This window comes from Pelobates fuscus, chromosome 5 (assembly GCF_036172605.1).
Source record: "Pelobates fuscus isolate aPelFus1 chromosome 5, aPelFus1.pri, whole genome shotgun sequence".
NCBI lineage: Eukaryota > Metazoa > Chordata > Amphibia > Anura > Pelobatidae > Pelobates > Pelobates fuscus.
In genome coordinates this window covers 364,138,653-364,210,741 of record NC_086321.1, presented here as the reverse complement: position 1 = coordinate 364,210,741, position 72,089 = coordinate 364,138,653, and the positions used below count along the sequence as shown (strand labels likewise).

Here is a 72,089-nt window from a genome sequence, read left to right as displayed (position 1 = left end):
CCTGACACTCTTAGCCATTAAATGGCGAAGGCTGAGAAGATTTATTTTTCTGGTTCAACATCTTTTGGTAAAAATGTAAATTCATCAACATTTTCACTTCAGTAAATTACTCTGCAAGTTCCCATCACAATACAGAAACAAATGTTTTTAAGAAATTAATTGAGTATACAGAAATTGATTAAAGAGATGACTACGATGTCGTGGAATATTGGTGAACAAAAGTCCGTATCTATATAATCCCCCTTATAGTGTATAAGGTCATATAGATGTCACCCCAGTGGCACGAAACTTCCACATTTATTTCAGAAAGATAGACACCTCCCTGGACTGACAAGGAAGGGGGGACATGACTGCGGCTAGGATAAGGAGTCTTAAAGGAAGAGCAGATGGGAGGGGGATATATGGATACATAGTTGCTAAGATGGAAGACAGTTATAAGGACAGTGAGGGGAGGGGACTTACCAGTCAGCTCTTGGAAGTGCAGGGATCCTGACTTTCAGATTTTCAGATTTGCATCTGTCTTTCTTTGCTGACCCCTTTAAAAAAAAAAAAAAAAAAATATTATAGACATTATTCTTAAAAAGTTTTATACTTACCTGTTCCTGAATTTTGAGAGTGATGGACGTTTCCCAGGAATCGTTGGTGGCCCTATTGCAGGCTTACCGGGCTGCACATGGTGCAGGCTCGTTAGCAGAGGTGTTGGCCGGCATGGATGGCGTCCCCGGTGAAGAGGCTTGACCTGTGGAAGGTGGGCGGCGGGCCAGGCGTTCAAGGCCGCCGTCGCGACTGTCTCCCAGCCCGGTGAGAGGAGGTCGTGAAGGCCGAAGAAGCCGGCGAGCTGGAGTGGCTGGTAATGTGGAGCCGAGCCTGGTGTCGTCCCCCCGAGCGATCCGGTCCCAGGTGAGAGCTGCGGCTGCGTCCGGCAGCCATTTCCAAGATGGCGATTCGGCGGGAAGATCCAGGAGCCCTCCACCTTCTCTTCCGGCGCGGCCGGAAGTGACGTCACGACGCCGGTCGCGCACGGCCGGCGCGCCGGATATGACGACAGCAGCCGGCGACGGGCAAAACCCGGAAGTGGGTGCCCGCGCCGGAAATAGGACGCCGGGCGCCCGGAGACCTCAAGCGCCGGCGGAAGAAGGCAGCAATAGGGGTGCTGTGAGCCGGACAGCAGCCCCAAGGAGATGGGAGTCCCCAGGACCGGCCGGTTCATGGGGTGCCGCGGATCAGGCGGCAGCCCCAAGGTTGCAGTACTGCCAGGATGCCGGCGGTCGGGAGGCCGTGTCGGCTGCAGCCCCTCTGGGAGCTGGGAGGCTCCAGGGGGAGTCCGGTGAGGAGGAGGAGTCTGAGGAGGAGCGAGAAGGTGATGGAGGACGGCCCCTGCGCCTCCCCTCATTTGGTGAGTCAGCATGCGCAGGCGCCTGGGGTGCTGCAGGGGGTTCAGGTCAGGATAGCGAGGTGTTGCGCCTGCTGAGGATGTTAGTGGAGGGGCAAGCCAGGGGTACTGGTCTAGGGGCTCAGGGTCCCGGTAGTGCGGATAGTTTGAGGGGTCATGGGGTTGGGGTTGGTTCCTTTCTCCCAGGGTGTGAACTGGCTCCCCTAGGTTTACATGTGCCAGCGGAGGTGCAAGAGAAGATTATTCGTGGTGAGTATGTGGATCTCCTTTCTCTCGTTCCGCCAGACAAGGAGTCCGTGGACAGACCGCGACGTGGCGAACAATTAGAGGGAGAAAAGGGTAAGGCTATCCCGCGTACGTTCGGTAATTGGCTGCAAGGATTTAATATCTTTGCCAGCGTACTAGTGCGCCGTTTCCCTGAGAGGGCCCCCTCTTTATTTGGTTATTTGGACTTAATTTGGGGCGCCTACAAGGTTTATGGAGGGCAATGCTGGTTCAAATACGACCAGCAATTCCGCCAGAAGATGGCGGCGTGTCCGGGTATGGGTTTTGGGGTGCAGGACGGCAGCCTGTGGCTGCTACTTATGACCCCGTGTAGACCCTCTCCCTTTTCGGGGGCGGCCGGCGTCCCCACGGGTACGTCGGCAGGTCAGAGGAAGGGAGTCTGTTGGCTCTTCAACGAGAGCCACTGTAAGTGGTTTAGCTCCTGCAGATTCCGGCACGAGTGTGCCCACTGTGGGGGAGCCCACCCGGCTCTCCGTTGTTTTAAGAAGGGCAGACCATCTGCCTCCAAGGGCTCTGGTAGGGACGACGTTCCTCGCAGAGAGGACTCCAGTGAGCGTGGAAAAGATGCGTCCATGGCTCGTCCAGTATCCTAAGAGGGACGTTGCTAGCCTCTTGTTCGACGGTTTCACAACGGGTTTCTGGATTCCCTTTGTGCTGTCGGACGAGGGCCAGTTCGCGGACAATCTTCGGTCCACGCGGGGAAAAGAGGCTTTGTTACAGGAAAAGTTGGAGGCGGAGATTCAACGGGGCCGCATGGCCGGCCCCTTTGATTCCCCCCCATTCCACAACCTGAGGGTGTCTCCGCTGGGTCTGGTACCCAAAAAGGATCCGGGAGTTTTTCGATTGATTCACCATCTCTCGTACCCTTCGGGGTCGTCGGTCAATGATGACATTGACAGGGATGCGTGCAGGGTACGTTATGCGTCCTTCGACTCGGCATTGCTCCTTCTGCGGCGGGCCGGTCGTGGGGCGTTATTAGCAAAATCGGACATTGAATCGGCCTTTCGTTTGTTGCCGGTTCATCCGGATTGCTTTCACTTGTTGGGGTGTTTCGCTAACGGTTGCTTCTATTATGATATGTGTATGCCCATGGGCTGCGCTATCTCTTGTTATCATTTCGAACTGTTTTCTTCTTTTTTGGAGTGGGTCACGTCCAGAGTTGCGGGTTTGTGTTCGTTGACACATTACCTGGATGATTTTTTGTTTGTTGGTCCGTCGGGTTCCCAGGATTGTACAGCGTTGCTTCAGGCATTCCGGCGGGTGGCGTCTGAGTTCGGGGTTCCTGTGTCCGAACAAAAAACGGTTGGCCCGGTGTTGGTCCTTTCATTCTTGGGTATCGAAATCGATACCGAGAGCATGGTTTTCCGGCTTCCGGAAGAGAAGTTGGAGGGGTTGCTGCGGTTGGTGGACTTAGTCAAAGGTTCCACGAAGGTTCAGTTGCGTCAGATGCTGGGCCTGTTGGGGCACTTGGTTTTTGCATGTCGGGTGTTACCGATGGGTCGGGCATTTTGTCGTAGATTGTCCTTGTCCACGGTGGGGGTGAAGGAACCTTTCCATTACATTCGGATCACGAGGCGCCTTCGGGCGGATCTGGCAGTGTGGAGCTCCTTCCTCAGACGTTACAACGGGCACTCTTGCTGGTTGAGGGAGGCCACCACCAATGCTGCCTTGGATCTGTTTACCGATGCCTCGGGGTCCGTTGGTTTTGGAGCGTATTTTCGGGGTCAGTGGTGCGCGGGGGAGTGGCCGGAGGAATGGCAGGCTTCCCCATTTCGAAGGAATTTGACTTTTTTGGAACTGTTTCCGATAGTGGTCGCGCTGGAACTGTGGGGTGAGGAGCTGAGAAATCACACGGTGGTCTTTCACACGGACAACATGAGTGTGGTCCATGTGATTGCCCGATCGTCCTCCTCGTCCCCACCAGTTTTGGCTCTTCTCCGTCACCTCGTGCTCCTTAGTCTTCAGTTTAATGTTTGGGTGCGGGCGCAACATGTCCCGGGTGTGCAAAATGTGGTGGCTGATGCATTGTCTCGCTTGCAGTGGGAACGGGTTTCGCGAGGCAGCGCCGGAGGCGCGGCGGACCGGTCTGCAGTGTCCGGAATCCTTATGGAAGCTCGATTTCGAGGCCTGATGGGCTTGGTATCGGACTCCTTGGCGGAGGCTTCCTGGAAGGCATACCGGGCAGTGTGTAAACAGTGGCTGTCGGCAGCACGGGACGGGGATGTATCCACGGAAATGGGACGTACGGAGGCGACTCTTGTGTTGCTGGATGACTTGGTCAGGAGAGGTAGGTCTTGCGCAGTAGCGGAGAAGGCGCTGGCTGCCCTGTCTTTCTTGTTTCGATTTATGGGCTGGCGGGATGTTACTAAGGAATTTGGGATCCAGAGGGTGGTGAAGGGGTGGCGACTGCGGCGTCGCCCGGATCGTCGTCGTCCGATTTCGGTGGAAATGTTGCGGCGGATTCTTTTAGTCTTGCCGCGGGTCTGTGGCTCGGATTATGTTTCGAAGTTGTTTCGCGTAGCCTTCTCGGTCTGCTTTTTTGGAGCCTTTCGCATCGGCGAGTTGGTAGCCCCGAGCAAGGGGAAGGCCTCGCCTTTGGCATTGTCGGATGTGCGGTGGTCTACTTCCTCCGTAGACATTTTTGTGCGGCGCTCTAAGACGGACCAGGCGGCCCGGGGTGCCTGGGTTCGGTTAGGGGCCACGAGGGATGTCGTCTGTCCTGTCGGGGCTTTTCACGATTTTCTGGAGGTGCGCCCGGAGCGGGGAGGCCCTTTGTTGGCTCACGCGGATGGGTCTCCCCTAACACGCTATCAGTTCTCGGCAATGCTGAAGAGAGCATTGGCCGCGGGTGGTATGGAAAGTCAAGGGTTTTCAGCCCATTCCTTTCGGATTGGGGCGGCTACCCAGGCAAGTGTTTTGGGTTACTCGGCTGCGGGCATTAAACGCATTGGAAGATGGGAGTCGGGGCGTTTTAAGTCTTATGTCCGACCTCATATGCTGTAACCCTCTTCTCGTTGTAGGTGGGCGGCCCCGGTACGTGTGGATACTAGGGCATTCCTACGTGTACTGGGCAGCTAGGCGAGCTGAAGACCGGGCCTATGGACGAAATTTGGGGTTCTCAGTGGACTTTGCCCGAGTCAGGTGGAAGGGCATTAGGGGCCTCCGATGGCAGCAAGTATATCCTGAGTTCGTGGAGCTCCGTAAGTTTGTGTCAGGGCCGGTGGTGGTGGTGGTCCATGCGGGCGGGAACGACTTGGGGGTATCCAGGACTGTGGACCTTCTCCACGCGATTCGGCACGACTTGGCGAGGTGCATGGCGCTGTTTCCGGACATGACCTTGGTTTGGTCGGAGGTGGTTTCCAGGTCGTGCTGGCGCGCGCTGCCGCACTCGCGCGGTTTGGAGAAGAGCCGGCGCAAGCTGAACATTGCAGTGGGGAAATTTGTCCGGCGGCTAGGTGGGGTGGTCGTTCGTCACGTGGAGCTGGAAGGAGAGAACCAGAACTTAATGAGGAGGGATGGGGTCCACTTAAATGAGATAGGGTTGGACATCCTGAACACGGGTTTGCAGAGTGGGATTGAGGCTGCGCTGTCGGCGGGGGGCGCGATGACGGCAGGAGGCGTGAGGGGAAGTCGTCAGCGCGGTGGCGGGAGTCCTGGCCAGCGCAGGCAGAAGTGATGGAGTTGCCGAGGAGGCTTGGGGAGTCGCAGCCTGTTGGGAGCTGATGGCGGAGGCAGGCTGCTCATGGACTCATGGTTTGTGGGGATAGACCTGTCTGTTGGGCAATCACCCCAACAGCTGACAGTATTTATGTTGCTGGCATGGAAAATTAAATAAAGCTGTGGCCGATGCCCTTACCCAACTTTATACGGTCTCTGTGTGTCATTGGGAAAGGGGGGCACCGGGTGGGTGGTACAGTCATCTAGACAGCAGTCAAGACACCTCCCTGGACTGACAAGGAAGGGGGGACATGACTGCGGCTAGGATAAGGAGTCTTAAAGGAAGAGGAGATGGGAGGGGGATATATGGATACATAGTTGCTAAGATGGAAGACAGTTATAAGGACAGTGAGGGGAGGGGACTTACCAGTCAGCTCTTGGAAGTGCAGGGATCCTGACTTTCCCGCCCTCCCGCCCTTAGGTCATTTGGTTATTGAAGGAATGTGGGTTTTGTTTCTGGTGCTTGTTGTTGGTTGTCTTTTCTTGTTTTGTCACAGCATGCGGGAGTCCTGGCCAGCGCAGGCAGAAGTGATGGAGTTGCCGAGGAGGCTTGGGGAGTCGCAGCCTGTTGGGAGCTGATGGCGGAGGCAGGCTGCTCATGGACTCATGGTTTGTGGGGATAGACCTGTCTGTTGGGCAATCACCCCAACAGCTGACAGTATTTATGTTGCTGGCATGGAAAAATTAAATAAAGCTGTGGCCGATGCCCTTACCCAACTTTATACGGTCTCTGTGTGTCATTGGGAAAGGGGGGCACCGGGTGGGTGGTACAGTCATCTAGACAGCAGTCATGTATGGCACATGGAACTGGACGCATGATTTTTCACCGTCTGCCGCACAAATCGTAGAACAGGAAATGGCTGAATTTATTCCAACAAATATGTGTTTCACATGCTCATTAACAGAACTGCCTCGTTAAGAGGAAATATGTATTTAATCAGCTTGTAATAGATGGCATAGTGACAATTATGGCTAATATTCCCAAGGCAGAGACACATCAACCAAGTTTTATTTTGTCACTACACAATTTATTAGCCTCTGATCACATTTATTTTTCTATATTAACAGATTACAATGCTAATTGTCAAGGAATTCAATTTTAAATTCAATTTGCACAGGAGCAGCGTGAAGGGCTTGGTGAGGGAAAGAGTCTGTAAGCAAAATGTTTAATATTGTATAAGATCAGTGCTCTATTATGAGTGGACCATTCCGTTTTTTTTTTTTTAAGACAATTTAAAGGGACACTCCAGGCACCAACTCCCACTACCCTTAACCATGCAAGTGTAATTATTGCAGTTTTCATGAACCCAATAACCCTCAAACCGCAAGCCACATGGATACAGATCTCTATAGAAAGCATGCCAAGATAGTAAACAGGTTTATATTGTCGTCAAATATAATATTATGTAGGGCAGGGCTCAAAATGTCCGCTCTCCCACTAGCCATTGGTGAGTGGAAATTCAGCCCTAGAGAGTAGAACTTCAGTGGCCTTTTAACAGCACAACCATCCGACTGCTCGATGTAATGCTGTGGTGCTGGGAGGAAGTAAGTAAAAGTCACTTCCTCCCAGCTTAGAAAAGATTCTCGATGGAGAGGGCAAGAGGGGAAGACAATACAGAGGAGGAAGGTCCAGGACCATCTCAGCCAGATGTCAGTGGACCCCAAGGAAGCTCCCATCCTGCACCAAAAAGGTATGGAAGCAGAAGCATGGTTAAAATATTTGTATGTAAATTGTGATCTTTGTGTGTGTGTGTGTGTGTTATATGTGTGTATATTCATGTGTGTGTGTGTATATCTATTATCTATGTGTGTATGTGTTTGTGTATTTCAGTGTGTGCATATCTGTGTTTCAGTGTGTATGTGCATAAGTACATACATCCCAGCACTCAAATGCCAACTCTACATAAGAATACATTGAAACACAAACACTATACACTGGTACACCACTGCTTTCAAATAACAGTACATAACATTGAAATGCCAACACTACACACAAATACATACATAAATTCAAACACACACAACATGATTACATTCAAACACTGCTCACAAATACAAGCCTGCAAGGATGGGCATGTAGTAGTAGATAATCAACTGGCAAAGCATTGTAGGAGTTGTACGACAGATGGGGATCTACCTTTTGGTCATGCACTAGAAGGGGCCTCTCTATATTAATTCCACCACTGGGCTATGGTTTTTATGGAGTGCTTCAGTAATTGTATACTTTGTAACCCCTTGTGGTTGTATGTGGAATTACAACTGGCAAACTGCTATCAATGGCTTATGATTTCCAGATAAGTTAACCTGTTCCATTGTGCTCCATAATCATTCTGCTGTGATACTAAACCGGTCTTTACTGAAATGACCGAATTCCAAGGTGGAAATAAAAGGACAATTGTCAATGTCGGAGGAGAAGAAAGTATTTCATACAAATTAAACACAGCAGCCTTACATAGTTTCCATCCCCAGACTGTAAACAGGCGCATCCGAGGCTGTCAAACACGATGTTCCATTGTAAGAGAGAATTTCAGCCACGCTCTACACATAAATATTCATCTGCCTCCGGAGTTAAATCACACAGATGCTTCCTTACCTTCTCCACGGGATTTTAAAATGTATTATTCTTAACACATATTTTCTATGAATACACGCATTATTAGGATTTTGCACAGGCTCCGTTTTTTTCCCTTGGTATTTTATAAGTGGTCTGCTAAGCTGGGTATTGTGGTTCTGGTTTTATCTGCAGTAAATAAATCCATACTGAACACATTATTACAAGGGAAGCTTTGTGAAGTTTCTTAATAATCTCGTCTTCCTGGAATTACTAAAGATGTAGGGCCTGGCACACGAGCAAAAAGTCTAAATGCAATTAGCAACGTACGTTTCCTTCACTGGATCTCAGAACTGGAACACGTTTTGCAACAGGCCAGGGCGGGATTGGAAAATCCAGGTGTATTATTGTCATGGTAAATATACTAGTCTGGCTCTTTCTTGCATCTTTCGTGCATCCAAAAGCGTCTATCTCCATTTTTCGAATAGCTCCCCGGGATTGGATTAGAAAACGGACTACTCAATGTATGATGGCTGCTTTCATGTAAATTAATTCAGTAATCAGAAGCTAAATTACATTCTTCACCCTCCAAACATTTATATGTCAGATCTAGCCCTCGGGTTAAAAAGGCAGGTGGTATATCCACTGGAACAGTTGTATTTTGACCAGCACGGAGGGAGTGAAATTAGGCCAAGTCAAGGTCAGGAACCGAGAGTCATTCACGGGCCAAAAACAAGCGAAACAAACACAAACAAAAAAACGGTGATAAACCGAGATAGGCCAAACGTCAGTGGAGGGTGCAAAGCAGGAACACGCCAAAGTCACAAATCAGAGTAGTGAAGAGGCAAACTAGACTCAGCAATATTATTAGCAGGCTAGTAGCAAAACCACATTGCAATATGGGTGTAGTGACTTACAGATGCAGCAGTGGCTCATCAGCTATTTGCCAATGATCGCCCACTTCGGACACACAAGCAGGTTTAGCATTAGGGTAGTCATTGTGCCCAAACTGAGCAACATTTAGGTAGGGAAACAGACCCGAGGGCTTCAGGGTCTTGTATCCGAAACCTGTCCGTAAGCCATCGAACGCTAAGGCATTCGGGCTCTTTAACCCTGATGCTGGCCGAAGACCCTTGCAGTGTCTGCGAGTCTTTGCTGTGCCAGGCCTGTAGAATACGATAGCTTGAACAAAGAAATTTGAGTGAAAATTGGCTGACCCACTGAAGAAGCTACCCTCAAGCTAAAAACCCTGGCACCTTCCCCTTGCCCATCAGTAATCTACAATTCTGCAAGCTGTCACCTTAGCTGGTTACTACTGAACAAAAGAAAGCTGGGCCATCCGATTCCGCGGCGCCCTAATTAATGGAATGTGGACGGATGGCAGTACTGATTAACATTGAAGTGACTAATGGGGTCTCGCTACATTCTCTGCTAAGTGTGGGTGTTAAACACACAGATTGTATTAGTTTTGGCTGAACGCCTGGTCGCACTGTACACAGCAAAACGCAGAGAGATCCCACAACATGTACGCAGGCAAGAACAATCCGAAAAATGCATGGAACATCTATTGATCTTTGTAAATTATAAAGAGACCCAACCTTTCTTTTAATATACAGCGTTTCCAGAAAAATATATTATTTAAAGTAAATAAAAAAAATTTAAATAAAAAAGGGTCTTTCATACAGGTTTAAATATTTCAGCCCCCAAAAAGAGACCACTGGTTCCAACCAAATATCTTTATCCTATTGTGTTAAATGAGTTGAATGGTTGAAAAGTGTTGAACACAGAGCAAATGGGACATTGCACAGAGTGCAATGTCTGACGTCACTCAGTGTCATGAGAGGTCCAATCAAAAAGAACAGACATCATTTTTGCACAAAACTAGCATCCGGCAAACAAACCCAAATATCTCAGTATGCGCAGCGTTCCAAGTTGAAACACTGAACATACAGACTCCTACTACCATGACCACTTGTAAAAACAGAAGTGGTCATGGTGGTTGGATTAACCCTTTAAAAAACCACAAGTGGCACCCAGACCACTTCATCTCAATGAAGTGGTCTGAGTGCAGTTGTCCTTTAGTTTTTTAACACTACAATGTAAAGCATTGAATGGGTAAACAAACCTCTAGTTGTTGTCAACCCCGAAAGCCACTTAAGGCGCCTCTGCTGTTAGAACAGAGTTGACAGACCACTCCACACCCCAAAATCACTTCAGCTTGCTGAGGAGTACCCTGGTGTAACCCCAGTTTATAAAAATGCTGATTTCTATCAGAACTTTTCTAAACTAACTAAGGAACACCCCCCTGGCTGTCTACCAAACAGACAAGGAGGTTTATGATCGCATGCATTTGGGCACTAAGTCAGAGACTTCTCTATGTGGCTATTTCGCTGTGAAGAGAATGAAAGTTAAGGCTAAGGCTATGGTTCAAAAGATCTGCAGCCTTTGCAACCACGTTTTACATATACTCCCAATGAATACATGCCTTAAAAATGCGTGCATGTATTCATTGGGAGTATATCTACTAAATCGTGATTCTCTTTTTTTTTTGCCTACTCGGGCAGTGGAGTGTTCCTTTAAACTTGGCTCTAACTCTACGCCATGTGGACGATTGGATTGGATGAAAGAGAAGAGCCGTTGTGACGTCACAGGAAGCGGATCAGTCAGCTGCCGGGACTCAATCACCACCCTGTAAAAAAAGGTGAGTAATACCCTTTACTCCAGTTTTTTTTTAATTTATATTTGGGGTGCGCTCAACCACGAAGAAAACACTATAGTATTAGTAATACATGTTTGTATTTCTTTAAGAATTTAGAAGTAGTTTTAAAGGTATACAAACAGTTTTACTATGTGTGTAGTGGGTGGAAGTTTAATGAACGTGACCTGTTAAATAAATAGATTTATAGCAAATTGGCAGGTTTGTCACCGCACATTGTTTGTTCTCTTTTGTTTTTTGTTCTGTGGTGTTTTTTTTTTTTTATCTGCACCCCAAGCATTTTATTATGATGGGATTTTTATGGATGTGACAACACTGGGTCTGGGTTTCTTTATTTTGGTTTAGTTCTCAGCACACACACCTGCTACATCTATTCTCACCCCTGTATCTCGCCTGTACGAATTGCACGGCAGCTTCAGCACATCAAATACTCTGAAAACAAAAGCTTTGAAAACAAATAGCAAGTGAAATACAGTTTGAGCTACTTTAAAAAGTAAAAGCTGATTAACTTTTGACTCCTGATAAAAAAATAACTGTCAGGTTAATTAACTCAGCTGACTTATTTTTTATTTTTTTACCTCCTTTGTACCCAAATGCAGTGCAGTTTATTAGAGTATATTTCATTGTTTTCCTAATTCTTTTTTAGCAATCTCACAGAAGAATTTCAGGCTGTTCAATTTAATTTGCTAAAAATATTTTACAGAAAGGCATATAGTGCCATCTGGTGGTTGTTTAAATTATTACACGCCGATGGGTAATACTAATCATACTCTGTATCAGATGTAACCAGGGAACCTTCAGCACTCCGGATGTGGACTACATCTCCCGTGATGCTTTGCCAGCATTATGGCTTCAATAGCATTATGGGAGATGAAGTCCACAACATCTGGAGTGCAGAAGGCTGCCTCCCTCTGCCTTAGAGCAACAGACCTGAAATGAGATCACATCAACCTAGTGGTGGAAAAGAGAAAGACAGCCATTAATGCAGTCTGGTCAGGGACTCTTTCATGGCTGATATTAATGGTGGTCTGGTTATGGGAAATGTTTCTAAATCTCCAACCAGACTGCATAGTGTTGTAGACTTTCAAATTACTTCACCTTTCTTGTAGGTCTATTACCAAGGTACTGCCTATACCCAGTGGTGTATTTAGGATTTGTGCTGCCCTAGGCAGGAAGGTGCTCGAGCACGCCCCCCCCCTTAATTAAAATGTTCCCCACCCCTTTCAGTCAAGGCTGCACTTTGACTAACAGACTCACACATTCACTGATAGATGCATACACTCATTGACAGACACACACTCTCATATACACTGACAAACAATGACAAACATGCACACACACTCACTGATTTGACACACTGATAGACAGACACACTATTACTAGGACACACACTGACAGACGCACACTCTCACTGACAGACGCACAAACTCACTGACCAACACATACACACTCACTGGCCGACACATACACATTCACTGACCGACACACACACACACACACATTCACTTAGACACACACACTTACAGACACACACACATTCACTTAGACACACACACTTACAGACACACACATATACACACACACTTATAGACACACACATTCACTCACAGACACACACACACACACACACACATATTCACTCACAGACACACACACACAGACATTTCCCCCAAATCTCACATATTTTAAAATGTTAAATCCACCTAGCCTCCATGAGAGAGCTGGAGTGGATTACTTACCTGCCCAGTAGGGCTGCTGGCTGGGCAGGCAGGCAGGGGGCGGACAGACAGAGTAGGCGGCGAGGGAGCTCTAATCTCCCTGCTCAGCTCCCTCGCGCGCCGCTTAGTGATGCCGGGATTCAGTCTGATGTCATATTCCGGCTCCCGACTTCATTAAGCGGCTGGGAGGGAGCTGAGCAGGAAGAGCTCAGGTGAGTATGCTCCCTCGCTGCTGGCCGCCCGCCTCGGGGGGGCTCAAAAGTGGCTAGCTAGCCAGCTCTTGAGCCCCCCAGGACACGAGGCAAGCAAGGGATCTGCCTAGGCGTGTGGGGGGCGGTTTTTTTTGCCACCCCCTGCAAAGTGCCGCCCAAGGCAGATGCCTTGTTTGCCTCGTGTAAGATACGTCCCTGCCTATACCCCAGGATGGCAGACTTGTAAAACAGAATCCAAGCTTCAACATTACTTACTGGAGGCAAGTGAAAACAGCCCAAACAGTGACATTTCCCCTTTAAAACAAACAAGTGATCTAAGGCAGTGTTTCCCAAACCAGCCCTTATCACCCACCAACAGTCCAGGTTTTGTCAGTATCTCTATTGGAATAAACAAGGGAAATACATAAATCCTGGTTTGTTGGTGGGCCATTAGGACTAGTTTGGAAATCACTGATCTAAAGGTTTTGAAGAGAGATGGGGGAGGTGTGGACATTTCCCCGTCACACCTATTCTAACAGGTACTTAGCTAACAGGAGACTGCCAAGGCACAGCTGTTGTATAGCTGGAGCCGTGAAGATTTTACGTTTGCAAGCACAATAGATGTGATATGGACTAAACACTTCTTACTAGTTAAAGGACCACTATAGGCACCCAGACCACTTCAGCTTAATGAGGTGGTCTGGGTGCCAGGTCGATCTAGGGTTAACCCTGTCTGCTGTAAACATAGGAGTTTCAGAGAAACTACTATGTTTACTTTAGGGTAAATCCAGCCTCTAGTGGCTGTCGCATTGACAGCCGCTAGAGGCGCTTCCGCGCTTCTCACTATGATTTTCACAGTGAGAAGACGCCAGCGTCCATAGGAAAGCATTGAGAAATGCTTTCCTATGGACTGATTGAATGCGTGCACGGCTCTTGCCACGCATGCGCATTCAGCCGATGACGTCGGAAGAAGGAGGAGAGCCCCAGCGCCAAGGGAGCCCGGCGCTGGAGAAAGGTAAGAGTTTAACCCCTTCCTCCCCCTTCAGCCTGGCAGGAGGGGACCCTGAGGGTGAGGGGGACCTATTAACACTTTGTTTTCCTGGCACTATAGTGGTCCTTTAAATGTTTCCTTTTTTTGCCATTTTTAATATCGTAATATGGACTACAGTCTCAAATGATGTAGGACACCTTTACACTGTAGAGTGGCCTTTATTATTCTCCACCCATGGACCTCCCAGACATTTTAAGTTCTTGGAAAACCTGTGAAGATGGTTAATGCCCCCAGACTGTGTACGGTCAGCTGGTCACCACACGTCCCCCACCGCCCAAAATTTCTAACAGTAGGAAATGATCAGTTGCTACATCCCTATAATAAAAACACTTATGGTAGGGTGTGGAACTGCACTCTGTTCCTTTAATTAGTATGTAGCTGGGTGCAACTCGGACAGTCTCAGTACCAGAGACCAAATGCTGAGTAACAAAAATAGAAGAAAGGTCCAGGCACTCCAAGGTACAAACCAGGCAATTTTATTGAATCCACTCCATCACAAGTTCAATAAAATTGTGGGTACAATAAAATTGCCTAGTTTGTACCTTGGAGTGCCTGGACAAGTCCTTCGTTACTAGTTAGCCCTAAAATTTACTAGCAGGCACTAAAATGTACTCCCACTCACCAGGGGTGAATGTCTCCTATGGTTAGTGGTGGGTGGGAATATAAAGCCCTGGTTTAGCTCAGGGTTGTCTACATTCCATCCTTGATTGTCAGGGTACCTGAAGCCTCTACCTCTGAGAGAGGTAGAGACTTAGAAGTTTATCCGTCCGGACGGCATGTCTCCTCGGTTCCTCGCGGTTCACCCGGTCTTGCAAACGCCGGCCGCGAGGGAGCCACTTCCTTTTATAGCAGGAGGCCCAGAGGCCGACGTCATGACGCCAACCCGGAACGCCCTGTCACTCAAATCACGGAGGCGTGTCTTCTCTCCCTAACCAGGATACTTAACAGTGGCTCTCTCATTTACTCATTGCCCTGTCGTGGTTCTAGTCTGCCTAGTCACACAGTGCTCTGTTATTCTCTTGTCTTTTGGTTCTGACCCGGCTTTGGTATTTACTCTCCTGTCTTTCTGTTATCCTTGACCCGGCTTGTCTCTCGCTTACCTGTCTTCTCGTTCCCTCGACCTCGGCTTGTCTCTGACCATTCTATACGTAGTTTTACGTTAAGTCCGGCCATTCTAAGGTCCGGTATACGTATCTGCTACTCTTTGTACTCTGCGTGTTGGATCCCTGACCCGATCCTGACATTGATATATACTTCCTGAATTACCATGTGACTCTTGTGACTCTTGGGTTTAATGTTGAAACTACATCACACAGCTCAGTATCTTTATAGAGTGCTCATGAAAGGCCGTTAGAGGAGAGAAAATATCGACATAAAACTTACACTTACCTGTAACCCAGCATTGGACAGCCTCTCGACCCTCATCAGATTATTAGCTGCAATTATATTTGTCCAGCTCTAGTGCTTCTCAAAGAGATAGACTGGGAACCTAGGGTGCATGCGCCACAATTAATGCACAAATCTGATGCTTCTCACGGTGCAGCAGTGAAAAGGGAAAGTGTTTAGGCAACAAAATAACGACATTAAGATGTAGAGGTTTTGGTGCTTAGTGTCCCTTTAATGTATTATGGTCTTTCTCATGCGCGTTGCAAGACAGAAGGCTGCCACTCTCGTAGGTGGGCTAATGGCAGAACTGGATGCATTGAGAAGGAAGGAAGTATGTCAACAAAGAAGACCAAAAGAAGGTTGGAGAAAAAAATTGAATTTGAACTCTAGACAGGACACTAAACCTGATTAAATATCGTTAAAAAAATTTTTTTTTTAAATCCATAACTTCAGTCATCACTATGTATTAGAGACCTCGTCTGTGCAGCCCACCCACGCGCATAATTCAGAAATCTGTCCAGACTAGTGCCACAGTGCAGGTTCTAGAGTCCATCAATGCAGCCCCAAATGTTTGCTCCATGGGCAAGTCATCAGTCGGGCTCCATAACCTGAAGCCTTGTCAGGTCCCATCAAAAGAGCACCATAGGCTCCCTAACAACACAGGAATCCTGGGCCTCTTCCTATTACTTCAATCAGTGTGCAGGGTGTGAGGAGTTAATATAACGGAGATGGCAGATTCTCAGCTTCCCATCATTCCCTTTCCGTACCTCCTTGGCACACCTCACTCTAATGCCACCAGCAGCAATTAAACCACTTACATAACTGAGCTTGTGCCACTGGAAGCAATTAAACCAATTACTGTTCATGCAAAACCTAGCAACAATTAACCAGTGATATAACTTTAGAACCACTATCAGCAATTTAACAGTTCTAAAAATAGTTATACTAATAGAAATTATACAGTTACATAACTAGTCTTGTGTCACCATCAGAAATTAACCAGTTACATCACTGATATCATGTCACCGGAAGAGTTAACCATTTACATTACTGATGTCATGTCACCGGAAGAATTAACCAGTTACATCACTTATGTCATGTCACCGGAAGAATTAACCATTTATATCACTGATATCATGTCACCGGAAGAATTAACTAGTTACTTCACTGATGTCATGTCACCGAAAGGATTAACCAGTTATATCACTGATGTCATGTCACCAAAAGGATTAACCAGTTATATCACTGATATCATGTCACCGGAAGGATTAACCAGTTACATCACTGATGTCATGTCACCGAAAGGATTAACCAGTTATATCACTGATATCATGTCACCGGAAGGATTAACCAGTTACATCACTGATGTCATGTCACCGGAAGAATTAACCAGTTACATCACTGATGTCATGTCACCGAAAGGATTAACCAGTTATATCACTGATATCATGTCACCGGAAGGATTAACCAGTTACATCACTGATGTCATGTCACCGGAAGAATTAACCATTTACATCACTGATATCATGTCACAGGAAGGATTAACCAGTTATATCACTGATATCATGTCACCGGAAGGATTAACCAGTTATATCACTGATGTCATGTCACCGGAAGGAGTAAGCAGTTACATCACTGATATCATGTCACCGGAAGGATTAACCAGTTACATCACTGATGTCATGTCACTGGAAGGATTAACCAGTTACATCACTGATATCTGTAGCGGTACTTACCCTTTCCAGGGGCCGGCCGGGGTCCTCTGTTCAAGCCGCGCGCGGCCCTGCTGCTGCACGAGCCGCATGCGGCTCACCTGACGGCTGCAACAGGAAGGCGGGCAGTGACCGCGAGAAGCGGTCACGTGTCCCGCCTGACGCTAAGAGCGTGCCGCGGGTCTTGGGCGCGCTCTTAAAGGGACAGTGGGAGCCTAAATTGGCAAAGGCCTCCCATTGGTCCCTGTCATGCCACACTCCTCATACACTTACCTTTTGGGGTGTGGATGTGACAGGGACCAATCAAAATAGATGTTAAGATATATATACTCACCTTTTTCCCTTAGTTCCTTGCCCTATTGTGGTTTCTGTTTCAGTTCGCTTTAGCGCTTGTTGTATTCAATTGTGTTCCTTCGTACTTGACCGTGGCTTTGTTTTCTGACTACGTTATCTCTTTATCCTTATCTGTTCTGTTTACCGGCTTGCTGTTTACTGTGTACCAGACCCCGGCTAGTCCTAGTTTACGCTGTCTCTTTGTGCCTTTGACCTCGGATCGCTCCTGACTCTGTACTTCTCCTATATACGTCGAGTCCGGTCACTCTAAGGTCCGGTAGACGTATCTCCCCTCTGTGTTGTCTTCTGTTTAGTTGAATCCTGCGTGTTGGGGTATATTTTCATTACAATATCATGTCACCGGAAGGATTAACCAGTTACATCACTGAAGTCATGTCACTGGAAGGATTAACCAGTTACATCACTGATATCATGTCACCGGAAGGATTAACCAGTTACATCACTGATGTCATGTCACCGGAAGGATTAACCAGTTACATCACTGATGTCATGTCACCGGAAGAATTAACCAGTTATATCACTGATGTCATGTCACCGGAAGGATTAACCAGTTACATCACTGATGTCATGTCATCGGAAGCAATTAATATTACTGATTGCATTCCACTGGCATCAATCAGAGCAAGGTTAACCATAAGATGACCACAGGGGTAAGACAGGGGCCCCAGAACCAAAAATTTGCTTGACCAAATTGACCATCAATATTGGAAGAATGCGTGGGTCCCCAAACTGCTAAACTGCCTAGGGCCACATGGGATCTTCATCAATTAACCAGTTAATATCACTGATCGAATGCCTCTAGGAGCAATTAACCTGTTAATATCACTGATCGAATGCCTCTAGGAGCAATTAACCAGTTACCTCCCACGTGTCCTTATTTAGGGCCCAAATCCCTTTGTATTATTTTCTGTCCTAATGTTCCTCTTCTGTAGAAAATCAATATTCTTGGTGTGTCTAAATCTATCCCAGAGCTCCACAGCAATACTACTCACAGTAATATCTCTTTAACATGTGTTTAAAATCAGACTGTGTAAACAAGATACATTGTTCTTGGTTGAAATCACATTGTAGCTGTATAAATTGTTATAAGTTACCCCTAACTCCTGGATGGACCGCAAGACACACCACTAAAATAACATTTTAAAAAGTGTCCCTCTTTGTCCATTTGAAATGCTGTGGGTATGTGGATGCAACTGTCGGCAATTAACCAAATTACATTACTGATTCTAGACCTCCAGCGGCAATTAACCAGCTACATTACTGATCATACGCCCCTAGCAGCAATTAAAAAATTACAATACTTATCTAATAACCTAGTAACAATTAAACCGTTACACAGTGACGGAGGGATAAATACTTTTTGCTAATTATAAATAGGTAGATTCTGTAATGTCAGTAGTTTGATAACATGGCCTGTTTCTATTTTACCCATAGCAGGCTTGTGAATACAGTTTTTTTTAAATGTCCTGAATGAACTGAGGTCTACTGTCTCCACAGCAGTGAATCCAGGGGCCATCAGAGACAATGAAACCCCTATCAAGCACCGTAGCTTATTAAGGAATGCCTGTCGATGCAGACTGCAACAGTTATTTGTTTGTTATTTTAGTTATAAAGTATGTAAATCGAAGGGCAATCTACTGGGTGGATTTACATGTCAGATGCCTATAGGCACAAAATTCTATGGCGCCCCCTGCACCCCAACCCCAAAATATGGCACATAGAGTATAATGAATTTATTATTTGGAAGCAGTAAGTAGGATAGGGAGGTTCGTAAATACTGACCTCCCTATTGAAAGCTGCAACACCAGGCAGACACTCCAGTGGTGTCTTGGGGCTTAACCCCTAGCAGATAGAACAAAAACTTATTATAACTATACACTTTCTTGAGTACAAGCTCCGCCAGTGATTGTTAGCTAGAGAATAATCTCAAAGAATATATTAACAAAAGTTACAATGTTATTAGACTGTGTATCTTAACCCATAAATTAATCAAAGGAGTAAAAGGTCAGAGAAAGTTATCCAAAGCCAAATAGCTACACCTCTATTTACTCAAATTAGAATACTTCCTATTTGCCAGAGTGCAGACTTTAATAGATATGGTCTATAGCTGGGATAGGATCTTAGTATATAGGTGAGTAAGAGAGTCTAGTCAATGCTTATCAGAATAGAACTACTCTGTATAGATAGCTAATAGAGAGTTGAAAAGAGATTAGGAAAAAGGAATGATGCTTAGTCCAAAATATCTCTTGATACATAGTAGAGAGGGATGGCATCATTATGTGAATCTGTTGTATCAAAGCCACATGTATTGGCTGTTTGCAACACTGCTGATTACTCTGTGAAGCAAAGTTGCAAGGTTGTTGCTATTAGGAACAGAATGTTCATAAGGCAGCCCTGGGTAACAACCAATGGACTTGCCTAAATATAACTCTGCAGTCTATGGTTGTATAGGTTGAATAAGAGGTGCCTCAGCGTGTCTATGATGCTCAATCCTGAGCCAGTCCACTAACTACAGAAGGTGAGGGCTAGCTGGACAGTGTAAGAAACTCTACTGTCCTGATCCTAGTCTAGACTAATAAGAGGAGAAAAGGGTTGTGAAAAAAATAAGTGCTAAAGTGCAGAACCATGCTTAGAATGCTGGTTGCCTGCACTGTGAAGAATAGTGCCCTGTGAAAGAAGAAAAAAACAGACGCGCGTTTCGGTCCCCTCGTGTGTGCACCCCTGACGAAGGTGCACACATAAGGGCACTGAAACGCATGTCAGGTTTTGGATAACTTTCTCTGACCTTTTACTCCTTTGATTAATTTATGGGTTAAGATACACACTCTAAAAACATTGTTTCTTTTGTAAATATATTCTTTGAGATTATTCTCCAGCTAACAATTACTTGCAGAGATTGTACTCTAGAATAATTTTTTTGTTCTATAATGAATTTATTAACTGGACTTTGCAGGCCTAAAAATTATATTTGTATTTGACAAGTGCATATATATATGTATGCAGAGGAGTAACTAGAAACCACCAGGCCCCGGTGCAAAATTAGCTCTGTGCTCCCTCCCCCATGTCTCATCCTCACACAGCCCTTCTATGTGTCTCATTCTGCCTCCTCAGCCCCTCCATGTGTCTCATTCTCCCCCCAGCTCCTCCATGTATCTCACTCCCCATATCCCCCATGTGTTTCATTCTCCACGTGTCTCATTCCCTCCCCCCAGCCCCTTCATGTGCCTCATTCTGCCCCCACCTTCCTCTATGGGTCTCAATTTCCCCCAACCCCTCCATGTATTTCAATCCACCCCCCAGTCCTTCCATGTGTCTAAATTCTCACCCCAGCTCCTCCATGTGTCTCACTCCCCATATCCCCTATGTGTTTCATTCCCCCCCAGCCCCTCCATGTGTTTCATTCCCCATGTGTCTCATTCCCTCCCCCCAGCCCCTTCATGTGCCTCATTCTGCCTCCCACCTTCCTCTATGGGTCTCAATTTCCCCAACCCCTCCATGTGTTTCAGTCCCCCCCCCCCCAGTCCCTCCATGTGTCTCAATTCTCACCTCAGTCCCTTCCATATGTTAGTTTCCCACCCCAGTCCCTTCCACATGTCTCAATTTCCCCTTAGTCCCTTCCATGTGTCTCAATTTCCCCTTTGTCCCTTCCACGTGTCTTAATTCCCCCCAATCCCTTTATGTGTCTCTCCCCCCCTTCTGTATCTGCTCTCCGCAGGCCATGTTGTGTGGCAAAAATGACCACAGTACCTGATCTGACAAGAAGTGCTCTCAGTGAGCACTTTGTCAGACTGGGTAGAGGGAAAAAGAGGCCACTCTACCCGTGGTCTGTGGTCTGCCTGGCCACACTACATGCTGTGACCGGCAGGAGCGGGAGCGACGTGCTGTTAGAGAAGGGTTAATGTCAGAGTTAAATTAAATAGGATGTTTAGTGTTATGAATATAAAAAGCTCAAGAGGGGTTAATGGTGTAGTTTAAATGTTGTTAAAGATTATTGGTGTTAGGGTTCGAGTTGGGTTAAATTTAGTATCGGGGTACATGAGGTAGTTCGTTTTTAAGAGGAGTTAAACATAGGATTAAGGTAAAGGGTTTATTTTCAGGTTTAGGCTTTGATTGCTGCTGTTTGAAGGGTTATTTACAAATTACTCATCCTTTGTCTTCTGTAGACAAGCCATATTGATAATATGAGAGCTACAGGAGCAGTTATACAGTGTGCATCACTCAGAACTTCCCCTGCTTCTCCTGCAAGTCATGTCCAGCCTCACACACAGACACTGGAGAAGCTGGGACAGCACTGAGTGTTACACCCTCTATAACTGCTCCTGGAACCTCTATTAAGGCTGTCTGTACTACAGAGGACACTGATCAAGGCTTCTGGTGCTTATCTCTCCCAACAAGCTATTTAAGCTCAAAAAGGCACATTGTAAGTTCTGAAAACAGATGCCCCCTAGTGGTCAGGCGTCTGTAGGCAGCTACCTACTCTGCCAAATAAGAAATCTAGCTCTGGCAATCTCAGTACTATAACCACAACATGCTAATGCAGAGATGATCTGCCAGTAGATTGCAGGAGCCGTTCCCCAGTCCTGGGTCAAAATGTTTTCAAGCAGTTTGACTAAAAGTAGCGTCGCCCTGAGGCACATGCTACCTGGGCTCAGCTTGCCATATTGCATTTGCTAATGGATGAGTTACACTTACGCATTGCTAACGTCAACTGGATCTATGTTTCTGCTTTACCAATATCAGTTGCATAAAATGAAAGGAATAACCATACGCTAAAACACACAGGCACAGAAGGAAAGGTTGAAGGAACTTAACATGTATAGCTTGGAGGAAAGACAGGACGGGGGGATATGATAGAAACATTTAAATACATAAAGGGAATCAACACAGTAAAGGAGGAGACTATATTTAAAAAAAGAAAAACTACCATAACAAGAGGACATAGTCTTAAATTAGAGGGGCAAAGGTTTAAAAATAATATCAGGAAGTATTACTTTACTGAGAGGGTAGAGGACGCATGGAATAGCCTTCCAGCTGAAGTGGTAGAGGTTAACACAGTAAAGGAGTTTAAGCATGCGTGGGATGGGCATAAGGCTATCCTAACTATAAGATAATGCCAGGGACTAATGAAAGTATTTAGAAAACTGGGCAGACTAGATGGGCCGAATGGTTCTTATCTGCCGTCACATTCTATGTTTCTATGTAGAATACACCATAAACCAGAACAAAAACAAAAATGCAAAAAAATAACACTAGGTGGCGCCACAGCTCAGGATGCAATTTGTGCTCACACTGTGTCTGCCTTTACTAGCAATGTGTTTACATATCTCGGGTATTTAACAAATATGTGTTTGTGAGATCTGAGAAATCAGATGAAATGTAGAATTCCACACGGCTCTATCTATCCTATAACTAATCCCCTCCATCTTGACTTCCTGTCAATCATTGTTATAACATCTGTTCTTCACACCAGTCAGTCATCACAGAGAGAGGAAGACAGACAGGAAACAAATGTTTATTTTTCTATTCTTCCAATGCAACGTGTGGGCCCTGGCTGTGCCTTAACTGAACTTGATTGCTATTTCCACTGATAGATCTTTACTATAACTAAAAATTAATTGCCACATGAAAAAAAAAAAGGTTAAAGCAAGTTATAAAACAGTTTCAATGTTACATAGTTACATAGGCTGAAGACGTGCCCAACAAGTTCAGTCTTTCTCACATTTGATTTTTGCTGTTGATCCAAAAGAAGGCAAAAAAAAACCCAGTCTGCTTCCAATTGTGAAACAAACCAATCTAAAATACATCCAATCCTGTAACAAACTAGGGAAAATTCCTTCTTGTGACCCGAATGGCAGTTGGATATCTCCTTGGATCAAGAAGCTATTACCCCACTAATCAAAATTTATATACCTGTATATTATGGTTTCTCAAGTATTTATCCAATTGCTGTTTAAACATCTGTATAAACTCTGATAAAACCACCTCTTCAGGCAGAGAATTCCACATCCTTATTGTTGTTACTGTAAAAAAAAAACTTTCCTTTGCCTCACCACGGCAACGCTCCAAGTCTCGCGAGAGTGAACTCTAGCCCTGGAGCGTGGGCTAGAGTTCACTCCTACCACTGAAACCACCAATGAATCCCACTGGGACCACCAGGGAACAAAATATGTCCCTCCCAGTAAAGGTAAGAAGGGAGGGGGGACATCAATATATTTATTTTAATTAAATTAAAAAAAAACACACACGTGTTGTAAAAAAAAGCCCCCCCTATCCTTCTTATCATACACACACATTGCCCCTGCCCCCCATACACACACATTGCCTCTGCCCCCATACACACACATTGCCCCTGCCCCCCATATACATACTGCCCCCATATACACAGCCCCCATACACACACACATGGTTCCCCACACACACATACACTGCCCCCCACACACACTGGCCCCCATACACACACTTCCCCCCATAAACACATTGCCCCCACACACATACACTGCCCACATACACATACATTGCCCCACACATAGCCCCACACATACACTGCCCTCCATACACACATACACTGCAATACACACACACACTGTAACTGTCACACACACATACTGACCCACACACTGCACACTGCACCCCTGACATATACTGCCGCCCTCACTTACACACTGCAACCTTCACACACACACTGCTAACACACTGTCCCTCTCACACACACACACACTGCACCCCTCACACATTGCACCACTCACACATACCACTGCTCCTCTGCCCTACTACAGCCCCATTTCCCAGAGGACCTCAGGTAAGTTGTCAAACTGTTCTTCAACAGTTTGACTACTTACTCTGGGAGGGGGTCTCGGCACTATTGGCACAATAACCACTACACTGAGCTGTAGTGGTTATTGTGTCTGGATTATTTATTTAAATAATCTACAAGTGCCCCTCCCGAGATTATGCTCTGGATCCGCCACTGCTCTGTGCTTTTTTCTAGTGCCATGATATCATTCTTTAGAACTCTTGCTCAAAATTGCACAGCACACCTTTAAGGGGTGAATCAGCTGTCGCTCAGTTTAATGAGGTGGCAATCAGACCCCGTGCCTTGAACTAAACTCTAAATCTAACCTGTGATTCACTATATAGAACACATGGGCCTATGAGCACATTATTAAGCGGTAGTGACGGAGTGTAATAAAAAATTACAACATCTGTTTAATTATTCCACACAATGGAAGCCATAAGGAAGGATTTAAAGCTATGTTAAGGACAGTGAACACACCCAAACGCAAGCATTTTTACAGGAAAATAAACCCCACCACTCAATTATACAATCAAGCTTCTGTGAAATATTTTAACTGCAAAACAGCTGTCAGACTTAACTATCCTGTTGCCGATGATAAAGGAGCTCTTTATCTACAAAACCTACTATGGTCATTAACCCTGAGTGCTAGGTGTGCAAAGTGTATTGTCATTCAAATGGTTAAAGAACCACTTAAGTCACCCAAGCCACTTTATCTTAATAAAGTGGTTTGTGTGAGGTGGTCCTCTCAATCTAACCATACAAGGTAAAACATTGCTAAAACAGTAACGTTTACCTTGAAGAGTTAAACACACCACCAGCATCTGTTACACTGACAGCCACTATGGAAGCTCAAACTCTCTAATAGGAAGATTGGATGCACGTGGGGAGCTTGCCGCGCATGCACATCAGACCCACAATATTTCTCTATGAGAGAAATTTGGACAATGCCGGGGGAGGCCATGTCTTCTCCATGATGTGGCAGGAGGCGAAGAGGTAAGCAGCATCCTCGTCGCTGGAAGAAGGCAAGTTAAAAAAGATTTAATTTTCTTATTTTTATGGGACACCCTGGGGGGACCTATATTACCAGGTATGGAGCACTAAAGGGTTAGGAATACAGTTTTCCTTTAATGGTCAGCTGTCAAAAGTGTGTTGTAGACATCCTCAAAGCCATCAACAGATCCAGAAAAAGCTAATCTGCTAAAAAGAATCTGCCCAGAAGGAGGTTCTAGTCACATAGGAGCTGAAGCTAGCGATATTAGAGCATACACAGTGCACAAACACCCGAATATGTCGTCCATATACTTGCAGTCTGTGAAGGTAGAGCAGATACTGTAGCCCATGGAGCAGCGCAGCTAGGTGGAATGGGCCTTGACATGGCTAGGAGACAGGCATAGGACGTGTTTATGTGGGGGTTTGGCTATAGAAAGTGGGGGTGGGGTTTTAGATTATGGGAGTATATATAGCGGCCATTTTAGAGCAAGGGCCATCTTAATTCATCCTCACTTACCTGTTTTGTCCCACCCTCCCTCCCTTTAACTAGGTTTTGGATCTCGTTTGGTCACGGCGGCGGGGGATGGATAAACAAGTTGGGGTGTAGGTTGTTTGTCCAGATGTAACATAGTTTTGTTCTCTAAGAACTGTTAGGTTTGGTTAGATTTTGGTTGGTTCGAGCTCGTCGGTAGCCCCGAACCTGGTGTGTGTAGGGTGTATCTTGGTATACTCCTACATGGTGGAACAAGTCTTGTTTTCTGCTATCCCACTTCTAAGAAACACCAGATTTGTTTTGGAAGGTCTGGGTAGTCCATCTGCATACCTCCCATGTAAATAACCACCAAATTCTGGCATTATAACCTTTTTAAGAACCAAAATAAATAGATTGGAAATAATGAAAAGTTTTTCTACATTTTTCTCTATTCCAGCCTACCATTTAAACTCCTACAACCTCTCACACACATCCTGCATGCTAAATGTTTTGGACCTTTACTGTGAGTCATGTCTGCTTGTACAATCACTACAGTAATAGCACAGCCTTTATATTGACATTAGCGCAAACCTCTATGTGTTTTCCTATGAAAACGAATGTTAAAAAAAAACGAATTACAAAAAGACAAAAAAAAGGATATACTTTTTCCAGATGGAGACATTCTAGACATGAGGGATTAAATACAGAGATTAAAGACAGGTGATAGCAGAGAAGGAACGGTAAAAGAGGAGCTATTTAAAGATATTTTAGATATACTATATTTCATTGTCTATACGTCGCCTGAGAGGGGATATGATAACATTATACAAATATATTCGGGGCCAATACAAACCATTGTGTGGAAATCTATTCACAAACCGGACTTTACATAGGACACGAAGCCATGCGTTTAGACTGGAAGAAAGAAGATTTTGTCTAAGGCAAAGGAAAGGTTTTTTTTACTGTAAGAACAATAAGAATGTGGAATTCTCTGCCTGAACAAGTGGTTTTATCAGAGTCCATACAGATGTTCAAACAGCTACTAGATGCATACTTGCAAAAACAGTGGTGATTTTCTACCACTCCACCGATATTGTTGCCAAGCTTAAAAGGAATCCTGAATATTTACGCTCTCCAAATGCATGACGCTATGACATCACATGTGATAAATCCGTGTGGGTGAATGAACACTGCCTTCATTTTTACTTGTTCTGGTGCTGCTGTAGAGCAGAGGAATGGGGTAAAGACACACGAGAACAATAACAGCATGTCAGAGGTGTGGAGGGATTGATGGATAAGATGCCTCTGTTGAAATTAGCTGGTAATAGTGGTGTGGGTAAGAACCGAACAGGGGCAGAAGGGAGAGTGAACTGGACTACGTAGGCGCGTGGGAACTGATAAAGGCCATGAAATGACAGAAACGTCAACCAGGATGATGGCAAGCTTTCCTACAGAGGTGTGTTTTGAGTGACTTCTTAAAGGACCGGAGGCTAGGGGAGAGTCTGATGGCACGGAATGCGAATTCCCAAATAAAATGGGTCAGTCCTTAAAAAAGGGGTCCTCAGGTATACAAAATGGGTTCCTGAGGCACAGCAAGAAAAACATGCATTAAAGGAAATATTTTTGCTTAAATAGTTATTGTTACTTATTTTTAGATGAAGAGTTCCCTACTTGTAATACAAAAAATTTTTTTTTTTTTTTTAAACACCCGTTTATTAACCAGTAAACCAATGTCACTGAACTCAGAAAATCCGATACTTTTCACAGAGATTCATTGACTGCAATGCTTCTCTATGAGATGTGTTCACATCATTCAACACCAGACGTGATCGAAAGATTGCTACATTTCTGTAAGAGACAGTCAAGTTAAAAAAAAAATCCCCAATACAACTAAAGTCACAGCGAGTCTCTTATCCTAAATTGTGTAGTTTAGTTTTATTCACTTCAATTTAGATGTTAAAGAAACACTGTAGCGTTAGGAATACATCCCTGTATTCCTAACGCTACAGCCCTGATGCCCCTTGTTATTTAGTTTCCTCCCCATCTGTATAAAAATAAAAAATTAATAACTAATAAAAAAAAAATAAACAGCTGCGCAACCTCTTCTTAGGCTTACATCATCCTGGAGGCATGTTTCCTAGACTGACGGGCCAATTCAAAGAGGAGCATTGGGAAAAGTGGGCACATGTGCGTCGTTTGCCGCCATGAGCCTACAAGTCCTCCATAGAGAATAATTTTACTCAATGATTCTTTACGGCCGACCATGGCGGTGCCGTCGCGGTAAGAAAGTGGGGAAGTAAGGTTCCGGGCTCTCATACCCAGAGGGCTGTTTAGTTTAACATAGAAACATAGAATGTGACGGCAGATAAGAACCATTCGGCCCATCTAGTCTGACCAATTTTCTAAATACTTTCATTAGTCCCTGGCCTTATCTTATAGTTAGGATAGCCTTATGCCTATCCCACACATACTTAAACTCCCTCACTGTGTTAACCTCTACCACTTCAGCTGGAAGGCTATTCCATGCGTCCTCTACCCTCCTCAGTAAAGTAATACTTCCTGATATTATTTTTAAACCTTTGCCCCTCTAATTTAAAGGAACACTGTAGGGTTAGGAATACAAAGCGGTATTCCTAAGACTTAAGGAACCCTATGCACCTCCCTCCCCCACCAGGCGATGTAAAGGGTTAAAAAACAAAACCTTTATTCACTTTTCTAATTCCAGCCTGTATGTCTCATGGTGATAGGTCGAGAATTAAATGCACATGTGAGGCGAGTGCTGCGCATGCATTAGGCCTTCCCCATAGGAAATCATTGACTCAATGCTTTATTATGGCATTTATGAACACACTGGACATTGTCATGCAAAGAGTGTGGACGCCTAGCATCATAAAGTGCAGGAAACACCTCTAGTGGCTGTCTGGTAGACTGCCAATGTTATTATTTATATCAAAGGATAGAAGCTGCTACATGTAGGTTTGTGAACAGTTAAATGAATAACAACAAATAATAATAAAAAAAAATGTATATTGTAATACAAGCAGGTCACCCAGTTCCCCTTTCCCCTTTATCTTATTTTATCAGGATTATTCAAATTAGGACAAATTGCAATCCAGAGACTCCATCCATTTGATAAAGTTTCTGTCTTCTGGTTGTCACTGTGTGAGCGTTTTCTAAATTCATCTACCTTAACCTACAATTTGCATTTCCGTGGCCACATCTCCACTGGTCGAATTCAGCCTGAGATATGCGTCCTGCGCACTTTACGTAAACAGCAAAACATGGCGTATCCTTTCATCGCATTGAATCGCCCCTGAGCTGCGCCAGTCCAAGCAACTCAGGGGTCATGTTAACAAACATGCCAACTCCCAAATCTCAATAAACCATCCAAAGTCAAATTTCACATGGTGAAACCATTTCCTGAGGTGTTCTAGGAGGAGTGGGGGTGGGGGAATAAAATTATTATTGATCAACATAAAATTTCATTTTATCCAAAACTCCTCCCCAAACTTTCCAAATCCTCTTCGTACCCATCCGCCAAGCCATTGGTTGGCACAAAATAAGTCTAGATCCATCTCAAGACTTTAAAATATCTCAGAGAAAAACGCATATGAACCAACCTTCCAAAATGTATGGAGTACCATAAATCTGTCTGCGGATCTATATCTAACTTATGACTTCTAGAATAGAACAGGAGTGAATTCACTCAGAAGTAACAGCTGCTAAACAGATTTGCATAGATCATGGTATTTGCTCTAGACTACAGCATCTGCCTGCCCGGAGAGGGAGTCTGAGGACAGGAAGGAGTTAACCCATTAGCAGTACATTATGCTGGGAATATCAGCAGCAGGCGAGGATGGTCAGTGTTGCAGTGACTGTGTAATACACATGTACGATCAGAAAAGTCGGGATACGTCAGGCGTTAAATGCGGATCGTTCGACATTGGCAAACTTTTTACGCTGACCGATCTTCGTAATCGCTTCAACGGCAATGTAAGTAGCATTCTAAAAAAAAACTACTTTAAAAAAAAGGTAATTTTGCATCATTACAGAGACTTTGTATATTTCTGGTACAAGTTAGTGGTTTCACAAAATACATCCCCGAAATATTGCCAGCCCTGCGTTAAAGATTAAAAAAAAAGAAAGTATTAAAAATGCATTATTATTATCATCATTATTATTATTATAGACACTATATATATTTACATCACACACAACTTATTATATCGCCACTCTACCAAAAGAACAAACAGTGGTTACTTGTCAATAACTATAGATATTGGATGTTTGTTTTCCAATGTATTGTTCTGCGCTATTGCACAGGTTGGTGTGTCAGTGTAGAAATATAGATTGTAATGGCAAGTAAGCACCAAACTGGTCATTCTAGTCTGTCAGATTAGGAACTCTCAGGAGTATTGTGTCTAGTCCTTCAACAGAGCAGCTCGATGCACACCCTAGACATTCTTCAATCCAAAATTACAGAAGTAGGCGAAATATTGAAGACTTGTTTCTCTGGGATGATTGATCAGTTAATGAATTATTGAATATTCTTATTTGCACAGGCTTTGCAAAGTGAAAACCAAATGAAGATCTTCTAACTTGCAATTTGCTTATAAAAAACAAAAAAATGAATGTGTACACCTTTATTTGAATTTAGTGAAATCCCCACTTATCTGTCAATGTGTGAAAAAAACAGGTTTTTAATTGTTTCAGTCTGCTTTTCAATATGTTGTAGAATACAGTAGTAGAATTATATGATTGTTTAGCAAATGAATGCATATTTAAAATGTTCAAGCTTTATTTAATACAATGGGGAGTGGTGGATTTGCACAATCAGTTTAAACTCTCTTCGTTCCTCTGCTAATGAAGAGGTTAATCCACAGAGGGCTATTCGATATAATTTACCTGGATGGTAGTTACATATGGACAGCCTGACTGTCACTATAGGGTTAATATGTATAATAAAGTGTTGATAACGATGACCATAGCTACCCTATAATATGGGGCGTTTATAAAAATAAAAGCTCAAAAAACACACCCAGATTAGGACTGCGTTTTATTGTAAATTTTCCACTACTGATTTATCCCCCTAGGGTGTGTCGGAAAGACATATTACCTCCCCCCTCCCCATCCTGCTTTTAAAATGTTTATAATTTGGTCAATTTATAACACCAACGATGGGAAAAACTGCTGCAGAATACAAGGGAGTGAAACGAATTTGGCTTATTTAACATGAAGCAAAAGCAGACTGATTTAAAAGAGGTTCTGCAGGGGCTGTGAGCTATCTGCATCCTACGTCACCACTGATAATACGTTCAACATAGGTGGGCTGCTAAGTATTTTGATTGATATTAGTGGTCTGGACCCGGATGAGACTGATTTTTTTCTTGGGTCACAACCAGAACAAATATGACCCTCATATCTGGGAATCTCATCTTCCAAAATGGCACGTCACTGGGGTTACAAGCTCCTCCATATTTTGGGTTCAGGGTGATGTGCAGGACATGAAAAGTCCTACCCTGCAGTATGTAGAACGCATGCGCCACAGAAAGAAAACAAATTAACCAATCAAATAATACTGTCACAGGGCATGGAAAATGTGAATGTTTAACCCCTTAAGGACACATGACATGTGTGACATGTCATGATTCCCTTTTATTCAAGAAGTTTGGTACTTAAGGGGTTAAAGGGTTCAAATGTCAGAGGGTTGGAATCTTTTGGGCATGCAAGCATTTTCGGGTTTAAAAGTGCCCTCCATTCCAGACTTCATAGACCAAAAAAAAAAACAGGATTTTGAAAAAAAACTAAAATTTTTTTATGTTTTTGGTTAATAAGAGTCGTGACCTCCTGAGATCGTTGTCTGGCTGCACACATTAGCTGTCGTCGTCAGATGTAGTAATTGGATTCCTTTATGTTGGAGAATAAAACAGACGGACTTAGCTTATAAAAGCACCATCACCAGAGTTCTCTCAGAGGAGAACCTCCCAAAACAGAGCCGGAGAGACGAGTTAACTCCTTCACAACAAGATTCTTTGTGTTTTAAAGTTGGCATAATGTCATGATCGTGATCAGATCAGGTAGGAGACGATTGCCAGGGTTTACACTAGGATCTTTATATTATAGAATAAACAGGATCTCCGATAACTGAAATTACAGGGAGAAACCAGGCTATGTAATAAAGGGTTTAGACAATAAGCCCCAGAGTGGGTATGAAGTAACAGGTAAACCTATAAAATAAATTAGAGTTAGGAGATTGAAGAAGAACCTGTATATTGAGGGTAAACAGAAAACAGGAGTTAGGCAATATGCCGCAGAACAGGATATAAAGAGGAGGGGAAACCTATAAGAGAGATAGGTAAAACAAGATTACCTGGTTGGGGTTATGCAGGTAGGTATGGAGCAGATAAGTTGTAGGCATCAGGCTGGTAGAAATCAGGTAGGTAAGCTTAAGCATAGTTCGGGCTTGTATTGAGCGGGGTTGGAAGTAAGCAGGATTGAGGAGTAGTTCAGGCTGGTATTGAGCGGGGTTGGAAGTAAGCAGGATTGAGGAGTAGTTCGGGCTGGTATTGAGCCGGTTTGGAAGTAAGCAGGATTGAGGAGTAGTTCGGGCTGGTATTGAGCGGGGTTGGAAGTAAGCAGGATTGAGGAGTAGTTCAGGCTGGTATTGAGCGGGGTTGGAAGGAAGCAGGATTGAGGAGTAGTTCAGGCTGGTATTGAGCGGGGTTGGAAGGAAGCAGGATTGAGGAGTAGTTCGGGCTGGTATTGAGACGGTTTGGAAGTAAGCAGGATTGAGGAGTAGTTCGGGCTGGTATTGAGCGGGGTTGGAAGTAAGCAGGATTGAGGAGTAGTTCAGGCTGGTATTGAGCGAGGTTGGAAGTAAGCAGGATTGAGGAGTAGTTCAGGCTTGTATTGAGCGGGGTTGGAAGTAAGCAGGATTGAGGAGTAGTTCGGGCTTGTATTGAGCAGGGTTGGAAGTAAGCAGGATTGAGGAGTAGTTCGGGCTTGTATTGAGCATGGTTGGAAGTAAGCAGGTTTGAGGAGTAGTTTAGGCTTGTATTGAGCGGGGTTGGAAGTAAGCAGGATTGAGGAGTAGTTCGGGCTGGTATTGAGCCTGTTTGGAAGTAAGCAGGATTGAGGAGTAGCTCGGGCTGGTATTGAGCAGGTTTCGAAGTAAGCAGGATTGAGGAGTAGTTCAGTCTGGTATTGAGCCGGTTTCGAAGTAAGCGGGATTGAGGAGTAGTTCGGGCTGATATTGAGCCGGTTTGGAAGTAAGCAGGATTGAGGAGTAGTTCGGGCTTGTATTGAGCAGGGTTGGAAGTAAGCAGGATTGAGGAGTAGTTCGGGCTTGTATTGAGCATGGTTGGAAGTAAGCAGGTTTGAGGAGTAGTTTAGGCTTGTATTGAGCGGGGTTGGAAGTAAGCAGGATTGAGGAGTAGTTCGGGCTGGTATTGAGCCTGTTTGGAAGTAAGCAGGATTGAGGAGTAGCTCGGGCTGGTATTGAGCAGGTTTCGAAGTAAGCAGGATTGAGGAGTAGTTCAGTCTGGTATTGAGCCGGATTCAAAGTAAGCGGGATTGAGGAGTAGTTCGGGCTGATATTGAGCCGGTTTGGAAGTAAGCAGGATTGAGGAGTAGTTCAGGCTGGTATTGAGAAGGGTTGGAAGGAAGCAGGTTCGAGGAGTAGTTCGGGCTTGTATTGAGTAGGGTTCGAAGTAAGCAGGATTGAGGAGTAGTTCAGGCTTGTATTGAGCCGGGTTGGAAGTAAGCAGGATTGAGGAGTATTTCGGGCTGGTATTGAGCAGGTTTCAAAGTAAGCAGGATTGAGGAGTCGTTCAGGCTGGTATCGAGCCGGTTTGGAAGTAAGCGGGATTGAGGAGTAGTTCAGGCTGGTATTGAGAAGGGTTGGACAGAAGCAGGTTCGAGGAGTAGTTCAGGCTGGTATTGAGCAGGGTTGGCAGGATTGAGGAGTAGTTCAGGCTGGTATTGAGCAGGGTTGGCAGGATTGAGGAGTAGTTCAGGCTGGTATTGAGCAGGGTTGGCCGGATTGAGGAGTAGTTCAGGATGGTATTGAGCAGGGTTGGAAGGAAGCAGGATTGAGGAGTAGTTTGGGCTCGTATTGAGCGGGGTTGGAAGTAAGCAGGATTGAGGAGTAGTTTAGGCCGGTTTTGAGCAGGGTTGGAAGTAAGCAGGATTGAGGAGTAGTTCAGGCTGGTATTGAGCAGGTATGGAAGTAAGCAGGATTGAGGAGTAGTTCAGGCTGGTATTGAGCCGGTTTGGAAGTAAGCAGGATTGAGGAGTAATTCAGGCTGGTATTGAGCTGGTTTGGAAGTAAGCAGGATTAAGGAGTAGTTCAGGCTGGTATTGAGAAGAGTTGGAAGGAAGCAGGTTCGAGGAGTAGTTTAGCCTGGTATTGAGCGGGGTTGGAAGTAAGCAGGATTGAGGAGTAGTTCAGGCTGGTATTGAGCAGGGTTGGAAGTAAGCAGGATTAAGGAGTAGTTCAGGCTGGTATTGAGCAGGGTTGGAAGTAAGCAGGATTGAGGAGTAGTTCAGGCTGGTATTGAGCAGGGTTGGAAGTAAGTAGGATTGAGGAGTAGTTCAGGCTGGTATTGAGCCAGTTTGGAAGTAAGCTGGATTGAGGAGTAGTTCGGGCTGGTATTGAGCAGGTTTGGAAGTAAGCAGGATTGAGGAATAGTTCGGGCTGGTATTGAGCGGGGTTTGAAGTAAGCAGGACTGAGGAGTGGTTCAGGCTGGTTTTGAGCGGGGTTGGAAGTAAGCAGGATTGAGTAGTTCGGGCTTGTATTGAGCAGGGTTGGAAGTAAGCAGGATTGAGGAGTAGTTCATGCTGGTATTGAGCAGGGTTGGAAGTAAGCAGGATTGAGGAGTAGTTCGGGCTTGTATTGAGCAGGGTTGGAAGTAAGCAGGATTGAGGAGTAGTTCGGGCTGGTATTGAGCAGGTTTCGAAGTAAGCAGGATTGAGGAGTAGTTCAGGCTGGTATTGAGCCGGTTTGGAAGTAAGCGGGATTGAGGAGTAGTTCAGGCTGGTATTGAGCCGGTTTGGAAGTAAGCAGTATTGAGGAGTAGTTCAGGCTGGTATTGAGAAGGGTTGGAAGGAAGCAGGTTCGAGGAGTAGTTCAGGCTGGTAATGAGCGGGGTTGGAAGTAAGCAGGATTAAGAAATAGTTGTTCAGGTTGGTATTGAGCGGGGTTGGAAGTAAGCAGGATTGAGGAGTAGTTCAGGATGGTATTGAACAGGGTTGAAAGTAAGCAGGATTAAGGAGTAGTTCAGGCTGGTATTGCGCCGGTTTGGAAGTAGTTTGAGGAGTAGTTCAGGATGGTATTGAACAGGGTTGGAAGGAAGCAGGTTCGAGGAGTAGTTCAGGCTGGTATTGAACCGGGTTGGAAGTAAGCATGATTGAGGAGTAGTTCAGGCTGGTATTGAGCAGGTTTCGAAGTAAGCAGGATTGAGATATAGTTAAGTCTGGTATTGAGCAGAGTTGGAAGGAAGCAGGTTCGAGGAGTAGTTCAGGCTGGTATTGAGCGGGGTTGGAAGTAAGCAAGATTAAGTAGTTCAGGCTGGTATTGAGCAGGGTTGGAAGTAAGCAGGATTAAGGAGTAGTTCAGGCTGGTATTGAGCGGGGTTGAAAGTAAGCAGGATTGAGCAATAGTTCGGGCTGGTATTGAGCAGGTTTTGAAGTAAGCAGGATTGAGGAGTAGTTCAGGCTGGTATTGAGCAGGGTTGGAAGGAAGCAGGATTGAGGAGTAGTTCGGGCTGGTATTGAGTGGGGTTGGAAGTAAGCAGGATTTAGGAGTAGTTCAGGCTGGTTTTGAGCAGGTTTGGAAGTAAGCAGGATTGAGGAGTAGTTCAATATTGAGCTGGTTGTGGCCTTTTGTAGCTGAAGTAATCAACCCAGGCAGGTGAGGTAGAGGTGGAAATCTCAGTGCTAGTGGTTACGGAGACCACTAGTGGCCAATATTAACAAAAATTAATAAAGTTCAGAATTTGGATTTTTGGATCCTGAAACATAACTTTTATTTGAAACATGAAAGGATTTTTTTTTATTCATTTGCTAAAATATTGAGGAGTGTATAGTGTCTATATGATTTCTTTACATTGCAATATTTCATACTATCTAATACTATTTCATAATATTTCAGGATCTAAAATTTAGCAACAATATGTTTTTTGTTACATAAAGTATTTGGGACATATATAGTGTGATGGACCGCCGTTACTAAGTACCATACCCACTGCTTGCTTGTGTGTTCTTCCCTTTGTGTTATGTGTTCCCACTTGTATTTCGTGTATTGTGCCCTGTTTCCCCGTTCGGGAGCGCTCATACGAACGGAATCCGTTCGTCTCCCGAACGAGGACCACCCCGGTACCCCATTAGAATGTTCACACCAATCAATCAGAACATTCACTCCTGCAATGTAAGTGTGAAACCGCAAGGCAAGTAATTAATGAGTCGCCATTTCGTATAGGCAAACACCACCCAGGGGGGAGCATTCGTATCCTGAAAAGAGATGCTTCCTGTGGCAGAATCACTTCCTGTTCGTGGGATTTCCTTCTCTTTTACATGTGTTTCCCCTGTGTTTTCATTTATTGTTCCCACACCCCATTTGGGAGCGCTTCCTCGAAGGGAATTCATTCACCACCCGAACGGGGACCACCCCAATACCTCATTTAGAATGTTAGGTTAGAACGTTCACACCTCGTAACATAAATGTCAAAACCGCAAATCGCAAGGGAAACAATTAATGAGTGCTTCTCTGGGTGGCCATCATTCGTACAGATGAACGCCACCAGGGGGGAGAATTCCTGGATTGTTTCCCGACTTGTTTGTCTCCCGAACGAGGACCTCCCCGGTGCCCCATTAGAACGTTCACACAAATTGATCAGAACGTTCACACTCGCAACATAGGTGTCAAACCGCAAGGGAAGTAATTAATGGGTGCTCCTCTGGGTGGCCGCCATTCTTATAGACAAACGCCAGCCAGGGCAACATTCATACCCCGAAAGGAGACGCTTCCCTTGTTTGGGTTTCACACCAGGACCTCGCGAACGGAGACTAGTCGATCAAGGGACCGAGGTGAGGGTCCCTGAGATTGGTATGGGCAATTTTGGGGCACTGATGAGTTTGGCGGGCTCTCCTCAGTCTGAGAGACAAAGAGACCAGCTCTTTTCCCACAGGTGGGCTTTTCTGTGCCGGGGAGACAAACGGACGGTCCCTTTTTCCCATGCCTAGACTCCCCAGCACAGAGCTCTTGGGATGAAGACCCCTGACGGTTGATGTGGGGAACCTTGTGGATTTAGTAGTGGGCTTCGGGGACAAAGGGAACGGAGATACCCTGGAGCTGTTAGTCGACTTCATGGCTCCAGAGTCCCGCTGGCTGCCTGGAAGTCCGTGCTGACCAATCGGAAAAAGAGCTCCCATTCAAACTGGGTTTGTGCCATTTTCCAGATAGGTCAGCATGAGTGAGCGCTGATTGGTCGCTGCCAATTTAAACGGGTTTCACTTCCTTTCTCCTGATTGGGCAGTGAAACCCTCTCCTCTCTGAGCGCTGATTGGCGCGGTTTGGTTCACGCCCTTTTCCAGATGGGCTGTCGCTTGGTTTAGGTGCGAAGTTTAAATCCATCGGACTAAACCAAGCAATGCTTTGGAACTAACTTTGGGGATTACAGAGCCTCGAGCCCAGACTTTGTACAATGGTTTCTCGGGCCCTGTACATCCGATAGCCCCTGCAGCGACCCTAGTTAGGACCCCTAGTTAGGCCCCTCAACTTTCCCCCCCCGTGTGTAATATGTTTTAATGTATGTAACTGTGTCCTGTTGGTATATCCCAGAGCGGGAAATGGTTATCTGTAACCCATCCCCCCTCCTGCCTGGGACAAAGGAAAGTGTACTGAAAGAGTGGAGACCCCCTGCGGGGGTCTGTGTATATGATCATTAGAAACCGGCCTGTGGGCAAGTTAGCATTTAGTAATCATAAAAGAACTCAGAGTGAGGAAGACAGAATGATCTATAAGATTAGGCAGAAAGAGGCTAAGCAAGTTATAAGAGCTTCCAAATCACACACAGAAGAGAAAATAGCAGTCAGTAAAAAAAGGGGACAAAGCCTTTTTTAGATACATGAATGAGAAAAGGAAAGTAAAACAAGGATTAGTTAGATTAAAAACAAAAGAAGGAAGTTATGTAGATGAGGATAAAGGTCTAGCTGACTGCCTCAATGAATATTTTTGTTCAGTATTTACAGATGAACATGAAGGAAAGGTACCTCAGTTAGGAAAAAAGGGCAAATGAGTAATTTGTTGCATGAGAGTTTACAGAGGAAGAGGTTCTATTTCAACTGTCAAAAGTAAAGACAAATAAGTCAATGTGACCTGATGGAATACACCCAAAGTTATTAAAATAGCTTAATGGTGTACTAGCAAAACCATTAACAGATGTATTTAACCAATCATTGTTAACAGGAGTAGTCCCAGAAGATTGGAAGTTAGCAAATGTAGTGCCCATTCACAAGAAAGGTAGTAGGGAAGAGTCGGGCAACTATAGGCCAGTAAGCCTTATTTCAGTAGTGGGGAAAGTTATTGAAACCATGTTATAGGATTGTTGAACATCTAAAATCACATGGATTTCAAGATAGAGACAACATGGGTTTACTTCAGGGAGATCATGCCAAACTAATCTTATTGATTTTTTTGATTGGGTAACTAAAATAATAGATCAGGGTGGTGCAGTAGACATTGCTTACCTAGATTTCAGTAAGGCTTTTGACACTGTAGAAGGCTTATCAATAAACTGCAATCTTTAGTTTGGATTCCAATATTGTTGAATGGGTAAGGCAGTGGCTTAGGCAGAGGGTTGTTGTCAATGGAGTATATTCGAAGCATGGTCTTGTCACCAGTGGGGGTACCTCAGGGATCTGTACTTGGACCCATTCAATTTAATATTTTTATTAGTGATATTGCAGAAGGTCTTGATGGTAAGGTGTGTCTGTTTGCGGATGATACTAAGATATGTAACAGGGTTGATGTTCCAGGAGGGATAAGCCAAATGGCAAATGATTTAGGTAAACTAGAAAAATAGTCAGAATTGTGGCAGCTGACATTTAATGTGGATAAGTGCAAGATAATGCATCTTGGACGTAAAAACCCAAGGGCAGAGTACACAATATTTGATATTAGAGTCCTAACCTAGGATACTAAACTTGTTCATGGATTGCAGGATTAAACTTACAAGAATAGGTTAAAGGCACCTAACATGTATAGCTTGGAGGAAAGACGAGACAGGGGGGATATGATAGAAACATTTAAATACATAAAGGGAATCAACACAGTAAAGGAGGAGACTATATTTAAAAGGAGAAAAACTACCAGAACAAGAGGACATGGTCTTAAATTAGAGGGGCAGAGGTTTAAAAATAATATCAGGAAGTATTACTTTACGGAGAGGGTAGTGGATGCATGGAAAAGCCTTCCAGCTGAAGTGGTAGAGGTTGACACAGTGAGAGAGTTTAAGCATGCGTGGGATAGGCATACGGCTATCCTAGCTATAAGATAAGGCCAGGGACTAATGAGAGTGTTTAGAAAATTGGGCAGACTAGATGGGCCGAATGGTTCTTATCTGCCGTCATATTCTATGTTTCTATGTTTCTATGTACGTCAGTGGTTGGACATAAGCAGGCTTAGCCATACCCAGGGCCGGACTGGGAAAAAAATTAGGCCCGGGCATTTTTCAATCAGAGCGGCCCCCTAAGAAGGGGGCGGGGCCAGAGAGGGTGTGTTTTGTCATCACTAATGACAAGCACGCCCCCTCTCAAAGTGAACATGTTAGTTCAATGCGCAGAGCCCCACTGAAGAGCTCTGGCATTAGAAAAAGGCCCTGAATTTGTTCTGCGCAGCGCAAGCAAATTTAATAACATGCTTGCGCTGTGTTTGCTTTTAAATTGTCTCTGGTGTCTCCACAAGTGGGATACCAGAGGACAAAAGGGCCAGGAAAGTGTATGGTGCATGTGTTTGGAGCCTGCTTGAGGGATTGCGTGTGTGTAGAGTGTGGTGTGGTATTGTGTAATATGTGTGGCTAGGGGCTGTAGAGAGTGTGTGTATTGGGAGCATAGTGTTATAGGGGATGTAGCGAGTGTGTGCATACGGGTTGAAGTGTGTGTGTATAGGTGACGTAGTGTGTGTAGGAGTTGTAGAGAGGGTGTGTTTAGAGAATGTTGTATGTGTTTGCTGACAAGGAATGTAGTGTGTGTGTAGGAGATCTACTGTGTAAAGGACCGAGAGTGTGTATAGGAGATTTTGTGTGTGTCTGTGTGTGTGTGTGTGTGTGTGTGTGTGTGTGTGTGTGTAGAGGATTAAGAGTGCATATAGGGTAAGGGATCTAGCGTGTATCTGGAGCGTAATGTGTGTAGTGGTGCAGTGTGAGGGGTGCTTTAGTGTGTGTGTATATATATATTTGGACATATTGTATGCGTGAGGGGCGCAGTGTGTGTGTATGTAAGAGGGGTGCTGTGTGTGAGGGTGTTTTTATGTGCCGTCACATTCTAGGTTTCTAATTTTCTTAGTCTGTTAACTCACTGAGGGTTATTATATATATATATATATATATATATATATATATATATATATATAAATAAAATAACCCTCAGTGAGGTAACAGACTAAGAAAATTAGAAAGAGCTCATATATATATATATATATATATATATATATGTGTGTGTGTGTGTGTGTGTGAGTGTGCTGTATATGTGTGAGCGAGGGTGCTGTGTGTGTGTCTGAGGGTGCTGTGTGTGTGTGTGTCTGAGGGTGCTGTGTGTGTGTCTGAGGGTGCTGTGTGTGTCTGAGGGTGCTGTGTGTGTCTGAGGGTGCTGTGTGTGTCTGAGGGTGCTGTGTGTGTGTGTCTGGGGGTGCTGTGTGTGTGTGTCTGGGGGTGCTGTGTGTGTGTGTCTGGGGGTGCTGTGTGTGTGTGTCTGAGGGTGCTGTGTGTGTGTCTGAGGGTGCTGTGTGTGTTTGAGTGTGCTGTGTATGTTTGGGTGCTGTGTGTGTGTCTGAGGGTGCTGTGTGTGTCTGAGGGTGATTTGTGTGTCTGAGGGTGCTGTGTGTGTCTGGGGGTGCTGTGTGTCTGGGGTGCTGGTGCTGTGTGTGTGCCTGGGGGTGCGGTGTGTGTATGGGGGTGCTGTGTGTGTGTCTGGGTGCTGTGTGTGTGAATGTATATTTTATTTACATTTACATATATATTTTTTATTAATAAAAAAAAAGTTATATCCCCCCTCCTCCCTTCTTACCTTTTAGCCTGGAAGGAGGGGGGGGTCTGTTCTGCCTGTGGGGAGAGGGGGATCCGCTCTGCCTGGGGGGTGGGGGGGGTGCCGTGCAGCTTCCTTCCCTGGTGGTCCAGTGGTGAGAGTGAACTTTAGCCTGAAGGCTATAGTTCACTCTCGCGAGATCTGAGCAACGCTCAGACCTCGCGAGAGGACCCGGCGGAGCTGCTGGCTAGAGCTCCGCCGGTCCTCTCGCCTGCCTTCCTACCTCACACCCTCTCCTGCCGGCGGCCGCCTGTCAGTGTCTCTGGGCCGGTGAGGGAGATCTTTGATCTCCCCACCGGCCCATGGAGACACACAGCAGGGCCGGCGCTCGGGTAGCGCTAGCCCTGCAGGGGCTGGCAAGGGAGATCCTGTGATCTCCCCTGCCGGCCTCGGCCCCACGGCCATCGCGGCCCACCGGGCATTTGCCCGGTATGCCCGATGGCCAGTCCGGGCCTGGCCATACCTCCAGTAGGGGCTGGGCTGTGGTCCGCTAGTGACCCTCATTTAGTGTTAAACTACTTGGTAATGCTTTAACACTGAATGGAGGGACAGTTCCAGGAATGGTTAACAGGGCCAAGCAAATTCTTGGTTCTATGGCCACTGTCTAACTCCTGTACCCTAGACCAATGTTTCTCAGAATTTTATGGAGAAGTACCCCTGAAATTCTAAAAAAAAAAAAAAAAAAAAAATCTAAGTGCCCCTGACTCGAGAAAGTAATTTCTATTGATATCAATAGGTCTAATGTTAAGGATTTTATTGACAGTGAGGGGAGAGACCATGTTTTTAACAAGCTTTAAAGGGACACTATAGTCACCCAAACAACTTTAGCTTAATGAAGCAGTTTTGGTGCATAGATCATGCCCCTGCAGTCTCACATGCAGGAAGGTGTGACTAGAGCTGCATAAACAAAGTGATTTAACTCCTAAATGGCAGAGAATTGAGCAGTGAGACTGCAGGGTCATGATCTATACACCAAAACGGCTATTAATCTGTTTGCTATTAAGTTGTTTGGGTGACTTCAGTGTCTCTTTAAATTCAAATCTATAAATTTCCTAGCCTTTCTGTTGGGCAATATACATTTTAATGCTTTTTAATATACACTCATTTTATATACACTTTAATATAATACACATCTAATACATGCACATGTGTATATACTGAGTGTTGTACATACATATATACATACAGGCATATTTGAATATTACTACAAATCATGAATTGAGTGAAAATATTTTTAAAATAAACATTTGGATCCTGTTAGGTACACACAGTCTCACTGACTCAAACACACACTCATTGGCACACACTGTTTAAACAATATATACTTTCACTGTCAGACACATACTGTTAGATACACATACACTGACATACACACACTGACTGACACACACTTTCACAGATGGACACACTCACAGACACACACTCACAGACACACACACACACTCTCACTGATTTGACACACATTGACAGACACACTCATTGACAGACACACTTTGACAGACATACACTGACAGACAAACCCTAACAGACATACACTGACAGACAAACACTAACAGACCGACACACTGACTGATAGACACACACTCACTAACTAACACAAACACTGACTGACTGACAGACACACACTCACTGACACACACACTGACTAAGTGCTTTTGGTATGTGTGCCCCCTGGGGTATGTGTACCACAGCTTGAGAAACCAGGCCCTAGGCGACTGCCTATAGTCGACTTTTCGTTAATCCTGCTCTGATGTCTACAATGCCCCTTTTACAATTTTCTATATTTGTGTCAGTTCTGATGGAAGTGAATAAACCCTTAAAGTTGACCTATTTGCACCCAACCAAATTCTCTGATCCTGTGATGGTTGTCACCTCGAAGGGGAACATCTTTTCTGACTGGATTCCATTCTTTTGCTCTGCATCTGTGCAGACGAAGTGTAAATATTGTCATGAACTGTACTGCAACTTGATCAAGCATGAAGACTTGATGTCAAGGGAGAGAAAAGAGGGGATCGGAAAATAGCACTTGGATTCTATTCAGTCTTCAATGACAATCTTTAATTTCCTGCATTGTACAGTAACTTGGTGTAAATGTACTTTTTGGTGTCATTTTTGGGAAGCTATGTTACTGATCTGTAACTAGGTTCCTACTAAACTTTCTTGGCACAGATATTTGACCATTTTTATATATTTATATGTGACGGAGCTCCCTGTACCCCGGCCGGGTACCTCCGCCAAGGGTCCGCTTCCTAGCTGTGACTAGATAGGGGAACTAGCTCTGTTCGCCCCCAGGGGCTGGACGGCACACAGTCCTGGGAGCTACTCAGTCCTTACAAGGACTTTCCCCGCTGCATCCTCTACACCAGGGCTGTGCAACCTGCGGCCCCCCAGATGTTGCTGAACTACAACTGCCATGATTCCGTGGCTATCTGTTTCATTGAAAGAATCATGGGAGTTGTAGTTCAGCAACATCTGGGGGGCCCCAGGTTGGACAGGCCTGCTCTACACGCTGGAGCAGCTAACACAGTGATTACCCCTTTCTTCCCCCCAGTAACTGGACAAGACACAGCTCTGGAGGTACAACTCTGACAATCCTTCGTTGGTACAGCTTTGTTTTGTATGGGTTCTATGAGTCCAGGGTTTTTTACCCAGTCCAAGTAAAACCATAATTAAAAACAAGATTGTCAGGTAATTGAGCTGTGACAGAAAAATACATGTGTCCTGTCTTCATTATATTAACATTAGGCAAAATGGCAATTAGCAGCTTCCGTTTCAGAAGCGCTATGCACTTACAGTGCAAAAAGAGAGGCTTACATCTGTCCACTCTAGAGAGCATCGAGCAGATAAAACACATTTAAATATGTTGTAAATAGGTTGTAAATATGTAGTCAAAAGGCCCATTAATGCATCTGCATAATTACAGATTACACTGATCACATCAAAGGTCTTAACACTAATCAATACACAATCAAGGAAAACTGTCTAGATGTTGAATTAAAGGGGCACTATAGTCACCTGAACAACTTTAGCTTAATGAAGCAGTTTTGGTGTATGGAACATGCCCCTGCAGCCTCACTGCTCCATCCTCTGCCATTTAGGAGTTAAATCCCTTTGTTTATGAACCCTAGTCACACCTCCCTGCATGTGACTAGCACAGCCTTCCATAAACACTTCCTGTAAAGAGAGCCCTATTTAGGCTTTCTTTATTGCAAGTTCTGTTTAATTGAGATTTTCTTATCCCCTGATATGTTAATAGCTTGCTAGACCCTGCAAGAGCCTCCTGTATGTGATTAAAGTTCAATTTAGAGATTGAGATACAAATATTTAAGGTAAATTACATCTGTTTGAAAGTGAAACCAGTTTTTTTTTTCATGCAGGCTCTGTCAATCATAGCCAGGGGAGGTGTGGCTAGGGCTGCATAAACAGAAACAAAGTGATTTAACTCCTAAATGGCAGTGAATTGAGCAGTGAAATTGCAGGGGAATGATCTATACACTAAAACTGCTTTATTTAGCTAAAGTAATTTAGGTGACTACAGTGTTCCTTTAACACTTTTCTTAAAGGACACTTTGGGGACCATAACAACTTAATCGCAATAAATTGTTACAGTATGAGGAGTTCCCAGGCACCATTTTGTTTTCAGGCATAATCTTGAGACTGACGTGCGGTCACCATTTTAGATGTGGGCAAGTTCCGCCTGAGGTTGCTCAGTTGGTGGGCAAATCGAGTTGGAAAGCCAAGCAGGATTTGGATTTCTACCCGTGAAATTGTCAGGACAACGTCCTGGTTATACTTGGCCCTAACACAAAGATGCTTGAGATGGTGGAGTCTGGTGGTACCCCCATAGACCTACAAGCCCTCAGGGACTGGATGCAATGAACCATCTGCCTAATAAGAAACCATCACAGCTTTGGCAACTGAAAGACGCCAAGATAGACATAGTCCATCTTGCTAAAGATAGAACCGAAACTAGTAAACCTGGCTTATTCAGTACTTGGTCCATAAGTGAAATGTCTGTTTGGAGATAATTTTGTTAAGGAGCTTGGTTCCTATGTGAGCACATTCAAGGCTTTGGACAAAGCACTATTAAATATGAAAAAAGTGTTTAACCCCAAGGTTTTTGGCAGGGCCAGCAGAAATGGGGGCCTCAAACCGGTCATTCCTATAGAGGCTCCTTTCGTGCATCTTTGGACTAGGAAGCAAATCTAGTGGCTGTCTGAGTGACTGCCACTTCAGGTGTTGCTAGGCAGCAATGTAAACATTGCCTTTTTCTATGGGACAGGCTACAGACACCAGAACCATTGCATTAAGCTGTAGAATAATAATCAAATAGATAGATAATCAAACATTCGCCTTTAATAAAATGATGACTTTACGTCATGTAAATAGTAAATATGGCTAATTAAAGATGTAACAAAAGTCATTAATTAACCCTCTCAGTTCCAAAAACAATGTGACATCTTTGCTAAGCCTAATCGCAGGCTGTGCTAATGCGTACCTCTCTCAGAGTTCTTACATACAGATGGTGAAAGCTAATAAACTAATTTAACACGGAAACCATAAATCCATTATATAAACCTGGAAGTGCTCTAATTGTGAAATGCTAATTTCCCTACCAATCAGCAGCGATCTCCAATGCTCTGGGGTCGAAGCAAGCTCTCGCAGCTGTACTCCCTAATAGTCTTCTTACTTCAATGTGAAGAAAGAGCAAAACCCTCTATGAAATCAGCTTTCTATGATGTCAGCACATATTTCTACAATATGATGATGTCACAAAGTGGCCACAGGCAATCTGGATAGAATTCTGCAACTTAAAGACAATACTAGATTGGGCTATGATTATTTGGCCACATCATATGGGTTTGGGTTAAGAGGTGTGATAAGTTCTGGTGCTAGGTTCTGTACCCAGGTCTGTAAGAGTATATTTAGAGTGTAAAGGGACACTATAGAGTTAAGAAAACAAACCCGTATCCCTAATGCTATAGTGTCCCTCTCTTTAATTAGATAAAGGCAAATACAATTAATACATACAATTATATATATCAGGACTCAAAATGTCCAATCTCAACTAGCCATTGGCAAGTAGAAATGCATCCTTTCCTGCAGAGGCTCCTTTCGTGCAGCCCTGTACTAGGAAACCCCTCTATTGGCTATCTGAGTGACTGCCACTTGTAGTGTTGCTAGGCAGCAATGTAAACATTGCCTTTTCTCTGAAAAGGCAGGGTTTACAGTTCTCAGCCTACAGGGGCAGGCTATAGACACCAGAACCACTACATTAAAGGACCACTGTAGGCACCAAGACCACTTTAGCTCAATGAAGTGGTCTGGGTGCCAGGTCCATCTAGGGTTAACCCTGCAGCTGTAAACATAGCAGTTTCAGAGAAACTGTTATGTTTACAATAGGGTTATTCCATCCTCTAGTGGCTGTCTCATTGACAGCCGCTAGAGGCGCTTCTGCGCTTCTCACTGTGAAAATCACAGTGAGAAGATGCTGACGTCCATAGGAAAGCAGTGAAAAATGCTTTCCTATGGACTGATTGAATGCGCGCGCAGCTCTTGCCACGCATGCGCATTCGGCGGATGATGTCGGAAGAGGGAGGAGAGCTTCCCGGCGCTGGAGAAAGGTAAGAATTTAACCCATTCCTCCCCCTTCAGCACGGCGGGAGTGGGACCCTGAGGGTTGGGGGGACCTAAAGACCTTATAGTGCCAGTTTCTTTTCCTGGCACAATAGTGGTCCTTTAAGTTTGTCTTAATTACATGGAGAATTCCATGGACTTTCACGGTTTGAAGTGGAGAGTAACTTCTAATGCCTTCCCAGTAGGGCAGGACTTGAGATTGTAAGCCCTGTATATATTATACATATACTGTACACACACAGATCCAGAACACTTCAAAATGTTTTTATGGCTGACCATTAACAAGTGTCCTCTTTTTATTTAATACTGCAATAAATTAGCAACTTTTTCTTCTTCTATGATTTCCATTTGCTCCTATCTCTGTACCTTAAATTCAATAAAGACATAACGGTAAAAAAAAAACAGGAAAAACTGTTGGATGAGAAAATCTTGTTCCCTCTGCTGCCATTTCAGACAGCAGCATATCGGACGTGATAGCATTAAGGCGAATCTATCACCCTCCTCCCCCTCAACTAAAATTAGTATTTCATAAGGATAAAATCTTTATAACATACTCACATTGACTGTGTTGAAATTTCACTAAAGTTCCAACATGGTCAAAAGATATACAAAGACAAAGTAGGGACTACACTATCTCTTTGTATATTTCTGAAGGTTGACAAAACTTGACAAAAGGCATTGTCTGTGACGGGACCATCCATAGACCTCTGTGTTGTACCCTCGCACATGTGTGAGAGTAATGCACGGACATGGGCTCCTGGGAGATGAAGCGTCAGGAGGTGAGGAGAGCTGTCAGGAAGACGATGGGGCGGTTGCGAGGGGCAGGTACAGATAAGTAAAAGTCACCTTCCCCTGCACCACAAAGCCACCGGACACCCAGCAGAGCTGTCACTGATGGGGATCTTTGCAAAATATACAAAGACCCCAGACAGTGACAGAACCTCTTTAACTCTGTAGCAAATGTGAGATGAATTGAGTTCTGCAGACAGCTGTGTGCACTGCAGCCGTGTTTGTTTAACCAGGATTTGCTCCACTCTAATTTTAACTTCAATGGGGGCATGGCCCTCCCTCCAACAGGAGTAAGGATGTGGAGCAGCTGTTTTCTAAGTATATTTTTGTCTAAAAAAAAAAAAAACACTGAAAAAGTATTTGGATTACAATAGCTTGCATTTAACAAAAAAAACCTTTTTGGACTGTAATATAATAGCAGTCAGTTTCCTTCACTAGTGTGCGTTTCAGGGCCTGCCCAGTGCCACCACTCACTCACTGGTGTCACAATAGCTTCCATTTAAAAAACAAAAAACAAAAACTTTTTTGACTGTAATATAATAGCAGTCAGTTTCCTTCACGAGTGTGCATTTCAGGGCCTGCCAGGGCACTGTGTCACACCAGTGCAACTCATATCTGGTGTAACAGTAGTGTACATTTAAAAAAAAAAATTGACTGTAATAGATTGAATAGCAGTTAGTTGTCTGCCAGCGTGTGTGTCAGGCTCACAGCGTATACTGTGCCCACTTGCCCAGTGCCACCACTCATATCTGGTGTCACAATAGCTTGCATTTAAAAAAAACTAAACTTTTTTGACTGTAATATAATAGCAGTCAGTTTGCTTCACTAGTGTGCGTTTCAGGGCCTGCCCAGTGCCACCACTCACTCATATCTGGTGTCACAATATCTTGCATTTAAAAAAAAAATAAACTTTTTGGACTGTAATATAATAGCAGTCAGTTTCCTTCACGAGTGTGCGTTTCAGGGCCTGCCAGGGCACAGTGTCACACCAGTGAAACTCATATCTAGTGTAACAGTAGTGTACATTTAAAAAAAAAAAAAACAATTTTGACTGTAATAGATTGAATAGCAGTTAGTTGTCTGCCAGCGTGTGTGTCAGGCTCACAGTGTATACTGTGCCCAATTGCCCAGTGCCACCACTCACTCACTGGTGACCCAATAGCTTGCATTTAACAAAAAAAAACTTTTTGGACTGTAATATAATAGCAGTCAGTTTCCTTCACGAGTGTGCGTTTCAGGGCCTGCCAGGGCACAGTGTCACACCAGTGCCACTCATATCTGTTATCACAGTAGCTTGCACGCATAGTACCACTAATCGAAAAAAAAAATGATAGGCAGAGGCAGGCCACCCTGCAGGGGCCGTCGTGGTCGTGGTGCTGTGATTCCCTTTGGCCCTAGAATAATGCCCAGTGTTCAGAGGCCACGTACCCTGAACTTGAAAAGTTCTGAGGACATAGTTGACTGGCTAACACAGGACACCCAATCTTCTACAGCTTACGCTCGGAACCTCGACGCACCATCCTCCTCCAGCTTAGCTTCGGGCACCTCTCAAGTTACCACTCGCCTGCCTGCCGCCACCACCAACACTCGCACCACAGCCGCTTCACTTGGTATGTCAGAGGAGTTATTTACACATCAGTTGGAAGAAATGAGTGATGCGCAACCATTATTGCCAGAGGATGTAGATAACAGGGATAGGTCTCAGTCAGGCAGCATTACACACGTACGGTGTGATGATGATGATGTTGTACCCACTGCTGCTTCCTTTGCTGAGTTGTCAGATGCAAGTGAAGCGGTTGATGATGATGATGCGTCCGTGGATGTCACGTGGGTGCCCGCTAGAAGAGAAGAAGAACAGGGGGAATGTTCATATGGGGAGACGAGGAGGAGGAGACGAGTTGGAAGCAGGGGGAGGTCGTCGCAAGGAGCTAGTGGCACAGTCAGACAGCATGCATCGGCACCCGGGGTCAGCCAGACAGCACGCCAATCAACGCATGCTGTACCCACCACCAGAATGCCATCATTGCAGAGCTCAGCAGTGTGGCATTTTTTTGGTGTGTCTGCCTCTGACAACAGCGATGCCATTTGCAACCTGTGCCAAAAGAAACTGAGTCGTGGGAAGTCCAACACCCACCTAGGTACAACTGCTTTGCGAAGGCACATGATCGCACATCACAAACGCCTATGGGATCAACACATGAGTACAAGCAGCACACAAACTCAAAGCCGCCATCCTCCTCCTGGTCCAACATCTTCAGCCACGTTAACCACTGCTGTCCTCCTTGCCCCCTCTCAACCATCCGCCCCTCCGTCTCTCGCCTCGAGCAGTTCCTGCTCATCTGCCCACAGTCAGGTGTCTGTCAAGGACATGTTTGAGAGTAAGAAGCCAATGTCACAAAGTCAACCCCTTGCCCGGCGTCTGACAGCTGGCTTGACTGAACTCTTAGCCCGCCAGCTTTTACCATACAAGCTGGTGGAGACTGAGGTGTTCCAAAAATTTGTAGCTATTGGGACACCGAGGTGGAAGGTACCCGGACGAAATTTCTTTGCACAAAAGGCAATCCCCAACCTGTACTTGATTGTGCAAAAAGAAGTAATGGCATGTCTGGCACACAGTGTTGGGGCAAGGGTCCATCTGACCACTGATACCTGGTCTGCAAAGCATGGTCAGGGCAGGTATATCACCTACACTGCGCATTGGGTAAACCTGCTGACGGCTGCCAAGCATGGAATGCGTGGCTCTGCAGCGGAGTTGGTGACACCGCCACGACTTGCAGGCCGGCCTGCTGCCACCTCCTCTACTCCTCCTACTCCATCCTCTTCCATAACCTTCTCGGCTGAGTCCTCTTCTGCTGCTGCGTCTTGCTCCACATCAACGGCACCCCCCCAGTTCCCCAGGTACTGTTCCACATCCTGGATACGGCAGTGTCACGCCATCTTGGGGTTGACAATTTGTTGGCGGCATTGCATTTGGGCAAGTTGACACGTGCCGTGCATGGCACATGTGTGTAATCTGATCGTACAACGCTTTGTGCATAAGTACCCAAGCTTACAGGATGTCCTTAAGCAGGCCTGGAAGGTGTGTGGCCATTTCAGGCGTTACTACACGGCCATGGCGCACTTTTCCGATATCCAGCGGCGAAACAACATGCCAGTGAGGCACTTGATTTGCGACAGCCCGACACGTTGGAATTCAACACTCCTAATGTTCGACCGCCTGCTCCAACAAGAAAAAGACGTTAACAAGTATTTGTATGACCGGGGTGCTGGGAATTTTTTGCCAAGTTACTGGACACTCACGCGCAATGCCTGTAGGCTCATGCGTCCTTTTGAGGAGATGACAAACCTAGTCAGTCGCACCGAAGGCACCATCAGCGACATCATACCATTTGTTTTCCTCCTGGAGCATGCCTTGCGAAGAGTGCTGGATCAGGCCGTAGATGAGCGTGAAGAGGAAGAGTTGTGGTCACCATCACCACCAGAAACAGCCTTATCAGCATCGCTTGCTGGACCTGCGGCAACGCTGGAAGAGGATTGTGAGAAAGAGGAGTCAGAGGAGGAATGTGGCTTTGAGGAGGAGGAGGAAGACCAACCACAACAGGCATCCCAGGGTGCTCGTTGTCACCTATCTGGTACCCGTGGTGTTGTACGTGGCTGGGGGGAAGAACATACCTTCAGAGAGATCACTGAGGACGAGGAACAGGACGTGAGTAGCTCGGCATCCAACCTTGTGCAAATGGGGTCTTTCATGCTGTCCTGCCTGTTGAGGGACCCTTGTATAAAAAGGCTGAAGGAGAACGACCTGTACTGGGTGTCCACGCTACTAGACCCCCGGTATAAGCAGAAAGTGCCTGAAATGTTACCGAATTACGGCAAGTCGGAAAGAATGCAGCAGTTCCAAAATCAATTAAAAAGTATGCTTTACACAGCGTATAAGGGTGATGTCACAGCACAACGGGAATCTAACAGGGGAAGAGGTGAAAGTAATCCTCCTCCTCCCACGACCACGCCGGCAAGGACAGGACGCTTTACAGACGTGTTGTTGATGGAGGACATGCGGCGCTTTTTAAGTCCTACGCATCGCCACAGCCCTTCGGGGTCCACCCTCAGAGAACGACTCGACCGACAGGTAGCAGACTACACGCCTGAACTCCAGATATCGACACTCTGAGGAGCGATGAATCCCTTGACTACTGGGTGTGCAGGCTTGACCTGTGGCCTGAGCTATCCCAATTTGCGATAGAACTTCTGGCCTGCCCCGCTTCAAGTGTCCTGTCAGAAAGGACCTTCAGTGCAGCAGGAGGTATTATCACTGAGAAGAGAAGTCGCCTAGGTCAAAAAAGTCTAGATTACCTCACCTTTACTAAGATGAATGAGGGATGGATCCAGAAGGGACTGACAGTGGGCGATACATTCGACTAAAAAAGGCCTGATGAGGGGGACTACTTAACACATCACTCCTATCTGGTGGCACATTAGATTGCACGCGCAGTGCCCCAAATTTGAAGAAGAAGGACCGACCAAGCATCTTTTTCCATCTCCCGCTTTCTAAAATCGAGGCCTTATATACAAGTCCCCTGGTAGGGGATGTAACAGGGATTAAACTGATAGGAATAGTACTACTTAACACACCACTCCTATCTGGTGGCACATTAGATTGCACGCGCAGTGCCCCAAATTTGAAGTAGGAGGACCGACCAAGCATCTTTTTCCATCTCCCGCTTCCTAAAATCGATTCCTTATATACACGTCCCCTGATAGGGGACGTAACAGGGATTAAACTGATAGGAATAGTACTACTTAACACACCACTCCTATCTGGTGGCACATTAGATTGCACGCGCAGTGCCCCAAATTTGAAGTAGGAGGACCAACCAAGCATCTTTTTCCATCTCCCGCTTCCTTTGCTGAGTTGTCAGATGCAAGTGAAGCGGTTGATGATGATGATGCGTCCGTGGATGTCACGTGGGTGCCCGCTAGAAGAGAAGAAGAACAGGGGGAATGTTCATATGGGGAGACGAGGAGGAGGAGACGAGTTGGAAGCAGGGGGAGGTCGTCGCAAGGAGCTAGTGGCACAGTCAGACAGCATGCATCGGCACCCGGGGTCAGCCAGACAGCACGCCAATCAACGCATGCTGTACCCACCACCAGAATGCCATCATTGCAGAGCTCAACAGTGTGGCATTTTTTTGGTGTGTCTGCCTCTGACAACAGCGATGCCATTTGCAACCTGTGCCAAAAGAAACTGAGTCGTGGGAAGTCCAACACCCACCTAGGTACAACTGCTTTGCGAAGGCACATGATCGCACATCACAAACGCCTATGGGATCAACACATGAGTACAAGCAGCACACAAACTCAAAGCCGCCATCCTCCTCCTGGTCCAACATCTTCAGCCACGTTAACCACTGCTGTCCTCCTTGCCCCCTCTCAACCATCCGCCCCTCCGTCTCTCGCCTCGAGCAGTTCCTGCTCATCTGCCCACAGTCAGGTGTCTGTCAAGGACATGTTTGAGAGTAAGAAGCCAATGTCACAAAGTCAACCCCTTGCCCGGCGTCTGACAGCTGGCTTGACTGAACTCTTAGCCCGCCAGCTTTTACCATACAAGCTGGTGGAGACTGAGGTGTTCCAAAAATTTGTAGCTATTGGGACACCGAGGTGGAAGGTACCCGGACGAAATTTCTTTGCACAAAAGGCAATCCCCAACCTGTACTTGATTGTGCAAAAAGAAGTAATGGCATGTCTGGCACACAGTGTTGGGGCAAGGGTCCATCTGACCACTGATACCTGGTCTGCAAAGCATGGTCAGGGCAGGTATATCACCTACACTGCGCATTGGGTAAACCTGCTGACGGCTGCCAAGCATGGAATGCGTGGCTCTGCAGCGGAGTTGGTGACACCGCCACGACTTGCAGGCCGGCCTGCTGCCACCTCCTCTACTCCTCCTACTCCATCCTCTTCCATAACCTTCTCGGCTGAGTCCTCTTCTGCTGCTGCGTCTTGCTCCACATCAACGGCACCCCCCCAGTTCCCCAGGTACTGTTCCACATCCTGGATACGGCAGTGTCACGCCATCTTGGGGTTGACAATTTGTTGGCGGCATTGCATTTGGGCAAGTTGACACGTGCCGTGCATGGCACATGTGTGTAATCTGATCGTACAACGCTTTGTGCATAAGTACCCAAGCTTACAGGATGTCCTTAAGCAGGCCTGGAAGGTGTGTGGCCATTTCAGGCGTTACTACACGGCCATGGCGCACTTTTCCGATATCCAGCGGCGAAACAACATGCCAGTGAGGCACTTGATTTGCGACAGCCCGACACGTTGGAATTCAACACTCCTAATGTTCGACCGCCTGCTCCAACAAGAAAAAGACGTTAACAAGTATTTGTATGACCGGGGTGCTGGGAATTTTTTGCCAAGTTACTGGACACTCACGCGCAATGCCTGTAGGCTCATGCGTCCTTTTGAGGAGATGACAAACCTAGTCAGTCGCACCGAAGGCACCATCAGCGACATCATACCATTTGTTTTCCTCCTGGAGCATGCCTTGCGAAGAGTGCTGGATCAGGCCGTAGATGAGCGTGAAGAGGAAGAGTTGTGGTCACCATCACCACCAGAAACAGCCTTATCAGCATCGCTTGCTGGACCTGCGGCAACGCTGGAAGAGGATTGTGAGAAAGAGGAGTCAGAGGAGGAATGTGGCTTTGAGGAGGAGGAGGAAGACCAACCACAACAGGCATCCCAGGGTGCTCGTTGTCACCTATCTGGTACCCGTGGTGTTGTACGTGGCTGGGGGGAAGAACATACCTTCAGAGAGATCACTGAGGACGAGGAACAGGACGTGAGTAGCTCGGCATCCAACCTTGTGCAAATGGGGTCTTTCATGCTGTCCTGCCTGTTGAGGGACCCTTGTATAAAAAGGCTGAAGGAGAACGACCTGTACTGGGTGTCCACGCTACTAGACCCCCGGTATAAGCAGAAAGTGCCTGAAATGTTACCGAATTACGGCAAGTCGGAAAGAATGCAGCAGTTCCAAAATCAATTAAAAAGTATGCTTTACACAGCGTATAAGGGTGATGTCACAGCACAACGGGAATCTAACAGGGGAAGAGGTGAAAGTAATCCTCCTCCTCCCACGACCACGCCGGCAAGGACAGGACGCTTTACAGACGTGTTGTTGATGGAGGACATGCGGCGCTTTTTAAGTCCTACGCATCGCCACAGCCCTTCGGGGTCCACCCTCAGAGAACGACTCGACCGACAGGTAGCAGACTACACGCCTGAACTCCAGATATCGACACTCTGAGGAGCGATGAATCCCTTGACTACTGGGTGTGCAGGCTTGACCTGTGGCCTGAGCTATCCCAATTTGCGATAGAACTTCTGGCCTGCCCCGCTTCAAGTGTCCTGTCAGAAAGGACCTTCAGTGCAGCAGGAGGTATTATCACTGAGAAGAGAAGTCGCCTAGGTCAAAAAAGTCTAGATTACCTCACCTTTACTAAGATGAATGAGGGATGGATCCAGAAGGGACTGACAGTGGGCGATACATTCGACTAAAAAAGGCCTGATGAGGGGGACTACTTAACACATCACTCCTATCTGGTGGCACATTAGATTGCACGCGCAGTGCCCCAAATTTGAAGAAGAAGGACCGACCAAGCATCTTTTTCCATCTCCCGCTTTCTAAAATCGAGGCCTTATATACAAGTCCCCTGGTAGGGGATGTAACAGGGATTAAACTGATAGGAATAGTACTACTTAACACACCACTCCTATCTGGTGGCACATTAGATTGCACGCGCAGTGCCCCAAATTTGAAGTAGGAGGACCGACCAAGCATCTTTTTCCATCTCCCGCTTCCTAAAATCGATTCCTTATATACACGTCCCCTGATAGGGGACGTAACAGGGATTAAACTGATAGGAATAGTACTACTTAACACACCACTCCTATCTGGTGGCACATTAGATTGCACGCGCAGTGCCCCAAATTTGAAGTAGGAGGACCGACCAAGCATCTTTTTCCATCTCCCGCTTCCTAAAATCGATGCCTTATATACACGTCCCCTGATAGGGATTAAACTGATAAGAATAGTACTACTTATCAGGGGACGTGTATATAAGGCATCGATTTTAGGAAGCGTGAGATGGAAAAAGATGCTTGGTCGGTCCTCCTACTTCAAATTTGGGGCACTGCGCGTGCAATCTAATGTGCCACCAGATAGAAGTAGTGTGTTAAGTAGTACTATTCTTATCAGTTTAATTGCTGTTACGTCCCCTATCAGGGGACGTGTATATAAGGCATCGATTTTAGGAAGCGGGAGATGGAAAAAGATGCTTGGTCGGTCCTCCTACTTCAAATTTGGGGCACTGCGCGTGCAATCTATTTTTTTTTATTTTTTTTGTCAATCTTTCTTTTATTGAGGCATATATAGTGGGGTACAAAATAAAGAGAGGGAAATGCAATAACGGTTGACAGTGGAGGGTTCGTACATCATTAATTTGAAGAAACCACATTTCCTGAGTAGCGATGCCTCATTTTTTTTTTTTGGTTAAAACAGTTTTCTGTTGGCTTGTTGTGTTGCATAAACATAATATAACTATAAACAGTGCCTATCTAGGTACACTATGAAAATAGAGAGTCAGTAGGCTATATAACATCGTAGACACGCTTTAGATGATTAATCGTCAGGTTAAACATTCAAGAATATTGCAAGCTAGGTAACTATCTGAATACTCATCTGTAGGCAAAACTATTTGTAAGGAGGTAATTACGCTAAACGTACATACAGTGGTGGCTGTGCTCAAGGCTAAACATAACTGTGTGAGTTAACTAAGAGCTTACATTTACACTTCACTGGGCACACGACAGGCGTATACATATGTATAAGTATATGTATATATTCTCTCTGTGGTAAGAGTAAGCTAAAGGGTTGTAGCGTAGTTTTCCATACAAAATTTAAAAAGAATTTAAAATAAAAAATAATATAAAATAATAACATAAAGTTATACGAGTAGACAACATAGTAAGCATGGTTACAAGTGGGAGTCCAGCAGGGAGAGTCCATGTGGGTCATTCAGGTTAGGTCACTACAGCCAATGGCTGAGAGTGATGGTGGTGGGACTGTCAGTTAGTGGGGCCTGTTCAGCCTATACCTCTGCTGGGTAGGGTGGAGACGTTGACACCGTCGTTCAGTAGAAGCCACAGGGGTGCGGCATGGTGTGAGTTGGTGTCGGCCGTCGGCCAGCCCCAGGTCATAATGAAGGCCTTCACCAGGCGTTGTAGACGGCCCATGATAGAGGCTTCAGGTGAGTGATTGAGTCGTTGGGTGGCCTGTCTTAGTGTATTATTACCTCGCCCCTGCTGCTGTGGGTGAAGCTCTGGGCCTTGAGGCAGGACTAGGTGGGTATAGAAGCGGTCGGGGATATACAGCAAGCCAGCTGAGCAGCCCTTTGTGGACATGGTGCCTCTTCGACCCTGGGTCAGTGTGAGGGATGGTACCTTCCTGCCACGATCCTGGGGTCCTTTCAGGTCCAGGGACTTTCCCGGCGGGCGGGTGTGTTGGGCTGTGCATGGGTCTGGCGCGTGATGCCGTGTGGCGTCTGCGGCCCTCCGCTTATGTGGCTGGTACCTGCGGGTCAATCCCCTCATTGCTCTCTGTCCAGGTGGGCGATTCATGCGAGTTGCTGTGGCTTGGCGTTTTTTGGTGCCCTTCTGAGGTTTCCCAATCCTCTTGGAGCTGCCTGCTAGTGCTGTAGGTGGGCTAGTGAGGGGTATGTCAGCAGCTATTCTTGTGTGGGCCAGTAGCTGAGTCCAAAATTTATCAAAGATTGCGTCCAGAGAGTCTCTCACCGGTAGATTGAGGTCTGGTGATGCAGGCTGCAGCTGCTTTCCAGGAGTGTAGTCGTCGCTTATGGCCGCCATCTTAGAGGCCTGTTCCTCCAGTCCGTCGGCCGTGGTTGCCGGCTGCGTCAGCAGATTAGGGACCGGGCCAGTTCTGTGTGGCGGGGATCGGGTTAACCCCCACCGGTCCAAAGGGGGGGGGGGATGATTTGTGCTGGTCTGCGGCCCTGAGCGGCTAGCGGGAAGCGGCCGTCTTCCCAGCCCGTCCTCTCTTGTAGGCCACAGCCTTCCGCTTCGGATCCCGGGCATTCCGGGCGGCGAGTCAGGTATCTGCGGGTGTGCACTGGGTTCCCCAAGCTGATTAGCCTCGTTTTGCGGGTTTTCCAGGGTTGCACCCCCTGATTTTTAGCGGTTATGTCGCCGTCCGGCGGGAGCTCGAGCAGAGCACGTCTTACTCGTTTGCTAGTCAGGCTCCGCCCCCCCTGCGCGTGCAATCTAATGTGCCACCAGATAGGAGTGGTGTGTTAAGTAGTACTATTCCTATCAGTTTAATCCCTGTTACGTCCCCTATCAGGGGACGTGTATATAAGGAATCGATTTTAGGAAGCGGGAGATGGAAAAAGATGCTTGGTCGGTCCTCCTACTTCAAATTTGGGGCACTGCGCGTGCAATCTAATGTGTAGTGCAATCTAATGTGCCACCAGATAGGAGTAGTGTGTTAGGGATTAAACTGATAAGAATAGTACTACTTAACACACTACTCCTATCTGGTGGCACATTAGATTGCACGCGCAGTGCCCCAAATTTGAAGTAGGAGGACCGACCTAAAATCGATGCCTTATATACACGTCCCCTGATAGGGATTAAACTGATAAGAATAGTACTACTTATCAGGGGACGTGTATATAAGGCATCGATTTTAGGAAGCGTGAGATGGAAAAAGATGCTTGGTCGGTCCTCCTACTTCAAATTTGGGGCACTGCGCGTGCAATCTAATGTGCCACCAGATAGAAGTAGTGTGTTAAGTAGTACTATTCTTATCAGTTTAATTGCTGTTACGTCCCCTATCAGGGGACGTGTATATAAGGCATCGATTTTAGGAAGCGGGAGATGGAAAAAGATGCTTGGTCGGTCCTCCTACTTCAAATTTGGGGCACTGCGCGTGCAATCTAATGTGCCACCAGATAGGAGTGGTGTGTTAAGTAGTACTATTCCTATCAGTTTAATCCCTGTTACGTCCCCTATCAGGGGACGTGTATATAAGGAATCGATTTTAGGAAGCGGGAGATGGAAAAAGATGCTTGGTCGGTCCTCCTACTTCAAATTTGGGGCACTGCGCGTGCAATCTAATGTGCCACCAGACAGGAGTGGTGTGTTAAGTAGTACTATTCCTATCAGTTTAATCCCTGTTACTTCCCCTATCAGGGGACGTGTATATAAGGCATCGATTTTAGGAAGCGGGAGATGGAAAAAGATGCATGGTCGGTCCTCCTACTTCAAATTTGGGGCACTGCGCGTGCAATCTAATGTGCCACCAGATAGGAGTAGTGTGTTAGGGATTAAACTGATAAGAATAGTACTACTTAACACACTACTCCTATCTGGTGGCACATTAGATTGCACGCGCAGTGCCCCAAATTTGAAGTAGGAGGACCGACCATGCATCTTTTTCCATCTCCCGCTTCCTAAAATCGATGCCTTATATACACGTCCCCTGATAGGGGAAGTAACAGGGATTAAACTGATAGGAATAGTACTACTTAACACACCACTCCTATCTGGTGGCACATTAGATTGCACGCGCAGTGCCCCAAATTTGAAGTAGGAGGACCGACCAAGCATCTTTTTCCATCTCCCGCTTCCTAAAATCGATGCCTTATATACACGTCCCCTGATAGGGGACGTAACAGGGATTAAACTGATAAGAATAGTACTACTTAACACACTACTCCTATATGGTGGCACATTAGATTGCACGTGCAGTGCCCCAAATTTGAAGTAGGAGGACCGATCAAGCATCTTTTTGTTATGTTATCTTTCTATTATAAAAACAAAAAGTGCATTACTACCATATGACATTCTATTCTGCATCCTAGATGTTAAGTAACGTGTATACTCCTGAAACAATGTCATTACCTGCCTGAAAGCCTTACAATCTACTTGCTTATCATTTGTTTATTGTCAACACGCATGTCACACCAACTTGATGTAAGCCTCATACTCACATACCCACTCATGTCGATGTAGCTCACACCTACCACATCTTCAGTTTTGCTCTATATCCTAGACATGTTTGACTACCATGTGACCTAGCTACAAAAAAAAATGTGTGCAGTGACCTATTATGCCTTATACCATGTATGTATTTTGCCAATCTTGTACCTGCTGTTGGGGCATTGCAAGAGCTTGTGTTATCTATTTGCACCACAAAAAAAAAGAATATAAAAAAAAAATTTGCCTGCCCATTGACGTCTATGGCGGTTCGCCCGGTAGCCCGTTCGCGAACATTTGTGGAAGATCGCGTTCGCCATTCGCGAACCGAAAATTTTATGTTTGCGACATCACTACTCACCAATAAGGATCATTTAACGGCTGCCCATGTCTGTTGTAAAGGGTATACTCTCTGGCACAATGGAAATTAAAATGGTATATTTTAATTTTTTTAACCCTTTTAATTTAAATAAACCGAATTTCATTTAAGGAAACAGTAAGACATTATTATAAAATAGTTGAAAGGTATGACTTTAACCAATGCACTTAGCATGTGTCAAATGTCTAGTCAATAAAAAAAAAATCAATCAAGAGGTATTTGCTTAAGTAATTATCTGGTGCAGAGAAGCTATGGTTGATTGATACCCTCCATGTCCCATCCCAACAAAGAATCTAGGAAGCAAATGAATTGTACACAGACACGAAGAAGTATTTATCTATTCAAATAATTCTTTGCCATTGTCTACAGGGGAGTGGAGTGTGAAGTCGATGTGAAGTCGATTTGGATGAGTAATGAATTGGTATGTTCATTCAAAGTAGGAAACTTGTTTTGAACTAAGAAATAATCTATTATTTGCATACAACACCCGTACTGGTGGAGCAAGAATGGAAGTCACAGAAATTGCAACTGAGTCACACTGATTTAGGTAATTCACCCCATGACCTATTCATTCCCCTGAGACCTCACCAATGTGAAATGGATTGCTTACTGGGCATCTGTTTGTCCCTTGCCCCAGTATTGACTGGGTCATTGCTTTTTTGGGATATCTTAGTTCTCACCCTAACATATGTATACATTTCCTAACCCGTACAGGTTGCTGTAATGTGTTTAACCTTAAGCTCAATGTTTCTTTTTTTTTGTATTCTTTATTTTTGTTTGTGCGAGCTTTACAACTTGCTTGGATAGCCACAACAGCTAGGACAAGCGCATTTGTAAAATGTAAAACGTCAATATGGCATTTGTAATTACTGCACATTGTTTAAACGATACTAGTCAGACATAAAGTAAAACATTAGCTTGTAAACTTTGATACAGGTTCAACATAACTGAGGAACTAGGCTGACTATGCGAGTAGTGTATAGGATACTAGTCGATTGCATCTCGTGCTAAGTAGATTGGATTAAAGGTTATGTATAGCGGTTAAGCCACCGAGGCCTGGCACCCGCTGTCAAGGCTGCATTTTAAGTTAGAGGCGTATATATGGAACCCAGACTAACAGTATACACAGTTATTGCGATCAAGGTATATTGGCTAGGCATGGTAACCGACTCTAAACAGGAACATTGCATATTAGGGCGTATTTACTAAAGTGTGTGGCCACGTCTCCTGGGCTCTCTAGCTTACAATTATACTGCTTAGGTCGAAGGTGGTGCAGATTTAACATTACTTCTACCTAGGAATAAACAAAAGTAACCACAACATGCGAGGTAAGAGTTATGAGTGGCATACATTTGCATCTATACAGGAGGAATTCAGGAGACCTTATTATGATACTATAAGAGAGGGAAACATAAAAATACCTCCCCATTAATAAAGCTATAAGTCCAGGCAGAGCAGGCCAGAGTAGGCCAGAGTTCAAGATGAACAAGTAATGGAAAGCAAATAGTGGGTAGCATCAGTTCGTAGCGTTGCACCCTTATGGGCGATAGCCCAATGTATCATGTGATATCCTGGTCCCCTCGCTTGTTGTAGCTCAGAGTGGTAAATTAGGGGGGCATGGGTGCGGTGCTGTTCTGTCCAAGTGTCCTAGTTCACCCGATGCCAGCCGTGGGTAGAGCTCTGATCCGCCTCGCACCTGTTTTCATCAGGTCGACGGGGTGTCGTGGGAGGCAGTGGAACCGGGCAGGCTTACTGGTATGAAGCTGTGCCGTTTTCCGATTGGCCTTGCAGGTCTTCAGGTGTGAGGTTGTGCTTTGGTGGTCGTAAGGTTCTGGTGCCTCTGAGTGGAGAGTGTGTCGGGCGGGTTTGATTTTCTCGGTCAGATAACCGTGGGACTGGGTGCCGGCGTCGGGGGGATATGTCGCCCTCATTCGCCACTTTGATGTCCGATCCCTTTTTTGACCCGAGACCGCTCTGGGGGCTTGAGGTAGGTGTCTTCCTAAGTAGTGCCGGTTCACTGGTCGTATCCATGCCGCCAGTTCTCTTATCGCCAAGTGGAAGGACCGGCCTCTGATATGGAGTTTAGTCCATAGATGAGTGCAGAGCTGGTCAAAAAATACCCAAATGTGTTCAGGTGGCTTGGTGAGGGTCTGAGCCGCCATCTTGACTGGACCCCTGTAGTCCTGTTTAGCCGCATGTCTTGTCGCTTGTTGGAGCCGCGTAGAGGGGGTAATCGTCCCCAGCGAGGACCAGGATGTCCCCCGCCGGTCCAGAGGGGGGGGGGTAGCAGGGCAGTCGCCAGGTTACGCTGGGGAGCAGGTCCCGTGCCGGGGGATCGGCCACCTCCCCCAGGCCTCGGGCTCCGCTCCAGTTTAGGCCGCGTGGCCGGTTCTTGCGTTCGCAGTGTGTAGCAGTGCAAGTCGGGTCTCATTCTATTCCCTGTATGGTCCTGCATTAGTTTTCGGGCCCCGTGTGATGCTGGCGTTATTAATTTAGCCGGGAGTGTCGTGGTTCTGCCCGTTGCTGCTGGAGCTCTCATGGAGCACGTCCGGCCATGTTGGCTGTCAGGCCTCGCCCCCAATGTTTCTAATAATAAACTGTAACCACATGTGCTACCCTAAACTTTAACCTCAACTACTAGATGAACTTCTGAATCTAACTCCTCTAACCTTAACTTCTACCTCTAGTTTCTCTAGCCAGGAATCCAACCCAAAGTACTGTACTCTTTGACCCTAAATTTAAATGTTGCCCTATTCATTAGCCTAACTTGTACAACACATGTAACCCTAATCCCTACGATAACTTTAAATCTTTCGGTACTTAACCTTTATCAAAAAAGCCACCAAACCCAACAATACGTTCATATGACATGTAGGCAACATTGGAAGTTATGAAATCATGAGGGCATCACCACTGACACTACTTGGGCCACTGGCAATGCATATAATGGGTAGGCCCACTCAGAAAATGGGTGGTGACACTGAAGGGGCTTTTTTTTGGCCCACCACTACAGGATCTTGCAGAGAGGGCTGCGGAGGCACTGTCTGCCGGGCCCTAGTGTCCGTGCACAGAGCTTGCACCTCGGATTCTCGAGGACAGTTTCTTGGTTTCCCCAGAAGCAGAAACTACAGGGAACCAAATAAGGAAGGCAGGACATAACCACAAAATCTGGACTATCCTGCTGAAGTCGGGACTGTTAGGGAGCCTAAAATCATCTACATCACAAATCCATACAACAGTGGCATAGACAAGACAAATAGCACTTTGCATCCTAACATATTTCAATGCGCTTTTTTAACTAAACCTGGAATTTCGGAGAGACTACAAGGAAATTAGATTCATTTTTTTTTGCCAAAAAAGCAAAACTAGAAAAGAAAAAATCCTCAACTTCTGATATTTTTCATGCTCACCTGTTTTTTACCTAGATCTTGGGATCCTCCTCTTAACCATCGACATAACAAAAACCCATCGAACAAACTTGATTTACAACAGAAATCCATCAGAAAGCTGGGAGTGGCTATAAATTTATCCCAATTAGATGCTATCCGGTGTGCAGAAGTAAATATTCCTCAGAGTGCGTTGCTTGCATCTGAAAAGCTTTTAAGAGCAGTGTTGGTAAGGAAGTGAGAGGCTATCTGGCTTGGGAAACATTTTATTGTCAGTGAATCGGCATGAGTACCTTCGTAGAACCCTAAAGGTATGCATTATGCCAAGGATCAGATACTAGGATTTAACTCATATAGTGCTCGTTGGGTCTGGAATACTATGTATCACAATGCAATATTTTCGTTAAACAGGGAATTGTGGTGAGATGTCAAACCCCTGGCACACAGCCTTTTTTCCCCCACTCAAACATACTTATTGCCTGTAAGGCATAGTATTGTGATACAGAGATTGTAGACAGAGCATCACACACAAAAAATAAAGCACTTAAGCTTGTTGAAGTGGCTTATGTGTGAAGAGTGTGTCCTAATTCTCCATTTAACAAAAAGTGCTGATGTCAATAGAAAGTGGCACTTTTAAAAATTAACCTTGTTACAACCCCGTGGCTGTCAAACAGACAACTGGTTGTGCAGACAAAAGATCTGTTTCTATATTTACTCCCAATGAGAAAATAAAATCCATAATTAAATATTTGTAAGCTTTCATTATGGGGAATATCTACTAAACAGTAATACTTAATGATTAATTTATTTTGGGGCTTTGGAGTCTTCCTTTAAGACAATCTGGAATTATTCCTAGAGCGGTCCGAGCGATATGTATTAGCACTACGCATTTCCTAATGTCAAGTGGCTGGTTTATTGCAAATATTTTATGTTTACTTACACATGAGAAAACGAGAATAATATAATTAATAACGGAGGCCCTAGGCATGATTCGGTAGACTGAACTACATTTAATTGCATTAAAACACCCCACAGAGAAGTGCAGCTTACAAGTGACATACATAGAAAGGTACACTGAGTTCAGGAAAGCAATCATGTTGGGGATAGTCTGGGCACTGCCCCTAGATTTTTGTTATAAATATTTTAAGAGCAGTTTGACAAAAAAAAAAATGGTGGGGTGAGGAGGGCGCATCACAGTCCACCTCCTCTCAAGTCAAATTTACACTCCTGCATTATCAGCATTGATTGCATCCAACTTAGACTGTGAAATTAATAATGTAGGTGTGTAAATCCAGATTGACAAAAAAAAAAAAACATGCACAACAAAACAAAACAACAACACAGGAGATGTCACCAATAGAACATTGGTAGCAAGAAATTGAGAGCTGCACAACGCTTCCGGTTGGTGTGATGGCGCCCCCTCTCTGTGTGCTCAGGTAGCACAGCCCTAAGGCTGGCCTTGGGTTATTGTCTAAACATACAGCTTGAGGACTGCACGTTGATATCTTGGAGCTATCCTGCTTTAACTCTTAAATAGTCCTACAGCCAGCGTGCACCTTTTCGGAGGAAAACAGGCAGTATAAACATCGTAATGTTACCTCTTTATATCTTTTGAATAATTTAGCTTTCTGAACAGTCCATTAGCCACATGTTGTGCTGTTTCTCACCACAGGGGAGAGATGGTGATTAGCGCCAACAACTGTAAGTGCTCGAATTCCTGGAAGAGAGAAAAATATTACTCTTTGTTCTCAAATTATGTTATTTGGTTTTAACCCTTTCGGGTCTGAGAAGCATTGCCAGGAGGGCCATGATATAACGGGATTTACCTAAATCCTTCTCATGGACGGTCTATGTGGAATGTGTTCAATTAGTTTTTAAAAGTACCAGCTTAAATAGTTTAGGTTTGATCTGTCAACTTGGGCTTTACGGACTACTGAGTATACATTTTGCTACCTTGCCCACCACTACCAAAAAAACATTTTATTGGAAACGTAAGATGAGAACCATGGGTGCCTTGAAGCGTGTTTTGAGGGTGCACTACACACAAGCACCCTTTCAGGTGAAACTTTTCCAAATGACTGCAGAAACTACCAAGGTATGCTTTGAGGTCCATATTTATCAAGGTAAAACAGGTACTTTTGTAAGGCAAAGTTTAAACCCTTAAGGACACAGCTTGAGAAGTAAAAGACCAGGATGACGGAAAATTTCCATCATGTGTCCTTATGAAGTTAAAGAGACAGTGTTAACCATAGGGACTCACTGTGCTGTAGTTGGTGCCTATAGTCCTTGGATGATATTTGTTTGACATAAAACTATGGAAAGCCTTCTCGAAACCACCCAAGGAGCCTCCTCCCCGACCCCCAGCCACAGTTCTAACAAAACATACTGTAGTCATATCAATGTGTGAATATTGCCTAACAGAGAATTATGTTATGTGCTTTTATTTGATCGAAGTGTCATTTAGGTAAAATTATATCATTAAACATTTTTGATCATTGTATGTTGAAGAAAACTATCTATGTATTTTAGTGTTAGACACTCTCCCCCACAAACCTGTATTTGATCTAAAGATTCACTTTAAAGTAACCTTTGTGTTTTGAATGCATTCACATAAGGTTTGTCTTTCTTTTTCTTTGCTCAAGGCACTAGACTTGGACCCCAAAAATAAAATGATGGCGACTTCAATGGAGCCCATTGCCGTCAGCGAGCAAAGCAGCGAGGAAAGCTCTACATCACATTCCAAAGACCTGGTTACAAGTCGAACAGAAAGCACTCTATATAGTAGCTCAAGAAGTGAGTCCCTTTGGAACACAGCCCACCGAAGTGCCTGGGACACCTACCAGAAGCCTATTGTCATCATGTCTATTGGGGGATCTGTGTTCCTGTTGGGAATAATATTGACCACTATGTATTTTATGAGTTCCAATGCTCCTGTGTCTAAGAACCTTGGACCTGTGGCATTCTCCATTGGACTAATGGTTCTGATTGTTGGGTTGGTTTGGGTGCCAATCATCAGGAAGAAACGAAAACAGAGGTCATCTTCCAGGCTCTTCAACCATCAACGACAGCTGTTCTTTCATTTTTGAATATTTCGGATAACAGATGCAACTGGTAGGAGTAGGACCCTGGTCCTATCGCATCCGCATTTTGTTTTGATGGATTTACTGAGGACTTGGATTGAGCAGTTTGGCATTAAGATTAGACCTTGTCTTAAGTGACTTACATTGTAGATTTAATAATCCCAGTGGATTTACACACCGTAGGATGAACTCATGCGGAATTCAGAGTGCAGAAAACTGAACATTCGACTTATATTAAAAAAATAAACTGGCATGACAAATTTGTTCCAAACTTCTTCTAGGCAGCCAAGCTTGTACATGGAAAATAATTCTTTCCTTCTTAACCATTTACTTGTGTGATGGGTGAGAGATGTTCTGCTAAGCAATGCACTGCTTTGTTCTTCGGCACAAAATAGGTTTATATGAGATGATCCACCAGTAATTAAATAACCAAGTATTTTATATATATATTTTTTCTTTTTTAAACTATGCTGTGAGAGTTATGTGATCACAAAATGCTAGGTTTTTGTTCTGGGGACAATAAAGTCCATGGCATGTGTTGGATTTACTCTGTGCAGTTCTATCGGAATCATACATTTTGTGTGGAGGTGGCCAGCCACTAGTTACAGTTCATTGTCACATGTTTTATCAGATTCTGGTTGAATATACTCACAAGCAGGCTTGGAGTGAGCAGAGAGTGCTTTTAAAAGGGGTGTAAACCTGATCAATTATGCTGGAAAGGAATCAAATCACACACAAGTGCTAGGGTCATGCTACTGGCAACCTAATTCAAGCATGACACTGGACCTGTTACCTCTACCTTTAAATGGACACTAAAGGCGCCAAAACAACTTTAGCGTCATGAAACATTTTAGTTTAGAAGTTAAAGCACAGACTTCTTAAACACTTCCTGCAAAAAGAGATCTAATGTTTAAACTTCCTTTATTGCACATTCCATTTAACTTAGAATGTATTTTCTCCTGCTCTGTTAATAGCCTTCTAGATACTGCAACTGCCTCCTGTGTGTGATTAAAGTTCAATTTGCAGAGCAGTAGATAAAAACTTCTAAAGCAAGTTAACATCTGATAATTTGAACATTTTGTTTCATGCAGGCTTTGTCAGTCACAGCCAGGGGAGGTGTGGTTAGGGCTGCATAAACCGAAACAAAATGATTTACCACCGAAATGGCAGAAAATTGAGCAATAAGACTGAAGGGGCATGATCTATACCCTAAAACTGCTTCAATAAGCTAAAGTTGTTTTGAAGCCTATAGTGTCCCTTTAAGACCAGAGATTGGTGTAATCTAGTCTTATATGCAGTGTCAGATATGCCTGCACCTATATAGCCAAAACATGAATTGTCCTCATTCCAACGATGCTATGTAACTGTACATAACCACCCAATATGTGTCCATCTCTCTTTTAGAAAAAAAAAACACGAGACAGCCACTCCACGTTACAACCTCATAGATCATCCTAATCAGCCACCATATGATCTCAAATATCACACAATATATTCACAGATCTTTATGATGTCATATAACACAATATAGTCATCTCCCTTTATAACCTCAAAAAAAAACCCTACCATTCATTGTTATTCGTACAGCTGCCGTTCCAATTAACAATATGCCAAGGATTCTAATTGCATCTCGAGCCCTTAGCACGTCTACCTCTGTGTAGGCAAAAAAAAAAACTCCCACTGATGTCACAAGAACACTTTCACAGTATTTTCCAGATCATCATTACAGTTTCTATTAAATAATTAATAACAAAATTATGCTCTTTACCAGTTGGAAGAGAGAACACACATTCTGCAAAGAGGACGCAAAGGCGCCATATTTATTACAAATGAGCCCATTAGCCTGAACACACTGCAAGTCACTTACTGTAATGACCCGGCAGGCGTTTTAGTCTACCCAATTGTGTTCTAAGAAGCTTCAAACCCTCACAGTTGGGAATTAAAAACTCCCAATACATCAGAGGTCTGTGTTACTTTAGATCAATGGTTCCCAACAATGTTTACATCACTTTAATTATGTACGTGAAAATCCCTTCATTAGACTGTTTCTTGTGTCTCAAGTGTTGAGGGAAAGACGCAGTCACAAAGTATGTCGGGCAGTTGCCTTGTGTGAACAAAATAACATGGGGAACCCGGAGATTATGACCATTGCTAGCCAAAAATTAGAACTCCAGACGTACGTTTGCATTAAAGGAGATGTTGTTCAACAACAGTTGGGTAGATATAGTTTGTCTTTTTTAATTTGGTTGAGAACCATTTAAAATAAGCGTTCACGTACTGGGCAGTCATTAGATCATCTATGCCCACTCCATTTCCCATTTTGACAGTCTAAGCGATCGTCACTAGAAATATAGACTGCATATATGCAGGAAGATGGAAACCAACGAGCACTCAATTTTGATTGTAAGTTCTTTGGCTTCAGGAAGTAAACCAGCTTTAAAGGCAACGCAATCTGCCTTTTGAAAGGATTCATGTAAACTCTATTGCACTACACATGGGAGGCAACAAAAATTATTGTGAAGCCAGTTAGTATTAAAGGAGATCTGCCTGTTTGTACACAAATCAGGTCACAGGAATGTAATTTTGGCCTAGGGACACTAAAAGCATTAAAACAACTTTAGCTTAATGAAATAGTTTATAGTTACATCATGCCTCTGAAGTCTCACTGCTCGATTCTCCGCCATTTAGGAGTTAAATCACTTTTGTTTCTGTTTATGCAACTTTAACCACACCTCCCTGGCTGTGACTGACATATCCTGCATGAAACACATTTTTCAAATTTCCAATCAGATGTTAACTTGTTTTAGATTATTTTTTCTCCTGCTCTGTAACTTGAACTTTAATCACACTCGGAAGGCCATTGGAGGGTGTAGAATGCTATTAATAAGAAAAAGATAACAAAGTATAAATTAACAGAATTTTCAAGAAAGGAAGTTTAAACATTAGATCTCTCTTTACAGGAAGTATTTAGGAAGGCTGTGCACGTCACATGCAGGGAGGTGTGATATATACAGTGTAACATGGCTCCCCTCTATATACAGAGTAATATGGCTCCCATCTATATACAGTGTAAACATGGCTCCTCTCTATATACAGAGTAACATGGCTTCCCTCTATATTCCGTGTAAACATGGCTCCCTCTATATACAGAATAACATGGCTCCCTCTATATACAGAGTAACATGGCTCCCCTCTATATACAGTGTAAACATGGCTCCTCTCTATATACAGAGTAACATGGCTCCCTCTATATACAGAGTAACATGGCTCCCTCTATATACAGAGTAACATGGCTCCCTCTATATACAGAGTAACATGGCTCCCTCTATATACAGAGTAACATGGCTTCCCTCTATATACCGTGTAAACATGGCTCCCTCTATATACAGAATAACATGGCTCCCTCTATATACAGAGTAACATGGCTCCCCTCTATATACAGTGTAACATGGCTCCCTCTATATACAGAGTAACATGGCTCCCTCTATATACAGAGTAACATGGCTCCCTCTATATACAGTGTAAACATGGCTCCTCTCTATATACAGAGTAACATGGCTTCCCTCTATATACCGTGTAAACATGGCTCCCTCTATATACAGAATAACATGGCTCCCTCTAAATACAGAGTAACATGGCTCCCCTCTACATACAGTGTAAACATGGCTCCTCTCTATATACAGAGTAACATGGCTCCCTCTATATACAGTGTAGACATGGCTCCTCTCTATATACAGAGTAACATGGCTCCCTCTATATACAGAGTAACATGGCTTCCCTCTATATACCGTGTAAACATGGCTCCCTCTATATACAGAATAACATGGCTCCCTCTATATACAGTGTAAACATGGCTCCTCTCTATTACAGAGTAACATGGCTCCTCTCTATATACAGAGTAACATGGCTCCCCTCTATACAGGGGCGTACCTGGAGCATTTGGCACCCGGGGCGGATCCTTTATTTGGCACCCCCCTCCCCAACTTTGAAATGTAAAAAACAACTGCAATTTTTTTAAATGTATGTGTATGCAGTGTGTGTATAGTGTATGAAGTGTATGCAGTGTGTGTATAGTGTGTGCAGTGTGTGCATAGTGTATGCAGTGTGTGTATAATGTGTGTGTATAGTGTGTGCATAGTGTATGCAGTGTGTGTATAGTGTGTGCAGTGTGTGCATAGTGTATGCAGTGTGTGTATAATGTGTGTGTATAGTGTGTGCATAGTGTATGCAGTGTGTGTATAGTGTGTATACAGTGTGTGTAGTGCATGTAGTGTGTGCAGTGTGTGTATAGTGTGTGCAGTGTGTACAGTGTGTGCAGTGTGTATGCAGTGTGTGCGTGTATATCGTGAGGCAAACAAGGCATCTGCCTTAGGTGGCACTTTGCAGGGGGTGGCAATAAAAGCCGCCCCCAAACCCCCAGGCAGATCCCTTGCTTGCCTCACGTCCTGGGGGGCTCAAGAGCTGGCCGGCTGGCCATGTTTGAGCCCCCCCCCCCCCCCCGAGGCTGGCAGCGGGCAGCGAAGGAGCATACTCACCTGAGCTCTTCCTGCTCAGCTCCCTCTGCGCCGCTTAATGAAGCCGGGAGCCGGAATATGACGTCAGTCCGGCTCCCGGCATCACTAAGAGCCGCCTACTCAGTCTGTGCGCCCCCTGCCTGCCCGCCCGCCCGCCCAGCAGCCACACTGGACTGCAGGCAAGAAATCCACTCCAGCTCTCCTATGGAGGCTGGGTGGATTTAAAATAAAATTAAAAAAATATTAGTTTGTGAGTGTTAGTGGAAATGTCTGTGTGTGTGTGTGTGTGTGTGTCTGTGAGTGTGTATGTCTAAGTGAATGTGTGTGTGTGTGTCTGTAAGTGTGTGTGTGTGTGTCTGTAAGTGAATGTGTGTGTGTCTGTAAGTGAATGTGTGTGTGTGTAAGTGTTTATGTGTGTGTGTGTCTGTGAGTGAATGTGTGTGTCAGTCAGTGAGTGTGTATGTGTCAGTGAGTGAGTGTGTATGTGTCGGTCAGTGGGGGCGTGCGTCTTTCAGTGAGTGCATGCGTCTGTCAGTGAGAGTGTGCATCTGTCAGTGTGTGTCCAAGTAATAGTGTGTGTGTGTATGTCATTGTTTGTCAGTGTATATGAGAGTGTGTCAGTGAGTGTGCGTCTGTCAGTGAGTGAGCGTCTGTCAGTCAAAGTGCGGCCTTGACAGGAAGGGGTGGGGGAAATTTAAACTTGGTTACAGGCATGTACACACACACACACACTCAGTTAAAGGCAGTCACACATACAGGCACAGGCACACACAATGGCACAGCTACAGCGACACACACAATTAGAGTCATACAGTCACACACACAGACAGACAGTTATACACACACACAGGCAGTCACACACACATAGGCAGGCAGTCACACACAGACAGTTACAGACAGTTACAGACAGACAGACAGTTACAAACAGACAGACACACACAGGCAGACAGTCACACACACAGGCAGTCACACACACAGGCAGTCACACACACAGGCAGTCACACACACACAGGCAGTCACACACAGGCAGGCAGTCACACACGCAGGCAGGCAGTCACACACGCAGGCAGGCAGTCACACACGCAGGCAGTCACACACAGACAGACAGACAGTTAGACAGGCAGACACACACACAGACAGTCACACACACACAGGCAGTCACACACACACACAGGCAGTCACACACAGGCAGTCAGGCAGACAGTCACACACACACAGTCACACACACAGTCACACAGCCACATGGGACATGTGGGGGGCTATAGGGACACATGGGGGCTATAATGGGACACATGGGGGCTGGGGAGGGGGCTATAGGGACATATGGGGCTATAAGGACATATGAAGGGCTGGGAGGGGGTACAGGGACACATGGAGGGCTGGGGGGGCTATAGGGACACATGAAGGGCTGGAGGGGGGGTATAGGAGCATATGAAGGGCTGGGGGGGGGGGAATAGTGGGACACATAGATGGCTGGAAAAGAGGGATAACAGGCAAACAGTCACACTTACCTCTATCCAGTGGATGCAGCTGGCTAATGGGGAAGCAGGGACTCCTTCCCTCTTCCTGTGCAGCAGGGGCTTCGGGAGGTATTAGCCCCGCCTCTGCCTCACA

The 72,089-nt window shown here is 45.1% G+C and overlaps 1 protein-coding gene across 1 annotated transcript; it reads left to right on the top strand.

Annotated features, from left to right (window-relative positions):
- Positions 1-29,215: 29,215 nt before the first annotated feature.
- Positions 29,216-66,406, top strand: PIRT (phosphoinositide interacting regulator of transient receptor potential channels). The gene is made up of 2 exons (XM_063453376.1): positions 29,216-29,325; positions 65,524-66,406. The coding sequence occupies exons 1-2, from the start codon at positions 29,221-29,223 to the stop codon at positions 65,965-65,967; spliced, it is 549 nt and encodes a 182-aa protein (XP_063309446.1). The 5' UTR covers positions 29,216-29,220; the 3' UTR covers positions 65,968-66,406.
- The last annotated feature ends 5,683 nt before the right edge of the window (positions 66,407-72,089 follow it).

What these genes read in the sequence shown, in the direction of transcription:
- PIRT (XM_063453376.1), top strand. Translation starts at nt 29,221, where the DNA reads ATGTACGATCAGAAAAGTCGGGATACGTCAGGCGTTAAATGCGGATCG. An exon ending in GTAATCGCTTCAACGGCAAT is followed by an intron (nt 29,326 to 65,523) that starts GTAAGTAGCATT and finishes TCTTTGCTCAAG; the next exon opens with GCACTAGACTTGGACCCCAA.